The following is a 61,219-nucleotide window of genomic DNA, read 5'->3' as shown; positions in this document are numbered from 1 at the left end:
TCAGAGAGCACCTGGCTAATATTAGAGGCTTGGGTTAGGTCTGAGCCTGAGTCACCGCTTCCTGGAAGCGGGCGTGGCCTCACCCAGCCTTGCCTGGACTAGGACTAGAGCTCTAACCTGTGTTGGGGAGCTGAGTTCCTAGGCTCAGGCCTTTAAGGCAGCCCCAGGAGGAAAATTTCCCCCTTTCTCTTTCTCAGGAAGGGCAGAGCCCTAATCCCACGGGCTCAGCCAAGCCAAGGATGTCAGCCACCCCTACCCTCTTCCAGTATACCTGGGTCACCAATTGCCTATCAACCTTTTGCCCTTCCCTAGGCTTACTCCTTTTCCCCACGAGGTGGCACCTAGCTGGGGTGGAGGGCCTAATTTTTCCAGATGGGAGCCCCTCCCTCTCAAGATTTCCCCATCTTTTGGGGATGGTAGTAGTGCAAAGATGAGCAGGGCAGCCCATATTTGGCTATGTTACCCTTTCTACTCTTCAGACCCCAAGTCAAAAGTTGCCTATCCCAGATGAGATGAAAACAGGGAAAGTCAGAACCCAATGGGACCCAAACTAACTGATGGATGGAGTAGAAGAAAGAATCTGGAATTTGGTTTAGGAGACTTGTGGGGGGGGATCCTGGCTCTCCTACAAACTCCATTTAATTTTTTTTTAGATTTTTTTCAAGGCAGTGGGGCTAAGTGGCTTGCCCAAGGCCACACAGCTAGGTAATTATTAAGTGTCTAAGGTCAAATTTGAACCCAGGTACTCCTGACTCCAAGGCAGGTGCTCTATCCACTGCACCACCTAGCCACCCCTATTTAATTTTTTAAACATTAAGTGCCCAATCCCTACAAGATCCTATACTTAGCTCTGGAGATCTAAAGATGAAAAACTGCAGCTCTGTCCTCTATTTTGCTCATAATCTCTTTTGTATTGTCTCCAGGATCTTCATTACCTGGCCTTTGCTACTCATCACCAACTGGGCTAATTGTCCACATTGCTCCCTTCTTGACCTTTGTAGTCAGATCAGACTGACCTTTCTGCTTTTCCGTACTCAATATTCCACCTCCCATCTCTCTGCCTTTGTGAAGACTGATACCCATATCTGGGATGCACACCTCATTTTTCTTATTCTCCCATTTAAAATATGTCCAAAAAACTACTAAACAGTATATATCATCTCACCAAGCTACACCTCTCTGGCACCTTATACTTCCTCAAGACATCATAAAAACAAGGAAATGACCCCTATATGTAGGAAAAATATTTTTATAGGAACTCCTTTAGTTATAGCAAAGAACTGAAAATATAAGGCGTGTCTTACAATGGTGGGATGGCTGAATATCAACTATTGAATATCAACTATTGTACATGAATTAACAGGACACTATTGTGCTGTGAGAAATTATAAAAAAAGATTGTTTCAGATAAACCTGAAAATACCTATATTAACTGATACAAAGTTGAGTAGAATCAGAAGAACAATTGATACTATAACAAAGTAAAAAAAAACCCAAAACAACCTTTGGAAGATTATTTTTTAGGTTTTTGTAAGGCAAATGGGGTTAAGTGGCTTTCCCAAGGCCACACAGCTTAGGTAATTATTAAGTGTCTGAGGTTGGATTTGAACTCCAGGGCCGGTGCTCTATCCACTGCTCCACCTAATCACCTCCTTTGAAAGATTTTTTAAAAAATCTGATCATTATAATGACCAAGGCAGATTTCAGAAAACCCCTCCTGACAGATGATAGATTCAAGTTGCACAATAAAGACATAGTTTTGGACCATGTCAGTTTGGGAATTTCTTTGCTTGATGTCTATGTAAGGGTTTTGTTTTTCTTTTCCCCCCTTTCTTTTATAAACTTTGGTGATTGGGTGGGAGAGCAGGCTAGGAATAGATGACAAAAAAGAAAAGAGGGACATTAAAGTGGTTTTTAAAAATATACAGATGAGAAGGAAGGTCAGAAAGAATCACAGTTCATTAGGGCAACTCTGGAAGTTATATGTTGAATTTATATTATATATTTTAAAAAGAAAAGCATGCTAAATTTAGCAATCCATAATTTTAGATCTAATTCTAATTTTCTGTTCTACTTTCATCTAGATGTGCTAATTTTATTGGTTATTTGTTAAATTCTTAATAAAAATAAGGAAATTAAAAAAATCTCTCCTGTTCAAATACCACCTCCTGCTATTCTTTCCTATCAATTAATCAATCAAGATGAATATATTAAACACCTTCTATGACTCAGGCACTGTACTAGAATTGGTGAACCAGGCAAAGTTAAAGAAGGCTACACATGAATAGTGTCAAAAGCATCGAAATCTAGTGGCAGATAAAGATCCTAGATTTTGTGCTAGAAGGAACCTTTGAGATAAATGAATGGAAAGAAAAGCATATTGCTAGATCTTCTGGCATAACATCCTTAGTTTTACATATGAGGAAACTGGGGCCAGAGAAGGAAAGTGACTTGCCCAAAGCCAGACAAGTTACTAGCCTAGAATTCAAACGTAGGATCTCTGACTCTAAATCCTATGTCCTGCCACTATACCAGAGCTGTGTTGATGGCATTGGAGAAGTCCTGCATGAATGGATGGAGTAGAGAGAGCTTGGGGATTGGGGATTGGGGATCAGTTTGTGGACCAGTATGGACGAAAAGGAGAGTGCATGAAAGGGATAAAAGTGAAATAAGGCTGGAATCAAGTCACAGAGAACAATGCCAGGCTATATAATAGGATACATTTTATCCCGTAGTCCTTGACATTTGAGTAGGAAAAAGAAATATGATTAAATAGTTGGGCTGCACCATTTTGGCAGCTGGTTGATCCAGGACCATGATGTCCATTGCAAGGAACCTCAGTGGATACTTATTAACTTAGAAAACTATATGTTAACTGATATTTCATTGAATTTTTATTTTGTTACATATTTCCAGTTAAATTTTAATTTGTTGAGCAGCATTCTTGTATTTCACAGCTCTGATGTAGGACATTTGGCATGTGACTGTAAAATTAGAATTTGGTCTAAATGAATTCTAAGGACCCTGAGAACCAAGAGAACTGATCCTCTCTGGCTTTTTGGGTCCAATAGCCTAGGTTCCTCTTAGCTCTTTCCAAAGAAGCCTTGGTGTTTTCTCACAGAGGTCATTAGTGTAGCTAGTCCCTACCAGCAAACTAACCAGCAAGACTGGAAAGAGGAACAGGCAGGCCCTCTTTCCCCCACTCCTTCCTCTGAAGGGGGCCATTGCCGTCAGCATGTATGTATTGGGGAATCCCCAACAAAGGGTGTGTGTGTGTGTGTGTGTGTAAGGTGATGGAACCTAAACCTGGACTTCCTAAGAAGGCAGGCGACTTCAAATGCTGGAACTCTGAGGCTTCCCTCCCCAAGCAGGAGAACCTGGGTAGCACAAGTGGTATGTCTTGGGTTTCCTTTTCCCCAGACCTGGTTGGAAGGGATCTCTGAGGGTAACTAGATTAGCTGCTCTCCAAGGGGCTGATATCTTGCTATCTAACTTCTAGAGAGCTCATTAACTTCTAAGGCACCCTATTCTATGGCTGAGAAGTTCTGAATTCTGGGCAGTTCATTCTTCTGTCAGGCCCAAAGCCACCTTCCTGTAATTTTCCCTATTAGTGACTAGCTCTATCTTCTGGAGACATATCTTATTTCCTAATTCCACTGCAACCAAAAAACATGAAATAAAATGCAAACAGAAACAACCACACACACACACACACACACACACACATATATACACACAACTAATCTAAGTCAAAATTTTATTGGAAATACAGTAGGAAGTAACCACTTCCTATGTAAAATATACTTTTTCATAAACCCATATATCCCCCATATCCCCTGGACAGGCAGGGTGGTCCCTCAACAAAGGTTGAGGTACCTGTCTGAGACTAGCATTGATATCCTCTGGGCACTGTCTTACTGAAGGGTCAAGTCTCTGCTGACCCTGCCCCCAGGTTCTCAGGGATCTGGGAGGAAAAAAAAACACACACACCTAAGGGAGGGAAACTATAAAGCAGACATGGTAGCCACAGCAGGCACAAGGAGAGAGAGATTCTTAAAAACCATCTTCTCAACTACTAACATGAAACCTCGCCGGCCCTGGGGCATCATTGGCGTACATGGTTGGGGGGCCCTGGCCAGGGCCTCGGAGGGCACACGGTGCCGAACCAGCCGGTGAGAGGCTGTCATCCTAAGGACAGAGCCTGGAGGGAGGGAGCTGGAGATGCAAAGGAGGGAAACAAGACTCCTCCCCTCCCTGGCTTCTCCTTCCCTCCTTCCTGTCCTCGAGAAGGAGAGGGCTTGGGGCATCAGCCACAGGACAAACATTATTGTCTCATCATTAAACTCTGATACAATGTGTACCAACAGGGCAATCGCTTCTGGTCTTGAACGGAGACGGAGATCCAGAGCAGACAGTGAGAGGAGAGAGATAGAGACCCAGAGCAAATAGATGAGAAAGAGACAGAAATAGAAGAGAGTTAAGAGAATGAGACAGAGCAGAAAGTCAAGAGGAAAGGACAGTCAGATGGGAGAGAGACATATGACACGAGGCAGATAAAAAGTCTTCGTTAGTCCATGACCAGAATCAATTGTTACAGTATTTCTTTGGTTTCTGGGATCCCTTTCTTACTTTAAGTTTCTCCCTCAGGCAGATGCTTAGGAACCCACAGGGTTCCTGTGCCAAGACAAGGGGAGTTGTTAAAAACTAACTTGGTCCATGTAGTGTCCCAGGGATAGACTGGGGGCACTGCCATTGTTGGGCTGGGTTCAGTGGGAGACTGAGGCAGCCCCCAACCCATGTCCATACCCACCCCTACCCCCTGAGGGGCTGTGAGGGGCACTAGGGACTCTCCAGGTCTCACCCACTTGGGTTCTGAGATTTGTAGCTGAGGATCTCAGCTGCCAACTGCTGGGGGTCCAGGAGCTGCGGGAAGCGTCTCATCACAGCCTCCACCAGGTGTGGGGGAAAGATGCCACAGAGCTTCACACGCAGGCTAGCTCGCTCCTTGGCGAAGCTATCTGTCCCAACTCCCCATGTCGCTGCTTCAGTACCATAGGTTGTTGGGGCACTAAGGAGGTGGGGATCCCGAAGGACCGGGGCAGCCCTAGCCGCTGTGGGTGGGGGCAATGGATATGGCTCTGACCAATACTCTCGTGGTGCATACCCCAGAGGCGGAGGGTATTCTGCCGGGATACTGAACTGCCCGGTGCCCACAGGGCGCCCATAGCCTGAGAAGGAGAGGGAAGAAGGGCCTGGAGGGTGCTCAGGGCCATAGGTCAGGAGATGACCTCGTCCTAGGATGGTGCACCTCTGCTGATTGCTGCCATTGCTCCTAGACCTGGAAGGCTCTCCAGACTCCCCATGGCTGCTACTGCTGCTTCCCCGGCCACCCCAGAGATCTGACATTTGACTCTCCAGGGAGCCGATGCCCGAGTCTAGGCAGTCTTGGGAGATGTAAGAGAGGGAGTCTAGGGGAGGGGAAGCCCATTCGGCTTGGCCAAAGTCACTACTCATGCCTGACAGACTCCTGCCTTGAGTGAAGGCCTTAGTCTGCCCATCTCCATTGCCTCCGGAGATCTGCTGGGCCCCCGGGAACTTCTTCTCTAGCAGCCAATGCTCTCGATCATCCTTGACAGGCAGGGACCCGGGGGCAGGAATGGATGCAGGGGAGGGCTGGCGGCCTTTCTTGTCTTTGGCAGGAGTGCGCGGTGGGGAGAGCCGGGCATTGGCTCGAAGTTCATCTGCCACCGAGCGCTGGGGCTGGCTGGGTCTCTCGGGGTGGTAAAACCGACACTTGATCCCATATGTACACTTCTTCCCTGCGGGGAGACTTGTGGGAGTGAGTCAGGCCAGGGCTCAGGGTGGCTCTGAGGGGAGGCTCAGGGGAATAGGGAGAACACTAACCAGAGTTTTCACTGCTCCAGCACTTTCATCCAATCATACAAATACCAAGAATTAAAGGAGAAAATGGAGCAGAAGGAATTTATGGAGCCATCCCTAGGAACAAGTGAGGTCATCAAGCCCAGCACAGTATAGAGGTGGGAGCTAAAGGCCAGAATGTGGCTGGGAGTCAGCCCAAGGTCCTCAGCTTGGGAAGGTAGGGCTAGGACACATAGCTAAGACCTAGGCCTCACCCTTCTAGTCATGGACACTTGATAGTTGTGTCCATGGAAGACTTCTGGAAGGTGGACTTAAGTGAGGGGCAGGAGTGAAGGGATGAGGTGTTTGGAGTTAGTCTTACCATAGGGACAAGGCTGTTTCTTGTGCTCAAGTACGAGGGGTTTTTTCCGGAGGAAGTTATCCAGGCTGGGCCCATGTCGGCCAAGAGGGTCATCAGGTGGCATGAACCTGTCAAAAACAAGAGACTCAGTCCCTGGCTTCGTGGGCTTAGAAGTCAGGCCCCTAGCTTCTGCTTTAGTCCTATAAGGTCCCCAAGGAGAAGAGCTCTGAAAAGACCCAAGTCCTGGGGTTAGCATGCTCTGGAGAGTCAGATCTCCTGATGACACCCCCAATTTAAGTGAGAGGATATGGTCTGAACTTCAGATACTAGCCTGCTCATTCTCATCCTCTAATGAGGATGACTACGGCAGCATGTTAGAGACTACTGTGTGTAGGGGTGTGGACATAGAGGACACCTGGATGATGTGTACTGGACCATAAGGTTAAAGAGCCAAGGAGGGACCTTAGAGACCAACTTATCTTAAAGAAAGAGACCCAGGCAGGGGAAGGGACACATCCAAAGTTACCTGGCCACTAAGAAGTAAGGTTGGCATTGAACCTGCTGCTTCAAGCTTGCCGGGTCTTCATCTAATGGCACCAGTTGGTCTGATGACCTGATAGCCACTCCAGCACAGACCTCCATGTCTGCTCTCCTTTGGTGTCCATTCAGTACAGGCACCCAGTTAAGAGCAAGGAGGATCTTTTGTTTCACTGATGTACCTGGGACTAAAATGTTCTCCCTGACCCTTCTCCTCAGCTAATCTGGACAATCCCTGGCTTCCACTAAAGCAGAGTTCAGATCCCATTTCCTACGGGAAACCTTTCTTCAATCCTTTCTCCTGTTCTTGAGATCACTTTGTAGTCCTTTGTATACTTTGTTATTTGTGTGTGTGTCATTGTATCTATGTTATATTCCCCCAGGAAGCTGGCAAATTCTTTTAGGCCAACATCTGTTTTGTTTTCATCTTTGCATCCACAATGCCTGACCCAGGTATGTGTTTAATCAATGTTTGAACTAAATCAAATCCCTGGAGACCCTCACTGCCCCATGTTCAGGTCTGGGAGATGACAGGCAGGGAAGAAGATTGAGGGACATACTTATCATTGACGAAAGAGTACATGAGCAGCCGCTCCTCGATGAACCTCTTCCACTCCAACCGCTCGCACTGCAGGTCCCTGTAGGTGTCATTGGAGACTATGATGCCATCCGAATCGTAGGCTAGCTTCACTATGAATCGGTCATCATAGCACACAACCCGCTTACCCCCCACTCGCCGGGATGGGGTGAATACAAGGATCTTCTTCTTCTCCAGCTCACGAAGAATGTGTTGATCTACAGAGAGGATGAAGGAAGCCGATGGTAGACAACCTCAGAACTGCCTGCCTGGCCTTGGTGACCTCTGCCCAGGGATTCAAGAGTCTCCCCTTTTAGGGCTAGGGACCACTGAGTGCAGGGGCGGCATTTCCTCTTTCCAGCCTTGATAATTGAATAATAGGCAATAAGCCTTTATACATATCACCTCATTCAAGTCTCAACATATACAACCTCATGAAGTAGATGGGATCTTCCCCATTTTACAGATTAGAGAACTGAGACTCAGATGGAGAAAGTGACTTGTCCACTTTCTAACTAAGGTGGGTCTTGAAGTCAGGTCTTCTTGGTTTATTAGAAATGTTAACTCCTTGAGAGAAAATGCAGTCATATTTTCCCATTTGTATTCCCACTGCATGGTGAAGAACTTGGCACACTGCAAGTATTTGATGTTCATTCATTCATTCATTCACTTCTGATTCAAAGGTTAGCACCCATTTACACCATCTTGGAGTCTTCCCCACAGCAGTAAGGGCTTGAGGCAGTAAAGATGTAAGGGCAAAGGATGCTGGATTTTAGTATTAGAATAATTGGGATCCAGTCCTGTCTCTCCTGCTTACTAGCTGTGTGACCTAAGTCAAGTCACGTAACATCTCTTGGCCTCAGTTTCCGGGTCTAAAACCAGTTATGTCTGGACTCGATGACCTCCAAGACCCCTGACCACTAGGAGTGGACCTTGATTTTTTAATCTGTACAATGACAGGGATGGGGGTAGGTGGGGACTAAATGAGCTCTGTTCCTTCCAGATCTAAGTCTATGATTCTGTCTGCTAGGAACTTGAAAACCCTCAAATACTGGTTCAATGCAAAGAATATCTGGCTGCTAGTTTCATTCTGAACCAACAGCTTTAGAAAATACCAAGGTTGGTTTCAGCTCAAATGGATTCACAAGAAAAGATTTTTAATTGAGGGAAAGAACCCCAAAATATCCACCCTTTTGGGTTCTCAGTTTAATAAAATACATATAGCTTTTTCTGAAGGAAATGCTCAGTATGGTATCACTGAGTTCTTCCCAGCCAGCTGAGGTCCTCAAGCTGCTGAGCATTTTGAGTTGGAAGCTCTAGCTCCTCTTATATTAGCTATGTGACCTAAGGGGAAGTTAGTTTCTCATCTGTAAAATGGACTGCATTCATTACTGATCTCATGGGCTTGGTGTATAGGAAGTATTTTGTAAACCTTCAAAGGTCTTAGAAATGGGATCAACTTGATCACCACTGAGATGCACAACAATCATGACCTTGACCCAGGCGGTACCACAGTGCTGGTGATGACCAGCAGCAACAGCAGCGCATCCATGTTTCCCTTTCCCCCATGGTTCCCACACAGTTAACACACATCTTCACCTGAGGAACCTTAAGACTCTGAGAGGCCCAAGGGGCTCCTTTCCTACAGAAATGTTGGGTCCTCAACCTAGAGATCTTGCAAGAGGAAAGTGGGCTGGAAGATAGGGTTTCTTGCCCAAAGACAGGAAGATAGATATAATGACTTTCATTAGCCCAAATAGAAAGACTTATGTGCATCCAGCTGAAGAGCAGTGGGAGGAAAACATAAAGCTGCTGTCTGATCCTAATTTTTCTGAATCCTTACTGGGAAGCTGTGGAGAAGTGAGGAGGTAGACATTCTTTCCCAAGATTCTGACTTTGCCAAAGTTCCCTGACCTAAGGCCTATCCTTCCCCTACTTCTTTCCCCATTCCCAAAGGCTTAGGCTTTCCATATCTCCTCTTACCTGTGATGGGTACATCAGGACGTGGCTGCTCCTTCCTCCAGAGTGGTACAAACACTGTGATATCTGAGTGGCCGCGTTCCAGGAACCAATTCACAGCTAGCAAGATGCCCCGGCAAGAGAAAACTTCCTTATTTCCATGGCTAGAAGATGAGTGGAAATCACATATAAATCCATTTAGAAGGAGAAAAGAAGTGATGTATAGGATGAAGGATTCAATTTTTGGCAGGCTGGATAGGAAGGGGGAGAAGCTTCACCTGACACTGTTACTACATGTTTTCTTGGGGCCTCAATTTCTTCATCTGAAGAATAAGAAGAAGTGGGTACTAACAGCTAAATCCCTTAGGCCTTCTGGCTCACATTCCATCCCAGTTTCCCAGAGTGCCACCACCAGGGAATCCCCCCCCCACCCCGGTCCCTGTCCTATTCCCCCTCCAAAGTGAGGAAACACCCTGGAATTTGGCAGCTCCCAATCCCCATGGGCCAATACACCTTGCAATATCAGCTGAGGCTGGTTTGTGGAAAGAGAAGTCAGGGACCCTAGAGTTTGAAATCTAGTTAAACTACCTAATGTCTGATTTAAAGCAAATCACTTCTCTTTGGGCCTCAATTTCCTCTTGTGTAAAATACCTCTCTAATTATGTTATAAAATTATTATAAATACATTTCACCATTTCAGATGCTATGAGTATACCTGTAACTGTAGCAAAATCATATACATGAGAAAAGCAGGTGGACTTGGAGTCAGGAAGACTTCAGTTCAAATTTGGTCTCAAGACACTTAATCTCTGCCCCCATTTCCTCATATATAAAATGGGGGCAATAATGCACCTATACCTCCAGGGGTGTTATGAAGATCAAATGAGAGAATATTTGTAAAGCACTTTGCAAACTTTAGAGCTCTACAAAAATATAGTTGTTATTATAATATGACCTCATCTATCTCCAAACAATGTCTTCAAGGAGAAACATTGGCCAGGGAGGCAGGAAATGTGGTCTCTTGCCCTGTTTCCCTATATGAATTTGCTGTATGTGATATGAGGCAAGTCCCTTTCTCCCTCTTTGGACCCTTAATTTCCTCATTGATAAAAAAGGGACTGGACTAAATGGTTCCTGAGATCCTTTCCTACTATTTAAAAAAAACCTCAGTCATTCAATGAAATTCTAGAATTTTACAACTGAGAGTCAAGAGAGCTGAGTTTTGAGTACCAGCCCTAACTTGTTTGAACATAGACAAAGGAATTTTTTCCTCTATAGGGTCTGGGTTTCCCCATCTCTAAAACAACTTGTGTTATATGTGTGTCCTTAAAGTCCTATACAACTCTGAACCTATAATGACATCTCAAGATAGGAAATGAAGTTCAAAACTCTGGGAGTGAGAAAGCTGGAAGACTTCAGAGAGGATCAGGATCATGTCAGCTTTAAATCAACCCCATACTCAAACTTTCAATCTCCAGCTATTTTCATAGGCTAGAGGTGATAGACCTTGGTGGGTTTAAGGATGGCTATAGAGGGGCGGCTAGGTGGCGCAGTGGATGGAGCACCAGCCTTGGAGTCAGGAGTACCTGAGTTCAAATCTGACCTCAGACACTTAATAATTGCCTAGCTGTGTGGCCCTGGGCAAGCCACTGCTTTGGAAAAAAAAAAAAAAAGAATGGTTATAGAGAGACCAGCAGATCTGACCTAAAATATCCCTGCTAGGTTCAGAGTTTCTTTGGTCTTTTGGTATGAAAATTCAATTCAATAAACATTAAGTCCTGCTCAGTGCAGGCACTAGGAGTAAAAAAGAGGCAAAAGATAAAGTCCTTGCCCTCAAGGAGTTTATAATCTAATGAAGAAGACAACATGCAAATATATTTATGAAGCAATCTATATACAAGATAAATAAGAGGAAAGGCATTGAGATTAAGAGAAGTTGGGGAATAACACATCTGTCATTTCCTTCACCCCTCCTCTCAAAATCTTTCTCCACTGCCCCAACAGAGCCTGGGCTCTAGAAGACCACAGGCCAAAGGCAATCTCCAAAGAACCTACCATACCCAGGCTGAAACGGATTTTAAGTGTGTGAAAACCAACCTGGCTAAGTGAAGAGATGCACCAGCATGATCTCTGGCCAGAGAGGACAGGATTAAGAACTGGTGGAGGGAAGGCTCACTTTGCTGAAATGACAGGTCTTAGAATCATAGGATCATAGCTCCTTAGAGACCTCACTTAATCTACCCTCCCCACTCACACCTCACCCCTCAAGTTTATAGATGAGGAAAATGAAGACCTTTGAAGTAACTTGCTTGAAGCCATACAGGTAATAAGTACCAGATGGAAGATTGGAATCTAGGATCTTCAGGATTCAAAGTCTAGCACTGGATCCAAGACAAATGAATTTAAATCCTTCATTATACAAATGAAGGAACTGAGGCTCAGAGATGGATGAAGTGCTTGTATCATAAGGTCACAAAGGTAGAAAGTGGCAGAAAGAGGATTTGGACATTGAAGAAATCCACCTTTGGAAACCTTTTGCCACTCAATAAACTGACCCTAGTGACCTGAATTGGAAGAGCAAAATCTCCTTCCTCTTCTCTAACCACTTGTATCTATTCTTTTTATAATCAACTTGCTTTATAATCCTATGCATTTTATTTTATGTACCTAAATACATTATTCTAAGTAAGGTCTCTAGGATGGACCCAGTGGGTTCAAGTCATAGGCTTAAGAAGACCTGCTCTAATAAACTCCCCTAGACTGGAGGTTTGGTGGGATTAAGGAGTACCTAATATAAGATAACCAGACTTCTGGGTTCTACTCAATATGGTTGGGCTTCAGTCTCTCTGTCTAGAAACTGAGAGTAATGATCTCCATTCCCACCCACCCCCCCCAGTGGAAAAACAATGACATTAGAGCTAAATAGCCCCTTTCCTCCTTAGGCCAGCCTGACTAGGAGGGCAATCAGGAAAGACAAGGGTCTGATAAACTACCCCCTTTTCTTCCTGTCAATTCAGTACCCTACAGTTGCCATGTAACCAGGCTTGCTGCACATTAATTCCATGTAGAAGAGGGTTTCCAAGCAATCTAGAGCCTTGGTGACTGGGGATAGGAGGTTCAGGCTGCCAATTCCCTGGCCCCACTGCCCTCTCTCCCACTACCTACTCCTCCTTCCCCACACTCCCCCTCCACCCCAAATGTGAATTGAGACCTCATACATCTGGCAAAATCAGACAGACTAATCTTACATAAAGAAGGCAGTGCCGCTGAAAACCACATCCTGTCGGGGATGTTCCTATTTCTGGGGCGTTCTGTCCGCCTGCCCACTCTCCTCCCAACCAAGCCCAACATTAACTCAGAGAGCAGCTGGGGGGAGGGGCAGAGGGCCCCTAGTTAGGGCATAATGAAGTTCCCAGGGTAGGTATCCAGAAAGGATACCAGGAAGCTGAGCAGGAAGGAGGAGGAGTACAGGGCAGTGAACCATCATTACAAGTTAGGTAAGCCTAGGTCTCCTCTAGATCTGAATTTCCTCTTTGAAAAGGAAGCCTTGGACCTCCAAGGTCCCTTCTAAGAATTCTGCCCCCACTGGACTCTTCTCTGAGCTCTGGGTAACTTGTGGAGTCATCAGAGGACCAGGATAGCTCTATCTTTTCTCCATTAGAAACATTCCTCTCTAGGGAAGACTATGTTTTCTCTTCTCATTTCTTCCCTCTCCTTTCTGCCCTCTTGCCTGTTTATCATCCCCCTTTTGGGTGTTCTAAAATCCAGCTGGCCAGGAAGGGACCAGTTGGGAAGAGAATAACTAGATAGCTAGTCCAACCCTTCTCCTTTTAGAGAGGAGGAAGTTGTGGCCCAGAGACATCAAGAGATTTGTTCAAGGTCACACTTAGGACCTTGGTTTGTGGCAGGGCTTAGAGATCTGACTTTTAGTCCAGAACTCTTGCCTTTCTACTGTGTTGCCTGCTTCAGCCTCATTGCTAGATGCTGAAGAGAAATAGCCTTGAATCCTAGAAAGATTGGAATGGAGATGTTGTGGTGATGCAGCTCAACTGAGTTTTTGGGTAGGTCTGTAACTGGGACTGTGGCAATAGATTTAGAGGAAATAGAAGAAAAGCCCCCCCCCCCATCCCATTCTGGACTTCCCCCCCAAAAAAAACTCCCTTTACAGATTCAGGGTGGATGGTCTCATGTCTGAATCCTTGTCTCATTTAAGTCTCAGTTAAATCCTACTTTCTTCAAGAAGTCTTTCCTGATCCCCCTTAATTCTTTCCCTCAGCTTAGTGCTAATTTACCTTGTCTACATCCTTTCAATACAAATTGTTTGCATACTGTTTCTCCTATTAGTCTGTATTTTGCCTTTGAATCTTCAGGGCTTATCACAGTAGTTGGCACATAGTAGGCCCATTAAAGGCTGGTTGACGTGATTAGATTTTTAGAGTTGCCTGGGACAACAGAGAAGTTAAAGGACTGACCCAGAATCATTCATTGCTAATAGGAGTAAGAATAATTAAGAGTAAGGCCTTGCTGTAAAAATAAATAAATAAATTATTTCCTGGGGAAAAAAAGAGTAAGGTCTTGAATTCAGGAATTTTTGACTGTAAGGCTGGCCTTCATTTGATTAAGAGAATAATCATATATATTCAAAGGCACACAAGCCCCCACCCACCCTCTCCTGGACTTAGTGAGGTTAGTCAGAGGAAGTTTCCTGGAAGAAGACTGTGGCCCCAGGTGTTCAGGGCTTGGGGTAGGGGTGGGATGAGACACTTATGGGAGCAATCCCATTCACTGGCTCTCTCCAAAAACTGGGGACCTCCTCAGCTCTCAGGCAGAACACCTATGCTACTCTGGGTTCTTTACCCACAGGCATAAACACGTCAGAAGGACCTCACTTGGGTGTGGGGACACACATGTGCCAACACACACACATGCCTGCTCAGAGGGTGGGCACTGAGACTTGGCTTGTGCCTCCCCCAAAGAGAAGGCCTATGCTCAAACTACAAAATGAAGGGTTGCTCCAGCATTCCCCCTTCCCACCATTTCCCCCTGCCATGGCCCATTAGGAAGTCTTCCATTAGGGGTGGCTTTGAAAGAATCTGAGACTCCCTTCTCCTTGAGGGTCTCCAAAAACTCCCTTCTATTTCATTCCTCAAGGCCATTTTCTCTCTAGGGTCTTAGACTCCCTTCTCTATCCATCTGTCTCTTTCTTCCATCTCAGGCAGTCAGAACGCAAAAGAATCCTCTACTCAGTCTCCTTTCAGAGAAATCAGTATTAGTGTGAAATCTTGAAAAGTAAGAAAAAAATCACCAACACAATTTTTGTGGAGAGGATAATTCAGTGGGAAGGAAAAGACAGTCACTCCATTATCCTTGAAGGTCCCCAAGCTAAAGTTTCCATTTCCCATTACCCTATACTGGAAGCTATTTATTTTTGTCCTTGTCCTCAGGGTCCAGTACAGCCTCATGGAAGCCAACAGACATCTGACTGCATTCAAGTCCATCCTGACCCATGTTGGCTCTAAGATCAGCAAGGTGAAGGGCCCTGGGCAATTCTTCTGGCAGGACTGCAAGTTGCAGAGACTAGCATTGGTGAAGGAGTTAACCTCACCTAGGAGTTCTCTCAGCAAGAAATCACAGGTCAGGTCTCTAGCTCAGTCTCTAAGGTCTAACACAGGACCAGGCACAGTAGGTGCTTGGGAAAAAGATTTGAGCTGAACCCAAACAGGCCCCTTCTAGTTCTGACAATGTGTTCCAGGGAACATGTGGCTTTCTTCTCCCGAGGGGTGGTCTAATTCTCAACTTTGAATGTTTAATAGAAGCTTTCCTTCTAATCAAGGCAGCTTGTCCCTGAGCCTGAGGAGAGGACTAGAGGAAAGGAGGAGGCTATGGCCAGACAGGCTCTCCCAGAGTCCCCTGGGAAGGGAGAGAAGAAGAAGCCCTCCCCAGGTAATCTGATTTGGCAACAGGCTAAGAAAATTCCCTTAGAAGGAAATGAGAGGTTAATTTCCACCCGATTTGCATATGGTGGGGGCGCAGGAGGGCTGGGGGGTGGAGGGGGGTGGTAGTCAGGCAGGGCAGGGACGGAGTTTGCAACACAGCCAATACAGGAAGTCAGGGCTGGAATTCCCCTCCCAGGGAGCAACGAAAACCCCAGCCAGCAGGGGACTGTGGTCCCAAGCCAGGCCTGACCTCTCTCCTCTCCCACTCCACATGGCTCCCAGGGCTGGGCTGGGCTGGGCCTCTCTTGCCTGCTCCAGGCTGGGCCTGGCTGGATTACCTCCCCTTCCTCTTCCCTCCCCCACACACTGTAGACTCAGCTCAATCTACTACAGACATGCCAAGAAGCAGAGATAGCTTCTCTTCCCCACCCCACAACTGACGGTGTGTAAATACCCCCTGCCCTCAAACTGACTTCTATGCCTGCCCCTTCCTGCCCCCCATACACTTACAGGACCCTGAGGTACCCCAATACACACAAGCCTTCATACTATCCTGATCCATCACACCTCCCAAATTAATCTCACTCCAGACTCTTCATCCATTTCAAGAATATCCAAATAGAAGAATCATGGACCTGGGACTCAAAGGGACCACCTCCTGCTCTGGAAGGCCAAGGGCCTGATAAAGGAATTTAAACCCCTCATTTTAGAGAGAAGCAAATGGAATAATTGCTCAACATCACACAGCGGAGAGGGGGCTCCCAATCCAGGAAGATAATTCTTAATCCAGCACAACATCCCCATATAGTCTATACCTACTTTGAACTAGATACTATGTTAGGATGCAAAGACAAACTCAAAACAACCTTAACCTGGAGACACTTACATTCTACACACATCCAAACACCATCCAAATCAGTATATCAACCCACACAGAGATCCCTTCAGATCCTTAATTTATAACATATCAGAAAGATTATACACACTATTCTTCCCACTTTGGAGTCCAATCATCCAAGAGAAATTCCTTTGGGTAGCGGGGAGGCCCTCTCAAGCTACTTCTGCCTAGGACCATGACATGGAGGATGAGGGTCAAAAGCCCCTCAGAGTTATGACTGACCACTCATAATTCAACTGTGACCTACTAGGCTTTCTCTCAGAAATTCTTTCCTCGACCTCCAGTTAGCCCCCAACCCAGCTTGTCTTGGTTCCAAGTTCAGAAAGTGAACTGGACTGAATGAGGAAAGCTACAAGAGAATAGTGGATTGTAAAGTCCGAGACCACCAAGGCTATTTCCCCCAGGTCAACATGGATCCCACTGGGCAAGGGCCAAAAGACCAGGAACTCCTTCGTCACAGATATCTGCTGTATGTATGACCTTGTCCAAACTCATAATCCTTAGTCTAGAATCCTAGGATCCTTTCTCTCTCTGACCCTGTTTCTCTGGATATAAAGTAAAGACAGCACAATCACTATCCACCTCCCAAAATCAGAAGTGTCTCATTCTACTAACCCTCAAGAAAGTCCCTTCTGTCTCCAGTTGAAAGAATAAAATAAAACCCCCAAACCAACCACATAGCAACCCACCCATATTGACAATGACGTGGTTCACTGGCTTTCATTTTACTGAGGAGAGAATTGAGGAAGGAAACAGACCAAGGTCATGGGGAGTCAGTATTAAAACCCAGGTCTCCTGATTCATGGTCTCAAGTTTCTTTGCTATATTCCATTGTTTCATTTCCTTTCTCCTTAAGTTGACCCCTGACCTTTTCCCTCTCCAGACACCAGGGTCTTTTGTTCCAGCTGGCTAAGAGGGAAAGTTTAGCCTCCAGCTTGACCTATTTTTCCAAAGACCTCCCAGGAGCATCTCTAGGACCATCACCCTTGGCTGGGCCACATTAGAAAAGCAGGGAATTCAACTCATTAGACCTTGCTATTTCTTCAAGTCCTTGCTTCAAGAAGGAAGGCAGCCCTTCCTCCACCTCATCCCCCTTAAACTGAACAAGCCACCCCACTGCCTTCTCCCTCATCCAGGGGAGTTCCTGACAAAGCCAAGGCTTTTCTGTCAGGAGACCCTGTCCCCAGTCAGCTCCAGGAAGCACCTTCCTCATGGCTCAGACCTCTGGCAGGGACAGTCCCCTGAGTCAGAGGGGCAGGTGAGTCACTGACTCACCTGAGGCCTAAGCACTTGGCTCTCCCCTTGGGTCTGCCCACTCACTCAGGACAGGACAGGGCAGGAATTGACTGCATTTAGTCCAAACAAAAATCAAGAGTTAGGGGCAACCCTTCCCCCAGCTGAAGAGGCACTATCTTAGCACCAAGAGTTTAATGTTTGCCACAGGCCTTACATATAGCCTAACAACCCTTCAAGGCAAGAACATTCAGCCTCACAGAGGTTAATGACTTTCCCCTGGTCAAATTAGCTAGTAAATGTTAAGGAGTTGCAATTTTAACTCAGGTCTTCCCAACTCCAAGCCTGCCACTCAATCTGCTAGTCCATATTTCCTCAGAGAGATAATAGAATTGGCATTTCCCCCCTTAGAACCTGAGAGTTTCTAGGGGCTCCACATTCTTCTGGACCTAATGTTATCTTAAGAGATGAGGAAACTGAGGTCAGCAGAGATGCAAACCCATTGCTCCTTTATGACTTTCATCCAGGGAGGAGTCCTATTTAAATGTTCATGCCTCATCCTCTTCTATAAATGGAACATTCTAGCTGGTAGACCTGTGCCTTGGTGATGGCAGAATTATATACCCATCATTGCCAAAAGCCAAGCTGTCCACAGCAGTTAATGAATGTTTGTTTTACAGACTCCCACAAGCAAAGCCCTGCCATGTTATCCTTGCACGTGGAACCAGGTTAAAAATTAAATTTAGGGGCAGCTAGATGATGCAATAGATAGTGCATTGGCCCTGGAGTCAGAAGGGCCTGAGTTCAAATCTGGCCTCAGACACTTGAAACTTGCTAGCTGACCAAAAAAAAAAAATTAAGTAAAATTCAAATTTGACTACAGGATTGCCAGTGAGGGCCAGGGACAAATATGCTCATTTCATTTCAAGCTCCTTGTAAATCAGCATGAAAACAGAAAAAATCAAAATGATACTCAGAGCAAGTAAACAGACCTCATAGCTACATTGCTCCCATCGATGACCACTGGTCTCAGATTACTGGCTTCTTTGTCCTCAGAGGGTAGAGAGCAAGGAGAGGGGGCCTTGGGGGTCCCTCCGCGGGGCACCAGCGGGGACTCCAGGGACCCATCTAGTGGGACTTCCCGCTCAGTGGCTGGCCCATGTTTCACCAGCTCACCCAGGACAGTATTAGTATCAGCCTGGAGTCCCAGCTTGTGTAAGACCCCATGGATCTCTCCAGATGAGTAGCCTAGTTTCCGGAAAAAGTCCACTTTCATCTGTAGCTCTGTATCATGCAACCCTTCTGGTTGGCCAGGTTCTGGGGCCATCATGATAGTTTTGTTGTGTGGGGAGCCAGATCGGCTGGTTTGGGGGCTCCCCCGCTGCCTGGGAAGAGAGCCCAGGGTTGCATTCTCCTGAACAGCAGAAAGACTCATGGCAGGATTGGCCTGATGGGGAGGGCCCTCACTTCGAGGAGTAAGGACCTCGGGAGACCTCTGGTCCATGCTCATCCTTATCTTTCCGAAGACTCAAGTTCCCAGTTCCTTCCAGCTTCTGTGAACCAACCAAAAAGATGTTCACTTAATCAGGAGAGTCAGGGTAGAATTAGGAGAGAAAAGGTGGAAGACATTCATTTAGGCTTCCTCTATGGACAAACTGGTATGACAGAAAAAACTCTGATCTGAAGTTTAAGAGACCTCGGTTCAAATCCCAGTTCTGCCACTGACTTTTGGACCAATCACTTCCTAACTCTGAGTCTGTTTTTTTTCATTTCTAAAGGAAGGAACCAGACCCCCCCCCCCCTTAGTGATTCTGTGAAACCAAAACCTCCAGTACTCGGGGCCACCATATTGTTAGGGAAATCAAGGCTAGACATGCAGTGCCCAGAAGATTCACAGAGCCCCGCCTCCCTAACAGATTCACCTCCCCAATAGGCTCCGGAGGCTAAAGACCTCTCCCAAATTCTCCCCCCACTCCCATATGCCTCTTTTGATTGGGGGAAGGGAGAACTCACCCCCTCCCACTTGTCCCGGGCAGCTGGTATCTCTCCCTCCCCACCCTCTAACTAGGCGATGGCCCTGGCAGATTGGGGAGTGGGGTGGGCGCGAGCAAGAAGCCAGAGAAAACCAGGTGGCCGAGCTCAGGGAAGCCCAGGCCAGGGTCCCAATCCCCCCCCGTGGGAGTGATGGTGGGAGTGGGGAAAAAGGGAGGAGGGGTGGTTACAGAGCCTTGTTTCTCCGATCTCGGCTAGAGACAACGGTCCCAGGGCACTGCCAAGGTCACGGAGCTGGGGCCCCAGGGGGAGAGAAGTTTCCAAAGCTGCTGAAAGGGCACAAAAGTCCGTAGGAAACTTTCGAGGGAAGTGAGGGCAGGACTGGGGTGGGGGTGAAGGGAGGGGTTCGGTGGGGGGAAGTGAGCGCTTAGGAAATGTCCCCAGTGGTCCAGGCTAATCCCCGCGGGGGGGAGGGAGTTGGGGATGGCCACCCCCCCCCCCCCGCCCGGCCTCCGGCTTCAGGCCCAGTCCTTAGATGGCCCGCAGCTGTCCCGCCCCCCCCCTTCCCCCAGGGCTCTGTGCCCACTTTGGGGACAACTTCAGCTAAGTTGGGGGGAGGAGCGTCCGGACCGGCGCTGGGGAGCCAGACCTCCCGGCCGGCCCCGGTCGGCACCCCGCCCGCGCCCTGATCTCCCTACCCGGCCGTGCGCCGTCCCCAGCAGTGTCTCCATGGGGGTCCGACTCCGGGGGGCAGGGCTCGTCCCCGGGACTTTATACCGGGGGGCGGGCAGGTCCCGACAGGTGGTGGCGGTTCCGAAGACGCGGAGCGCCGGAGCGGCGGCGGCGGCGGCGGCCCTTTAGGAGGAGTGGAGGAGGAGGAGGAGGAGAGGGAGGAGGAGGAGGAGGAGGAGGAGGCTGGGCCGGGCCGGGCCGGCCAGGGGAGGAGAGGCGGGGGGCGGAGCGGCCGCCGCCCCCGCCCCTTCCTGCTCCTCCCCCCGTCCGGCCCGCCCCGGTCCCGCCTCCCCGTCCCCCCCAAGCCCCTCTCCGGGCCCGCCGGGGGGTGGGGGGCGGCCCGGGCTGCGAGGCCGGCCTGCGCTGTCCCGGCTGGCCGAAGCCACCCGGCCCCGGCCCCGGCCCCGGCCCCGGCCCCGGCCCTGGCCCAGCGCCTGAGGAGAGGGGAGGGGAGGGCCGGGGGGCAGCTGCCTCCTGCCACACCAGGCGTCCCTTCAACATCTACTTCTTTTTGAAACCTTTGGGAGCGGGGAGAAACAGAGTCATCTAATGGGAAAAGAGTTCAGGATCCCCAAGACCTGGGGTCAAAACCCAGGGTCAACCCCTTCCTCCGGTCGGACCTCAGTTTCCTGATCTGTAAAACGCAGTGATTTAATTAAAGAACCTCTAAACTCGGTCTTGCTCTGAGTTTGCTGTAAGGAGGTGCGCACACCTAGGCAGGCCTGGGGGCAGATACAGTGGGGCGCTTCCTACACTCCCATGCGCTCCCTCTCAGCAGCTGGGCTTAGTGGGAAACGCATTGAACACCCGCTGTAGGAGGCAAGACACCTCACTTCCTGGAGTCTTGGCTTCTTTTCATCTGTCAAAGGAGGCTAATAATTGCAGCACCTATCTCAGGACTGGTCGGAAGATTAAACAAGTGAGATAAGGCACACAATATCTGGGCTCTCTTTTCTAATTCTAAAAGCCATAGACATAGCCATGTCTATATATGTGTAAGTGTATGTGCTTATAAACATACATGCACAGACATTGACCATTCCCATGACAGGTGACCTCCTTCACTCACTCTCACAACTATTCTCCCAAACTACATTCAATTAAATTCAGTCCAATCCCAAGAGCATCTACTATAGACAAAGCACTGCGAATAGAGACAGAAACATCACTTGCTTTCAAGATGCCTACCATCTCCTGGGCAGGAGAAATCATCCATCCATCCCTCTCTATTCACTGAGTTTTAGAGATAGGTCTATTCAGGGGCATTGGGGATGGATCTGTCTCTCAGCACCTACGTATCACACATCAGAGCCTACTGTGTGGATAGGGAGCCCTGTTTTCTACCAGCTAGGGAAACCCCGTCCTTGCCTCCCCAGAGAGGTTTTTTTTGGGGGGGGGGAAGGGAGTCAAATAATTAACCATAGTTAAGCAATCAGGCATCAAAACATTTTAAAACTTTTACTATATGCCAGGCGGGGATAATTCTGTGATATTGAGTATTTACAATGTAAACACATAGGGATAGAGGTGGGGAGAAAAGTAACAATACCAGGATATGCTAAGTGGACATGTAAATACTATGGAAGGTCACTGGAGGGAAGAACTGACCTTGCAGGCAGAGTTTATGAAAAGCTTCTCCAAAGTGGTAAGATTAGGGGTGGGGAAGAGTTGGAAGAGTGGAGAGGCATTAGGGAAGGGGGAAATCCAACAGAGTTCATTTGTCCAGGAGTGGAATGCTTTTGGAAGTGAAGCAGTCCCTTTAGGTTCCTCATCCCCACCCACCCCCCAAATTCCACTTGGCCCTGGTAATAAATTCCTTTTCCTTAGAGTGGAAGGTGGAAGTGGAAGCTGAATGATGACCTGTTGGAGATTCTACCTCTTCAGGAATGGCTTGGCTCTCTTGAAGTCCTGTCAAACTTTTGTAAGACGAAATTGCCTCACTAAAGACTCTCTTCTATAGGCAAATCAGTCAGTAAACAAATATTAACAATCTGCTATGTTCTAAGCACTCTGCTAAGCATTAGGGATAAAAAAAAGAAAGGTCAAAAAAAAAAGGATTCCTCCCTGCCTTGGAGGAACTCATAATCTAATGGAGCTTCCTCCAGACTCTAGTAGCCTGACCCCTCCATTTTAAACTGGAGGGACAGTGACATTAGACAATACGTAGAATTTACCTGTTCTGGTCTAGGTGAGAGTTTGGCTCTGGCTATCTTTCTGTTAAGGGTAGGGAAAATCAAATTCCATTCTAGAGAACACAGCTTTGTTCTGGGGAACCCCAGTTCACATGCAAATAGATTTTGCAACCAGGAAGACTGGGGCCTAGTTCCAAGTATCTCCTGTAGTCAAATGATGCCTTCCAGGTGGCCACCCCCTCCCTCTCTGCTTTCTCTCACTAACTGTTGAATGTCCTTTCCTGGTGCTGGGTGGAGTCTCCAGAGCTTCAGGAGCAGGAAAATACCTGGGTGAAGAGATGAGGGAGAGGCCCCAGAAAACCCCCTTTGCCGCTGGCTGGTACTTTGGGATTTGGTGCAGAGTCCCTAGAACCCAGCCTTTCTGACCTTTTTAGTTTTCTCCCTTATCCCCAGGTCTGAGGTCTGTTGTGCCCTTTATCTCCCCTCTTTCTCATTTAGTCAACCCCCTTTTTAAATATGAGGATATTGACACCCAGGAAGATCTGTTCAAGGTCAAAGAATTAGGAAGTATTAGACTTGAGATGTGAACTAAAGCTGAGTTCAAATCCCAGTTGTCCCAGGAGGACTTCCCTGACCACTGTGCAATCCAATCCCATCTCTTTAGCAGTGTTCACTTTATAGAACAAAGGAACCAGCACTGGAAGGGATTTTCCAGATTAGAGACCATCTGATATCATCCTTTCACTTCATAGATGAAGAATCTAAAGCTCAGAGAAGGAAAGTGATTTATAGGATTTAGGTAAACCGAGCACACTTGACTCCGAGCTTTAGGATCTTCCCATATGATGCTGCATCTCAGGACTTGAAGCTCTGCTTTCTGGTCTGGCCCTACATTGTAGGGAGGCCACTGATAAACTGGAGAGGGTCCGGAGGACATCAACCACGATGGTAAAGGACCTTGAACATTTGAAGACTCTTGAACCCTCTTGTCCTGGAGTCATGAACCAGTCAGTTCTCCATTTTCCTTTCCAGGTGTGTCAGTCTAGTCCCTTTTGGTCTTCCTTACTGTTCTGTAGCTTTTCTTATCAATATGTTTTTATCTGACCACCTTCCCCTATGTTTGTAATATCTTTCTATTAAAATGTAAGCTTATTAAAGGTAGGAATTGTATTTGTTTTTGTATTTGTATCCCTAGATTTTAAAATAGTGCTTAGTACACAGAGAACTTAATAATAAAAATGTTCTTTTTCCTCTCCCTTTTTCCTTCCTCCCTCCCTCCCTTATTCTTCCCTCCCTTCTTCCTTCCTTTTTTCTCCTTCTCTCCTTTCTCTCCCTCCTTTCTTTCCTTTTTTCTTCCCATCTTACTTCTTTTTTATTCTTCCCTCCCACCCTTCCTCCTTTCCTCCTCCTCCTCCTCCTTTCTTTCTCTCTGTCTTCAAGTACTTGGAGATAGTACATATATATATATATATATATATATATATATATATATATATATATATATATAATAGGGGACTTGGGTTCACATCCCAATTCTGATACTCTGACCTTTGCAAATCACTTAAATTTCCTGGGTCTCAGTTTGCTTATTTGTAAATGTGAGGGTTTATTAGATCAAAAAGACTGAAGTCCTTTTCAGCTCTATGTCTATGGTTACAAATTTGGAGTTGTAAAGGGAGGATTAGAAGAAGAAGGATTAGTTTTGTTTTGTTTGCTCCCAGAAGTCATGATTAAGACCAATGGGTAGATGTTACAAATAAGCAAATTTACTTTCATGAAAACTTTCCTCACAAGGAGTACTGTCTGCTTAGAGAGGTAATTGATGTTCCCTCATTGGATAGCTTCAAGAAGTGACTGAATGTGGTGGGGATACTTTTTGGTATGTGGGTTAGACTAGGTGGTGGCTAGGGTCTCTTCTCACTCTTGAACTATGTGATTGTGAGGAGCAGAACCTTTGGTTGGGTACAAGGCCAATATGGCTTCCCTATCCTTTCCTATCCCCTTTAGCTCCTGTCTGTGTCTTCCTGTTGACCAATCCTTCCAGTCAGAGGAAGAGTTCCGAAAAAGACTCAACTGAAATTGGGCCATGAGGAGAAGAATCATGGTTGATCATTATGCTCATCAGAGTTCCTAATTCTTTCTTTTTTTTTTTTTTGGTTTTTGCTAGGCAATGGGGTTAAGTGACTTGCCCAAGGCCACATGACTAGGTGATTATTAAGTGTCTGAGGCTGGATTTGAACTCACGTACTCCTAACTCCAGGGCCAGTGCTCTATCCACTGCACCACCTAGCTGCCCTAGAGTTCCTAATTCTTTCAAAGTTGTCTTAGTAAGTTGTTCAGTTCACTCTGAATCATTTTTCATACATGTCTTCCCAGGTTTCTCTGAAATCATCTTCATTTCTTATAGCACAGTAGTATTCTATCACATTCATATACCATAAACATAAATCATCCATCCATTCTTCAATTGATGGACATCACCTCAGATTTCCATTCTTTGCCACTCCCTAAAAACCTGCACATATTTTCATAATCTTTAGAGTTTGTTTTGCTTAGCACAGATCCCTTAATCTATCCTCCATCTAATTCTTTCTCTTGTCATTCCTTTCCATCCTATTTCCCTATTGAGTGAAATGTACTTTTGCACTCATCAATGCATGCGTGCGCGCGTGCGCGCGCGTGTGTGTGTGTGTGTGTGTGTGTGTGTGTGTGTGTGTGTGTGTGTATTCTTCCATCCTATAACTTGTTCAGATGAGAATGGGTTTCAAAAACCAACTTTCTCCCCTTCTTGCTTGAATGGGTGTCTTTTTGTGTGCCCTGATATGTGAGATGATTTTCCCTCATCTTCCTTCAACTCCCCCCACTTCCCCCCACCCACATTTTCTCAGCTTGTATTCCTATGTTTGTATTTCAAAGTTTCTACATGGCTCTGGTCTTTTCATCAAGAATACTTAACTAGTCTTCTATTTCATTAGAGATCTATTATTTCCCCTATAACTTTTTACTCAGTTTTGCTGGGTAAGTTATTTTTGACTATAAGTCCATATTCTTTGCCTTCTGTAATAACATATCCACAGCCTTCCATTTCTTTATCACAGTGACTGTGATCTTGACTGTGGTTCCTCAGCACTTGGATTCTTTCTTTCTGACTGCTTGCAGTAATTTTTTCTTTGACCTGTAAACTCTGAATTTTGATTTTAAATAAAATTGGTGGAACTTTTCATTTTGGGGTTTCTTTCAGGAGGTGACTGGTGGGTTTGTTCTACTACTACTTTATCCTTTGGTTCTAAGAGATCTGGGCAGTTTTCATGTGAGATTTCTTGAAATATGATGACTAAGTTTTTTGGGGGGGTTTTTTTTTGGTCATGGTATTTAGATAGTGCAATGACTATTAAATTTTTTTTTTTTAGGATTTTGCAAGGCAAATGGGGTTAAGTGGCTTGCCCAAGGCCACACAGCTAGGTAATTATTATGCATCTGAGGTCAGATGATTTGAACTCAGGTACTCCAGACTCCCCAGCCAGTGCTTTATCCACTACACCCTAGCCGCCCCAGCAACCATTAAATTTCTTGATCAGTTTTCCAGGTCATTTATTTTTGCTATAAGACACCTTATATTTGCTCCTATTTTTTCAGTTCTTTTGGCTTTGACATACTATTTCTTCTTATCTCATGGAGTCTTTGACTTCTATTTGATCTATTCTAATTTTTAAAAGAGTTTGTTCCTTGTACATAATTTTGTACCTCTTGTACTAAGCCATTAATTCCCTTTCCATTTTCCCCCATAACTTTCAATTTATTTTTTCCTCTAATGATCTAATTTCATTTATAAAAAAAATTTCAAATCCTTAAAAAAACTCTTGCTTTATTTCTCCTAGGAATTCTAGTTAAATTTGTGCCTAATTTTTTTTTAAGGCTTTATGTATAGATATTTGGGAGGCATTTGTGTCATGGGTATCACCTTCCATAGCTTTTTGTTTGTTTGTTTGTTTATTTATTTATTTTCAGAGCAGCAATCACATATTAGTATTAAAAGTAAGAAAGCAGGTACTCTCATTTCCTTCATGGTTTTATTTGAAGCTCCATAGGTTCTTCCAATGTGGCATCTAATGATTAATGTGTGTTGCTCACATGTTCAGGTTTCCCATAGAAATACTGTAAAAAAGCAAATTGTTTCTTCATACCTAAAAGCTTTTTAAAAGTGGGATCCTTTTTTTTCCAGTTTTCATTCTTCCAGCCTACATCTTGACTTTGAACTTCATATTGAGACCAGGCTATTCATATTTCTGAAAGAAAGGTCTGGACTGATCCTGTTGCTGCTTTCTAGGGGTATTAAATGCGGTATTGTTACTGATCTCAGGTACCCACAAGTCTTCACTGCTCCTGAAGTGTTCTGCTATAGGGCAAAGTCTGATTACTGCCCTCCTCCCCTCCCATCTCTGAGCTCTGCAAGGTTATGATCTGGATTTGGGTTATGAGAAAAGTAGATGCTATTGGACTCAGTATCATCCAATGACATTTCATGTTCTTTACTGACTTCCATCTCTAACTTCTGTGTTTTAGGGGTTGATTAGGAAATCCCCTGATCTGTTTGAATAATCTCCCCAGTTAACTTAGTCATGCTTTTGGGTGTGCATCTTTGTCAAAAGTGGAAAAAGTAGACCTACCATGGAGTTAGATATGCAGGTCAACCCTATCTAGAGAGAAAACTCAAGAAAAGAGTCCTAAGACCATGTAGATAGCTGGTACGCAATCCACTTTCATTATATTCTAAGGGGTGAGCCATGAACCGTACTGGGCTTCAGTCAACCATTCATCAAAAAAAGCCCCAGTCATATTGGACCAATCAGAGGAATTCCTCCTTTCACAACATGATATTCCTTCTATCTTTAACATTCTCTGTTCCAGTCTTCAATGTGTTCTAGGGCTACCTGTGGTTCTAAAATTCCATATTCTAAGGTCTCATCCATTTCCTAACATTGTGTATTCTAATAGTTTTAAGGTCCTTTCTAGTTCCTAACATGCTATGTTTTAATATTCTGCCTTCTAAGTTCTCTTCCCTCTGGGTCTGATATTGTGAGTTCTTAGGGATTGAACCTTGAAGGACTGTTTTGAGGAGGCAGTATGGTGCAGTGGGAAAAAAAAAACAAAGCTAACTCAGGAGTTACTGGATCTAGGTTCAAATCCTGATTCTCCTGTTTTCTACTTTTGTAGCTTTAGACAAGAAGTCACTTAGTTTATCTGGGTTTTGGTTTTCATATCTAAGAAAGGAGGAAATTGGACTAGATGGTCTCTGAGATCCTGTTCATGTACTATGTTCTTGTCCTTGTCACCCTTATATTTTAGGATCCTATGATTCTGCCTTGAATAAAAGGGATCCAACTTGTATAAATTGTTATGCCAACATTTTGACCAGAGACTGAGAATTCCATCCCCACACTATATGGGAAGACCTATGGTTGAGCTTGTAGTGCCCTCTTCTGGTAACTGAATCCAGACAAGCAGCCTTTATACTTCTGAGCTTCAGAGGTTCTTAGTACTGTCTAACCTCAACCTCTTCTGCAAAGACAATTGGAGATCATTTGTTCTTTCCTACTCAAGGATAATGATGCATCCTCAGCCCCAATTGGCTATTTATCTTGACTAATCTGATGCCAAATGGTAAGGGAAGGACACAGCTGAAAGGACCTAAATGGAGACAATTGAGAAGAGAAAAGATACAAGGGATGATGTCTAGGTGGGATGATTTCTGTGAATTCTCTTATTAAGAGAGTAAGAGAATTTGAGAATTCACATATGGCCACAAGTAACATAGAATGCTTGATCTTCTCTTGCAGTGATTGCTGCACTAGATGCCCAGACATTTTGCAGAGGGTGAAGAAATGAAGAATTTGGAAGATGGCGATGATCAATTATTCAGTCATTTCTTCAAATCCCGTGTTTGGAGCTATAAAGGCAAAAGTGAAAGGCAAAAATGTCCTCAGAGAGTTTGTATTTTACTGGGGGAGATAATATGTACAAAAAAGTTACAAAGGAGAAAGAAGGTAAACTTGAAGGGCAAGGCACTAATACCTGGGAGACTGGCAAGGTCTCCTGCTGAAGGAGAATTTGAGCTGAGTTTTGTAGGCACATCCAAAGACATTGATGAGGAATGATTCTAGACGTTCAGGGAAAGCCAATACAGAGGGAAGGATATGGGAGATAATAATAGCTAACATTTACTGAACTTTTTACAGTTTGGAAAGCATTTTACAAATATCTCATCTGAGCTTCACAACACCCTGGGAAGTAGGTGCTATTTTTATTTATGTTTAATAGATGAGAAAACTGAATTACAGAAGTGAAGTGACTTTCTCAGGGTAACAAAACCTTGTAAGTGTTGAAGGCCAGATAAAACTGAATTCTTCCTGATACTTTCTGCCAGAAGAGAAGTGAATGGCTCTGGATGGGATGATCACTAAGTAACATCACTGAAAATAACATTGACCATATCTTAATAGACAGGAAACGGGGGACTCATTTCTGAACCAGGTCAGGTTGTCAACTAATTAGAGCAGAAGTCAACATCCACACCAGATTAGAAGAAATGATGAAGACAAACAGACCACATTTCCTTTATGCAGCTCCAGTTTGACTTGTTTAAACAAGCTGGGTACTAAAAAACATTGACTTCAATTGCCACCATTTCTTAGAGAACAGCTGTAAAACAGTCACTACAATGAGGTGGCCCAAAGAGTCCATAAACCACTTGAATCTGCAAAAAAACCTTCTTGCTAAATAGACCGAGATGACAGCTAAGGGAAATGCCAGTTTAGAGTACAAGTTCTTTTCCATAATGCTTTGAAGGGGGATGACAAGGCTATAACCACCACAGTGTTATAAATTAGTACAAAGCAGTGGAAGGTAAGGTGAGTACAGAGAGCTTGGAATGAATTGTAATATGGTCGAAGCGTGCTTTTCTTTCCATTCACACAGCTTGTTGTTGTTCACTTGATTCAACTGGGACCCATTCTTCATGACCCATTTGGGATTTTCTTGGAGAAGATACAGGAATGGTTTACCATTTCTTTCTCCAACTCATTTTATGGATGCGGAATCTGAGGCAAATAGAATTAAGTTACTTACCCAGGTTAATGTCTGAGGCCAAATTTGAACTCAGGCTGAGTCTTCCTGACTCCAGACCCTAGAGGTTCTGTACACTATGGTGCCACCTAGGAGTCATGCCATTTTCTCATGCTCTTGTCTTCAACCTCTTTTTGTCTACTGCCTTCAGACTTGTCCATGACTCTTTCATCCTATTAAAAAAAAAAACCTCTCCTTAATAAATTTATCCCCATTGGTTACATTTTCATATCTCTCTTTTTTGTCACTAAATTCCTTGGGAAAAATGCCAACAATCTATGCTTCCACTTACTTTCTCTCATTGCTTTTCTAATCTTTACACAATGAATCCTGACTTTATCATTCAACTGAAACTGCTCTTTCCAAAGTTACCAAAGAACTCTTTAATTGCCCAATCTAGTGGCTTTCTCAATCCTTATCATGTGTGTCTTCTCTGCAGCCTTTGACATTCAGTCACCCTCTTCTTGATACTCTTTTCTAAAATTCTGAGTTTTTGTGACATTACTTTCTCTTGCTTCTCCTACCTGTCTGACTGCTTCTTATTCTCTTGTGTTGGTTCTTCACCCAGCTCATATCCACTACCCCCCACCCCCCAGGGCTCTATTCTGAATCCTCTTCTCCCTCTTTACTAATTTGCTTGGTGATCTTATTAGAACCCCCTAGATTCAGTTATTTATTGTCTCAATGCTGACGATTATCAGAGCTATTTATCTATCTCTAGCCTTTCTCCTAATCCCATTAAATCGAATGTCCCAGGGATATTATAATCTCAACATATCCCAAACTGAACTCATTCATTATCTTTCCTCCTAAACTTTTCCTTTTCTGATCTTCCCTGTTATTAGAGAACAACACTATCCTCCCATCCTCAATTCCTTACTCTCTCAGCCAATCTATTGCCAAGTTTTGTAAATTTTACCTTAATAATACAAGTCTTGTTTGACCACCTTCTCTCTCTCTCTCTCTCTCTCTCTCTCTCTCTCTCTCTCTCTCTCTCTCAGGTTTTTTGCAAGACAAATGGGGTTAAGTGGCTTGCCCAAGGCCACACAGCCAGGTAATTACTAAGTGTCTGAGACCGGATTTGAACCCAGGTACTCCTGACTCCAAGGCCTGTGCTTTATCCACTACAGCACCTAGCCGCCTCCACCTCTTTTCTGATACTGCAACTACCTTGGTGCAGGTCCTCATCATCTCATACCCGTATTATTGTAATAACCTGATAGTTGGTCTTTAAGTCTTTCCCCTTTTCAGTCAATTCTAGTTCTTTCTTCCAACTCCTCTGTTTAAGTGATCTTCCATGAAGCAGGAAAATAGCTTATCAAGTAAACTCCAGAATAAAATATTTTTTTATCTTTAAATTTATTTTATTCTCATTTTGTACAAATATTTTTTTACATTAATAAAATATTCTTGTTTACAAGTAAACAAAATACCCCTCCTCCCCCATGAATATAGATAGACTTGTTTGGGCGAAAAAAGTAAAGGGGAAAGAAAAAATTAAAATAAAAAAATAATAATAGTAATAATTGTAGGTATGGCCAGGTAGCGCAATGGACGAAACACCAGCCCTGGAGCCATGAGCACCCGAGTCCATATCCAGCCTCATAAACCCAACAATCACCCAGCCATGTGACATGCAAGCCACCCGATCCCCACTGCCCTGCAAAACCCCCCAAAAAGAGAAAAAAAAGACCCCAAATAAAATAAAATAGTAATAATAGTAGGGGTGGCTGGGTGGCAGACAGAGCATTAGCCCTTGAGCCAGGAGCACCTGGGTCCAAATCCAGCCCCAGACACCCAAAGATCACCCTGCTATGTGGCCCCAGGCAGGCCACCCAGCCCCATTTGCCCTGCACCCTCCCCCAAATAATAATAACAAAAAATGTGCTTGAGTCTTTGTTCCAACACCAACAACTCTGTCGTGAGTGGATCACATTCTTTATGATAAGTCCATCACAAAAGTTATTTCCATATTTTTCCACCGTTGCCATTGCTGATCACAACTCCCTCCTTTCTTATTTCTCCACTACCATGTACTCTATTTTCTCTCTCCTTTCACTATGACTCTGCTGTAGGGTCGCTGAGTGGCGCAGCAGACAGATTCCTGGTCCTGGGGCCAAGAAGCCCTGAGCCCCCCTACCACCCCTTAGGCCCAGAATCCACCTGGCCCTGTGGTCCTGGGCAGGCCTTCCATTCCCAGCCCCTTGCAAGAAGTAAGAAAGAAAATGTGTTATATCTGGCCACTCTCCCCCCATGGTCCATCCTCTCCTCCTTCATTCATATCCCCACCCCTTCCCCCTGCTCCCCCCTCCTTCTTATTCCAGATGTCTATACCCCATTGAGTATATATGCTGTTTCCTCTCCTAGCCATCTCTGATGAGAGCAAAGTTTCCCTCATTCCCGCTTGCCTCCCCCTTCCATATCATTGCAATAGCTCATTGTAATAAAAAAAATCTTATGTGAAATATCTTAGACTATTCCCCCTCTCCTTTTTCTTTCTCCCATTCCATTTCCCTTTTTTTCTATTGACTCCATTTTTACACCATATTTTATCTTTGAATTCAGCTTTCTCCTTTGCTTCAACTATAAAAGCTCTCTCTACCTGCTCTATTAACTGAGAAGGTTCATATGAGTATTATCAGTGTCATTTTTCTATACAGGAATACATGCAGTTCATCCTCATTAAGTCCCTCATATTTCCCCCCTCTCCTCCAGTCTCCATGCTTCACCTGAGTCCTGTATCTGAAGATCAAACCTTCTGTTCAGCTCTGGCCATTCCAAAAGGAACCTTTGAAATTCCCCTGGTTCATTGAAAGTCCATCTTTTTCCCTGGAAGAGGACATTCAGCCTTGCTGGGTAGTTCATTCTTGGCTGCATTCTAAGCTCTCTTGCCTTCCGGTATATTGTATTCCAAGCCCTACGAGCTTCCAATGTAGCTGTTGCTAAGTCCTGTGTTATCCTGACTTCAGCTCCACGATATTTGAACTGTGTCCTTCTGGCTGCTTGTAGTATTTTCTCTTTGACTTGGGAGTTCTGGAACTTGGCTATAATATTCCTAGGGGTTGGTTTTTTGGGATCTCTTTCTCTGGGGGATCGGTGGATTCTCTCCATTTCTATTTTGCCCTCTGCTTCTAGAATATCAGGGCAATTTTCCTGTAGTAATTCTTTGAAAATGATGTCAAGGCTCTTTTCCTGATCATGACTTTCAGGTATTCCAATAATTTTTAAATTATTTTTCCTAAGTCTGTTTTCCATATCAGTTGTTTTTTCAATGAGATATTTCACATTTTCTTCTAATTTTTCATTTTTTTGTTTTGAAGTATTGATTCCTGATTTCTGGTAAATTCATCAACCTCCCTGAATTCTATTCTTTGTCTGAAGGATTTGTTCTCCTCAGAGAGTTTTCTTATCTCTTTTTCCATCTGGCCAATTTTGCTTTTTAAAGCATTCTTCTCCTCAATAACTTTTTGAACTGTTTTATCCATTTGACCTAAGCTGGTTTTTAGCATGCTATTTTCTTCAGCATTTTTTTTTTATTTCCTTGACTAGGCTGCTGACTTCATTTTCATGTTTTTCCTGCATCTCTCTCCTTTCTTTTCCCAGTTTTTCTTCCAACTCCCTCATTTGATTTTCAAAGTCTTTTTTGAACTCTGTCATAGCCTGAGCCCAATTTCTGTTTTTCTTGGAGTCTTTAGATGCAGGAGCTTGTGCTTCCTCATCTTCAGACTGAGTATTTTGGTCCTTCTTGGGCTCATTTGCAAAATATTTCTCAATAGTCTTCTTTTTGTTTCTCTGCTTGCTCATTTTCCCAGCCTGGGCCTGGTTTGGGGTGTTTCTTGAACTTTTGGGACACTCCTACAAAGGTCTCAGTGTGTGAGGCTCTGTCCTCCCTCCTGGTCTGTGAATGACCATAAGCACCTCCCTCTGCCATGGGGCTGAGGTGGGGGGGGGGGCCCTGCTGTTCTATGGGGGTCCTAGAATGGGATCAGCATCTGAATGTGGTCAGAGCCCCAGAGTCCTGTTCCAGGGGCAGAGGACAGAGCTCTGCAGTCTCTCTTCACTCCCCTCCCTCAGCTCAGTGTGCTCATGCCCTGGGGGCTCCTGCTTACCAGCTCCGCCTGCTTCTGTTTCCTGGACCAGGGCTGGGGAAAGACCATGCTGCTTGCTGTGTGCCCTGAGGGCTGGGCTTCACGTGCTTGCTCTGGCAGAGGTCCCCCGCTGTTCCCCCACTTTGTTCCCAGTGCTCCTTGGGGTGCAGCTCAGGAGACTCCCCTGCTGCTGTGACCTGAGACTCTCAGCGCCCTGGGGCTGCCTCTGGGAGGCTGAGGTTCTTTGGCTCTGGTGGGCCGCCCCTCCGACCCTGGGGAGCAGAGCCTTTCTGCTCTTTTCCAGGTTACCTTGAGTAGGAGAACTGCCTCACTGGGACCCTTTGTGGGTTCTGTCTCTCAAAAGTTTAGTTAGAGTCCTTAGCTGATGAATTTTATCAGAGAGCTCCTAAGACTGATCCCTTCTTGTCCCAGAATAAAATATTTTAAAAATCCTTTGGAATTCAAAGCTCTTTTTAACCCATACTTCTACCTTTCTAGTCTTTATTTTTTTACCCCTTATCCCCTCAATTCATATTCTAATCCTTCTATTCTTTGCCTTGCTGTTTCTTAAACAAGATACCTCTGCCAAAACACTCCATATCCTAACTCAGCATTTTCACTAACTGTTCCTCATGCCTCTCCCTCTTCATCTCTGCTTCCTTTCTTCTTCCAAATCCTTGCTAAAAGTTTACCTTTTTCAAGGCTTTGCTGATCCTCCTGAATGCTAGTGCCTTCCTTCCATTAGCCCAAACTGACCTCTCTGTATCTTGTCCATACATAGTGTTTGCACAAAGTCTCCCTCATTAGACTGTAAGCTCTTTGAGGGCAGGAATTGCCTTCTGTCTCTTTGTATCTCAAATTCTTAGCCTGGCACTTAGCAGGCATCAATAAATACTTGTAGACTGACTGCTGCATCTCTTGGGTCCCTGACTTTATGTTAGCTATCCCTAATGCCAGGAATACCCTCCTTTTTCTCCTTCATCTCCTAGAATCCCTGGTTTCTTTCTTTCTTTCTTTCTTTTTTTTGCAAGGCAATGGGGTTAAGTGGCTTGCCCAAGGTCACACAGCTAGGTAATTATTAAGTGTCTGAGGTTTGATTTGAACTCAGGTCCTCCTGACTCCAGGGCCAGTGCTCTATCCACTGTGCCACCTAGGTATCCTCCCTGGTTTCCTTCTAGACTCAACTCAAGTGCTGCCTTCTACATAAGACTTCTTGGTTTCCCTAATTGCTATGGCTTTCCCTTCCAATAACAAAAATGTACGCATGTACAAGTTGCCATCTCCATAAGATGTAAGCTCAATGAAACTAGGGACTGTTTCAATTTTTGTCTTTGTATATGTTGTAAGAACTCAGCAATGTTTATTGAATTATTGCTGCATATTATAGGATTATAGAGAAAGAGCTGGAAGGACTCTAAAGGTTATTAAGTCTTCTCCCCTCCCCCCCATTTTACAGAATTGGAAACTGAGGTAGAGTCCCATGGCTAGTATGTATCTAAAGGTAGAATTTGAGCATCTCCAAGTTTAATGTTCTGCAAACTATGGTCCATGGGCCAAATCTAGCCTGCCATGTAATTTTTTTTTGCAAGGCAGTGGGGTTAAGTGACTTGCTCAAGGTCACACAGCTAGGTAATTATTAAGTATCTGAGGCTGAATTTGAACTCAGCCCTAACTCCAGGTGCTTTATCCACTGTGCCACCTAGCTGCCTCACTTGTCATGTATTTTTGTACAATCTGTAAACTAAGTTTTTCCATTTAAATATATGACTTATGACCTTACCAGGAGCTTTATTTAAAAACAACAGCAACAACAACAGAACACCTTTGGTTACCTGGAAAGCCATGCAGAAACAGGCAGTGAATCAGATTTGACCCAGAGGTCATGGTTTGCTGATCCCTGCCCTACTACCTTTCATGAAACAAATGAAACTGGAATGAAGGCAACAAGCTGATGGAAGATGGAAGAGATTTGCCATTTTCTGGAAGTGATCTAGTTTTGTCATCAATAGTAGTGAAATTGCCACTTCCATAACCAGCATACTGTATAAGGAAGTGGAAATAACTCTCAAGAGATGGAATCAGGAAGGATATTGGGGTCTGATTAACACACTTAGAAGATAGCTAAGCTTCAAGCAACAGTTTTGAAAATAGTAAAGGGTAGAATTTCAAGATATCACAAAGAGGGGAAGATTACCAAAAAATGGAGAAAAAAAAATCACAGACAAGTCTTTTTTTTAAGTCAAAAAGATATGACTGAAACCATCAGCACTACTCTCCATGAAAATCTTTATGTGAATAATCTGTACGTATCCAGAGGGTAACTTTGATGAGAATGTGAACTGGAACAATCAGCCTTTTTCAGACAATTGTCTTTAGCAGAGCATGTATTCACCCTCTGACAACTGACTAAAAGGTGTAACAAATACAGAGATGATTACAAAAAAAGCATTTGACCAGAATAGAACAAAACTCTACCGATAGCCTCTCCTCAAACAAGGTATCTATCACTCATGCAAATGTTAAGATTATATGGGATTTCTTGATAAATGCAACCATTGAGATAATTTTGTTCAATGATCCTCTGATTAGCAATCTCATGTGAAGCATAAATCAGGGAGGTATCATCTGTTTATCAAAATTATTTATCACTGTCATGAAGAACATCACAGGCAGAGTCCAGATGGAAAAAAGGATTCTCTACATAAATCCCCCATTTCTATAAGATTCTCCTCCTTGATGATGGTGGATTGTTTCCCAAACCCACAACTTCCCTATATGTATAAATACTGAGATCTTCCACTGTATTTCCACTATATATATATATATATATATATATATATATATATATATATATATATATATATATATACATATACATATATATATATATATATATCTTCCATTGAGTGGCTATGGTTGTTCAGTCCTTTTTTCAGACATGTCTGACTCTTTGTGTCCCCTTTTAAAGATTTCTTGGTAAAAATACTAGAGTGGTGGGCTGTTTCCTTCTCCAGCTTATTTTATATATATAATGAAACTGAGACAAGCAGGGTAAAACCCAGGGTCAGACAGCTAGCAAGTGTCTGAGGCTGGATTTGAACACATAAAGATTAACTTTCCTGACTCCAGTTTAGATGCTCAATCCACTGCACCCCCTAGCTGCCCTCTTCTAAAATACTCAGAATAGAGCAGTAGGGTCAAATTCAAATAGAAATGGATCCCTGAACAGTGGCATATTGACTTCAAAACCCCACCCCCCATTACATTTTTTTTTAAATTTATTTTTTATTCTCATTTTGTACAAATGTTTTTTTTACATTAATAAAATATTCTTGTTTACAAGTAAACAAAATACCCCTCCTCCCATGAATATAGATAGACTTGCTTGGGTGTAAAAAGTAAAGGGGAGAGAAAAAAATTAAAATTAAAAAAAAATAATAGTAATAATTGTAGGTATGGCCAGGTGGCACAATGGACAAAGTACCAGCCCTGGAGCCACGAGCACCCGAGTCCATATCCAGCCTCGTAAACCCAATAATCACCCAGCCATGTGACATGCAAGCCACCCGATTCCCACTGCCCTGCAAAAACCAAAAAGAAGAAAAAAAAAAGACCCAAAATAAAATAAAATAGTAATAATAGTAGGGGTGGCTGGGTGGCAGACAGAACATTGGCCCTTGAGCCAGGAGCACCTGGGTCCAAATCCGGCCCCAGACGCCCAAAGATCACCCTGCTATGTGGCCCCAGGCAGGCCACCCAGCCCCACTTGCCCTGTACCCTCCCCCAAATAATAATAATAAAAAATGTGCTTCAGTCTTTGGTCCAACACCAACAACTCTGTCACGGGTGGATCACATTCTTTATGATAAGTCCATCACAAAAGTTACTTCCATATTTTTCCAACGTTGCCATTGCTGATCGCAACTCCCTCCTTTCTTATTTCTCCACTACCATGTACTATATTTTCTCTCTCCTTTCACTCTGACACTGCTGTAGGGTCACTGAGTGGCACAGCAGACAGCTCCCTGGTCCTGGAGCCAAGAAGCCCTGAGCCCCCATACCACCCCTTAGGCCCAGAATCCACCTGGCCCTGTGGTCCTGGGCAGGCCATCCAATCCCAACCCCTTGCAAGAAGTAAAAAAGAAAATGTGTTATATCTGACCACTCTCCCCCCCATGGTCCATCCTCTCCTCCATCATTCACATCCCACCCCTTCCCCCTGCTCCCCCCTCCTTCTTACTCCAGATGTCTATACCCCATTGAGTATATTTGCTGTTTCCTCTTGTAGCCATCTCTGATGAGAGCAAAGGTTCCCTCATTCCCCCTTGCCTCCCCGCTTCCATATCATTGCAATAACTCATTGTAATAAAAAACATCTTATTATGTGAAATATCTTGGACTATTACCCCTCCTTTTTCTTTCTCCCATTCCATTTCCCTTTTTTTCTATTGACTCCATTTTTACACCATATTTTATCTTCGAATTCAGCTTTCTCCTGTGCTTCAACTATAAAAGCTCCCTCTACCTGCTCTATTAACTGAGATGGTTCATATGAATATTATCAGTATCATTTTTCTATACATGCAGTTCATCCTCATTAAGTCCCTCATATTCCCCCCCTGTCTCCTACAATCTCCATGCTTCACCTGAGTCCTGTATCTGAAGATCAAACCTTCTGTTCAGCTCTGGCCATTCCAAAAGGAACCTTTGAAATTCCCCTGGTTCATTGAAAGTCCATCTTTTTCCCTGGAAGAGGACATTCAGCCTTGCTGGGTAGTTCATTCTTGGCTGCATTCTAAGCTCTTTTGCCTTCCGGTATATTGTATTCCAAGCCCTACGAGCTTCCAATGTAGCTGCTGCTAAGTCCTGTGTGATCCTGACTGCAGCTCCATGATATTTGAACTGTGTCCTTCTGGCTGCTTGTAATATTTTCTCTTTGACTTGGGAGTTCTAGAACTTGGCTATATAGGGGTTGGTATTTGGGGATCTCTTTCTCGGGGGGGGGGGGAATTGGTGGATTCTTTCCATTTCTATTTTGCCCTCTGCTTCTAGAATATCAGGGCAATTTTCCTGTAGTAATTCTTTGAAAATGATGTCAAGGCTCTTTTCCTGATCATGACTTTCAGGTATTCCAATAATTTTTAAATTATCTTTCCTAAGTCTGTTTTCCATATCAGTTGTTTTTTCAATGAGATATTTCACATTTTCTTCTAATTTTTCATTTTTTTTTGTTTTGAAGTATTGATTCCTGATTCTGGTAAATTCATCAATCTCCCTGAATTCTATTCTTTGTCTGAAGGATTTGTTCTCCTCAGAGAGTTTTCTTATCTCTTTTTCCATCTGGCCAATTTTGCTTTTTAAAGCATTTTTCTCCTCAATAACTTTTTTGAACTGTTTTATCCATTTGACCTAAGCTGGTTTTTAGCATGCTATTTTCTTCAGCATTTTTTTGGATTTCCTTGACTAAGCTGCTGACTTCATTTTCATGTTTTTCCTGCATCTCTCTCCTTTCTTTTCCCAGTTTTTCTTCCAACTCCCTCATTTGATTTTCAAAGTCTTTTTTGAGCTCTGTCATAGCCTGAGCCCAATTTCTGTTTTTTTCTTGGAGCCTTTAGATGCAGGAGCTTATGCTTCCTCATCTTCAGACTGAGTATTTTGATCCTTCTTGGGCTCATTTGCAAAATATTTCTCAATGGTCTTCCTCTTGTTTCTTTGCTTGCTCATTTTCCCAGCCTAAGCCTAAGCTTCCTGAGCTTTTGGGACACTCCCACAAAGGTCTCAGTGTGTGAGGCTCTGTCCTCCCTCCTGGTCTGTGAATGTCCATAAGCGCCCCCCCTCTGCCACAGGGCCAAGGTTGGGGGGCCCTGTTGTTCTATGGGGGGGCCTAGACTGGGATCAGGATCTGAATGTGGTCAGAGCCCCAGAGTCCTGTTCTAGAGGCAGAGGACAGAGCTGGGCAGTCTCTTTCTCCTCACTCCCCTCCCTCTGCTCAATGGGCTCATGCCCTGGTGGCTCCTGCTTACTGGCTCCACCTGCTTCTGTTTCCTGGTCTTGATGAAAGACCAAACTGCTCCCTGTGTGCCCTGAAGGCTGGGCTCCATGTGCTCACTCTGGCAGAGGTCCCCCGCTGTTACCCCACTTTGTTCCCGGTGCTCCCCGGGGTGCAGCTCAGGAGACTCCCCTGCTGGTCTGAGCTGAGGCTCCCAGTGCCCTGGGGCTGCCTCCTGGAGGCTGAAGTTCTTTTGCTCTGGCAGGCCACCCCTCTGTTGGGCCACCCTTCCAACCCTGGGGAGCAGAGCCTTTCTGCTCTTTTCCAGGTGACCTTGAGTAGGAGAACTGCCTCACTGGGTCCCTTTGTGGGTTCTGTCTCTCGAAAGTTTAGTTAGAGACCTTAGTTTATGAGGTTTTATCAGAGAGCTCCTAAGACTGGATCCCTTCACGGGGCCATCTTGGCTCCGCCCCCAAATTACATTTTAATCTTTTGGTTTGTGCTTGGGAGTTTTGCCTGTATAAATTTGACACCTCTATATCAGATGATCCTTTTCATAGTTTGTATTGTACTTCATTAAGTCTCAAACTACTTTTTTTTTAGGTTTTTGCAAGGCAAATGGGGTTAAATGGCTTGCCCAAGGACACACAAGCTAGGTAAGTATCTGAGGCCAGATTTGAACCCAGGTACTCCTGACTCCAGGGCCAGTACTCTATCCACTGCACCACCTAGCCACCTTCAAACTATTTTTTTAATGTTATCCAAAGGTACTCAAGAGATTGGCCCAGTAATCCACAAAGGAAAAACAATTGAACAAAGTATGCACCATGGTATGGTGATAATACCATATTTTGGCGTATAGTAGGAATGGTAAACCCATTGAGTTAGTTCTATTAGTATATATATATATATATATATATATATATATATATATATATAAAGATAGAGTTCTAGCTATATCTATCTACCATTTATCTATCTATCAATCTATCTATCTAATCTCTAGGATTGACATTACATAGTTTTAATGAGGTCAGTCCAAGTTTGAAGAGGAAGAAGAGAGGAGGTAGGTTTGAATTTGAGAAATTGCATAGAGCTTTCTCACCCAGAATCCATTTTCTTATTACCAATATTTTTCTATGCTAATGAATCCTGAAATACTAGAAATTTCAAGAAAGATACTCAGTTGTTTGTAAGTTGGGATGGAGACTATATAGAGAACTTTCTGGTAAGAAAATTCTCTTTACCAGTCACCATTCCCTAGAACACAATCTTAGAGCAGTGAATCTCAAAGTTTTTGTTCTCTTCACTCCTTTCAACAACATTTAAAAAAGTGAGTCCCTAGGATAATTTAATATACTACTCAAACTATTCTTAACAAATGTTTATAGCTTAAGTTGCTAATTAAAGAAGTTTTAGATGTAATTTGAACACCCAATGGGTCTGAAAACTCCTGATGATGCTAAGTGACTTCTAAGTGACGACTAAGAAGTGACTTCTTCCAAGTCACATTTTGAGTATGTTTCAGGGACAGGATTTGAACTCAGATCTTCCTGAGGAGAGGTCAGTTTCCTGACACTATACTACAATGCCCAAGATTACCAATGATTAGTTAAACTTAAGAATTAAAGCATATCAGGGTGGCTAGGTGGCTCAGTGGATAGAGCACCGGCCCTGGAGTCAGGAGTACCTGGGTTCAAATCCAGCCTCAGATACTTAATAATTACCTAGCTGTGTCACCTTGGGCAAGCCACTTAACCCCGTTTGCCTTGCAAAAACCTAAAAAAAAAAAATTTAAACATATCAAGGATATCTAATAAGAGAAAGAGAAGTCCCTGGTCATATTGGAATGCAAAGCTTTCAGGAAAATAGCCTTAATGGAACCCAGAAAATAGTGAAAGACACAGAGGAAAGTCTCTAGAACATGGAAGTCTTGATCAGATTAAGAAAGTATGATATGCACCCATATCAGTGGATTTAGAGGATGAAATGCAAATCATTTTCAAAATAATAGCTTTTATTTTGGAGTTAATAAATAGTTTAGGTACTTGGAAGATAACAACAATAATGATAATAATAATGGGAAAGATGGGAAAGAGATAGTGGCAACTCACATTCATAAAATGCTTCCCAGTTACCTGACCTCAGAGACAGGAACACTTGGATTCCAGTCTTAATAACACATACTGTCTGTGTGATCTTGGGAAAGTCATAATTTTTTCAGTTCAATTCAATGTTAATTGAAGGAGTTTCTTCACTAGAAATTCCTCATGCCCATGAAACCAGAGGTTTAGACCCTATCTGTTTCTTCACAACAATCCTTTGAGGTAGCAAGAATATTATTCTCCCAACTTTAAATGAAGAAATTGAAGATGTAAGAGCTTCAGGTTATTAAGTATTGGAACAAGGAATCAAAAGAACCCTCATTCGACATGGGAAATCAATCAATCAATCTATCCACCCGTAAAAATTTAATTAATTCCTACTATATATCACCCACTCTGCTAAGCAGTGAGGATACAAAGACAATGAAGAAGCCTCTGTCCTCAAGGACTAATAATAACAATAATAATAGTTTATAATAATATTCACAATAGCTAGCATTTGTATAGTTCTTTAAGACTTGCTATAAATATTAACTCATTCTTGAAACAACCCTGGGAGGTATATACTGTTATTACTCTCATTCTACAGATGAGAAAACTGAGGCAGCTGGTGATTAAATGGGTTTCAAGAGTTTCAAGAGTTTCAGAGTAGGGATTTAGGGTTAGACATGAATGCAAACATTCTTGACTCCAGGCCCAACACTCTATGCACTATACCACCTAGTATGTTAGGGGAAATAATTATACACCTAAGTAAGGAATTTTTTTTTTTTTTTTTTTTTTTTTTTTTTGGTACTTGACCAGGGGATCAGGACAGGTCCCATATTGTGTTTGAGTTGAAATTTGAAGGAATCTGGGACATCTAAGAGCTGGATGTGAGAAGGGAGTATATCCCAAGATTAGAGTTCAACTTCCACAAAGGCAAAAAGAAGTGGGGCATAATGTTGTGGACTCCAAGCAGCAAATAGTTCTATCTGGCTGGAATGCTCAGTCTGTGAAGAAGAAGAACATTTCCTTTTAAGCTGAAAGGAAAACTTCTTCAATCTTTTTCTTCTTTTTTTTTTCAGGGAGTCCCTCCTGGATTTGGGGTTCATTTGATGTTGATTTCTTTTTTAATTAATTCAGTTCCTCATTTTATTGGGTAACTTCAGGCCCCTAAATTGAATTACCCCATTCACTGGTTGTGATCCCTGGAGGGAATGTGGCTATCTTATGTTTTACAGAGATTGTTTGGAGAGATTTTGTTCCATATAAATGGTCATTTGCAGGAACCATGGGCAGATCTGTATCCAGGTGGTGACTGCCAATTGAACCCAAGTCCTTCATTGCTTTGGGGGAACCTTATATGTTCTGAGAGCTCATTTGTACTTGAGAAGGAAAGCTAAGCATCCCCCACTTCCTTTTCTATTTTTCATTTTTGTTCATTGTTTTATATTCATTTTTTCTCCTTTTTTTGATTATGTTGTGACAAGCTGTTACAAATACTTGCAAGTGATAATATGTGGACTTTGTAATATGTTGTTTGTTTAATTTGCACAATTTTATATTTTAGGGTGATTGTAACATCTAGACAAATTAACTGTGGTAGACAAGAGCCCTCCCTTGTTAATCTAGGAACTATGTAAGTACTAGTATAAAGTGTGGGGTCTTCTTCCCATGTGATTTAGGAGACTATTAAAAACTGCCATATAGACCTTTTGCCTCTAGTGTAAGATATTGAAGGAAGCCCCGGAAAGGACAATGTTTGAGCCTTCCCCTAATACCAGTTAACTTTCCAGAATTGGAGATGTGGACAAATGTGTTCACTACAACCTGGACTATTTGCTGAGGATATCAACTCATCAATCAGGGGAAGAGAGTAATGGGGCTGAAGCATGTACAGAGCTTGTTTTCCTTACTTTTGTCTTACATCTAGCATAGCACTGAGAGTATGTGGAGTTTTGGAATGACACAATAAATCTTGGGGGGGGGTCTTTGGGGGTATTGACAGCTTCTGATTCATTCTCTGTTCAAGTCTTTATATTATGTAGCAAGAAGTCTTTCCTGAGGGGAAGGATTAGGGGCCATACTTTCTTCTGCCTTGGAAGCACGGTGACCACTCTAACATGTTGGTAGATTAGGGATCACAATTGAGCCAACTTGGCATTCCTTTCCTGAGCAGAGGAGACTAAACACTGCTCTTGAGGTAGATATGTCTAGATAGGGAGAGAACCTTGGGAGCTCTTGGGTTCATTGGTTGGAGTTGACTGGTGGAAGGAGAATTTCTGCATTGGAATGGGTGGAAGAGCTCAGCCTGTGGCTGACTTGCCAGAAGACATAGACCCAGTGGAAATTGTTTGGAGAGTGCAGGCCTGAGGTGAATTGTAAAACTACCTACCTGCAAACTGCACTTGATGATACATAAGAAGTGCTTAATAAAGACTTATTCATTCATTTATTCATGTTTTAAGGACAACCAGACTCTTGGGTGAGTGTAATGTTAGTTTTGTTATTAAATTATGCTTGTTAAGTTTTCTGTCAATGTATTCTTGTGGGTCTTGTGAGTGTTATATATTTCTTTTGTGGCAAGGAAATAAATAGCCTGCCTCTTCAAAATCATGCCTCTATTGCTATTTCATCCTGAAATTTTCCTTACTATCTGGGACTTCTGCTCTGGAACATCCTACTACTCCTAATCATGAAGTAATCCTCTGACAGGCACTTCCCCTCCCCCTTCTCCTTTGGGAAATTCCTGGTCATGAGGGATGGGCCTTGGTCAGCCCACTTTTGATACTTTTCAGCTCTGCTTTTGATTTTCTAGATTTCAAAACCTTCTCTTCTCCACACAGCCTCTCCTTTCATCCCCCTTTTATGTTGTCTTCACTCATACACCTTGTCTTCCTTCCTTCCTTCCTTCTCTTCCTTCCCCTTTCTTTCCTCCTCTTTCCTTCCTTCCCTCTTTCATTCTTTCCCTTCCTCCCTCCCTTCTGCTTTCCTTTCTTCTTTCCCATTCTATACTTTGTAAACCCTTTGGCTCCTTGCTTTGGGAAGATCTTAGCCTAAACTATTGATCATTATCTCCAGGGTTCTAGGTTCAGAGTGTAAAGAGGTTTTTATTTGGTGTGAGAAAAGAAGCCTCTCTTTTTTCAATACAACTCAACTCCCCCAAGACTGAAACCCATCATTGAGTTTGGGGACCCAGAACAGAGGGGCTCTTGACTAGAGAGGGAGAATTGCCCCCAGTCCTTGGGTCTAGCAGCAGTTTATAACTATCAGATAAGGGAAACTAAGGGTTGAGAGAGCACTACAATTGAACCCTCCTAGCTAGCTGTCTCCCCATGAGTCCCTTGACCTCAGAGTCTGTCTCACATTCTATCTGTATCCCCAGTCTTTAGCTCAGGGGTTCAGATGGGAGATGATGAGGGGCTGTATTAGGGCAGTGGTGAGATGAGTGGAGATGTTATGAGGGTACAGTCAAGAAGACAATAACAGCATGTATCTAACACTTTTAGGATTTGCAGAGTGCTTTACAAATATTGTCTCATTTGATTCTAAAAACAACCCTGGGTGTTTTATCCCCATTATTGCAAAGAAACTGAGGCTGAGAGAAATGATTTGCTTAGAGTCACATAGCTAGTAATCATCTGAGACTGGATTTGAACTAGGGTCCTCCTAACTCCAGGTTCAGTGATCTAACTACTTTGCCATCTAATTGTCTGGACTAGTGACTGGAGATGAGAAATGAGAGAGGGCACATTCTAGAGCATATTAAAGAATGTTAAGGGGTCCCCTGAACTTGACTTTTTGAATTAGCTTAAGGGAGGTGTTTCTTCACTGTGTACTCTCTCCTTAAGTCGATTGGGAGAATCCAGGATAGTAGCTGAGTTTTGTTCCCTCTTTTCTATGGGCATGGGAACATAAAAAGGCTTGTGAGCTTGAAGGATCTTGTGAAGAATTATAGTGGGGTAAAGCAACTGGAAATACACTGACCCTGTGAAACCTTCTAGAATCTGATATAATTCCAGAAATCAGAGAATTTATGTACTCTTTGAAATGAGGGAGAGACACCCTGCACAACTTGTTTTTATTTTATTTTTTTCTAACCTGGGCATACCCTAAATACTGTCCATTCCAACTATCTGTATGGTAGGTGATGGGAAAGAATCATTGACGTAGATATTTGAGATTATGATACTATAATGATACTAGCTAGGAGCTAGAGCACCAACTCTGAAGTTCAAATATGACTTACGACGTTTACTAGCTGTGTGACTCTGGGCAAATCATTTAACCTCAATTGCTTCCCCACCAAAAAGAGTAGTTTGAGGTAATGGAAAGAATACCAGTTTTGGAACTTTTAGACTTTGGATCAAGTCTTCTGTCTGGCATTTAATAATGGGATAACCTTGGGCAAATCGCTGCCATTATGGACCTCAGTTTCTTTGCCTGTAAAATGAGATGATGGGAGGATATAGTTTAAAAGAGCTTAATTCAGGGGGGCAGTTTGGTGGTACAGTGGATAGAGCACTGGCTCTGGAGTCAGGAGGACCCAAGTTCAAATCCATCCTCAGACACTTAATAACTGCCTAACTGTGTGATCTTGGGCAAGTTATTCTTAATCCCATTGCCTTAAATAAATATAATAAAAAAGCTTAATTCTCTTGAACAAGAAACAAGTAAGTACACTAAATAATGAACAAGTATTAAAAAGTTATTGATATCTTTTGTTTTTGTATCACCTATATTTCCTAATGTATCTCTTCTTTTCTACTTCCAGAGAACTATGTCTTTAATGAATAAATATAAGGAGAACAAGTTCAACAAAACTAATATAACAAAAACTGTACACATATGATGTGCAATATACATTGTATCCCACCTCTGCAAAGAAATTTAGGAAGGTGTATTTCCTCTGGAGTTAAGCTTGGGCATTTTAATTTTCTAGCATTCAGGTTTGATTGGTTTGCTCTTTTTCCATCAATAAGCATTTATTAAGCTCTACTATGTGTCAGACATAGCACTAGGTCTAGATCCTGTCCTCAAGTAGCTTACAGTCAGACAGGATGTAGGGACATCTGGAAGAGGAAACACCTTAGACCAGTGCAGGCCAGAATTTTCTCCGCAATTTAAAGTTTTATAGAGTTGTCCAGAGACCTGAAAGATTAAGTAACTTGCCCAGGATCTTACAGTGAGTATGTGACAAAGAGAAGGACTTGAATCTAGGTCTTCTTGGCTTCAAGGCTCCTTTCATATTCTAGACTGATTGAAAATCTGGTCTTTTTTCTATTACACCAATAGCACCATAGCACTGGCTGCCCTCTTCCTGTTACCTGTGAGAATCTGGAGGAAAGATCCTTCTGTCTTACCCTTGCTACTGACTTTTTGCTTTCAGTCTTAGTATAGCTTGGGAAGTAGGGAATAGGGTTAGAAAGTGATTTCCCAATAGTCCTATGATGTATGGAGTACTAATATCAACATACCTATTTTCTATGTGGGGAAGAGCATGAACTCTTAGAGTTAGAATGCTGTTTAGAGTCAGGAGACCTAGCTTCAAATCCTTTTTCTGAAATTTAACATTCATTTACAGTCTAAGTGGGTCAGCTAACCCCTTAGGACTTATTAAGTCACAGAGAGATTATTTGTGTAACCTGGTGTTCTCTACCCTGACAAAATCCTGGAAAGAGGAAATGGCTTGACTGGAGTTACCTACAGCTATTAAGAATCAGAGCCAGCTGGCATAGGTGCCCTGACTCCACAAATAGTGCTCTTTCCTTGTGCCTGAACTCTTTTTTACAATGACTTGGGAGGTCAAACCCCAATGGATGAATGGTCAAAGGATAAAAACAGGCATTTTCAGATGAAGAAGGCTATCAATTAGAGAAAAACAAATTAAAACAACTCACACTTATCAGAGTTGCCAATATGACAGAAAAGGGAAATGATAGATGTTGGAGGGGATGTGGGAAAACTGGGACACCGATGCCCTGTTGGTGGAGTTGTGAACTGATTCATCCATTGTGGAGAGCAATTTGGAATCATACCCAAAGTTCTATAAAACTGCATATTCTTTGACCCAGCTATACCACTACTAGGTTCTGCTTGAGTGCACATCTCTTATACCCGGAAATCCTCTTTGGTTAGAGACATTAAGAAGTGACAGTTATGTGAGAGTAGAAAAGAGCACCAGTAGAGTATTTAAAAAGAAAAAAAACCAGAGAGGGTCTGAGCTGGGCTCTGGGTCCTAGACTTGTTCAGTTACCAACTCAGCAGAAAAAAAACAGCATGGTACAGAAGATGAAGCAACAGATACAAGTCAGAAACCCTGAATTTGAAATCTATGTAAGTTTGGGCAAGTCCCTTTACCTCTCTACATTCATAGTTTCCTCCCCTATTAGATAAGAAGTTTCAGTTAGGTGGTGCATTAGATAGTATGCCAGACTAGGAGGCAGGAAGACTCATCTTTATAAGTTCAAATCTGATCTCAGACACTAATAGCTATGTGACCCTTGGCAAGACACTTCACCCTGTTTGACTGGGTTTCCACATCTGTAAAATGAGCAGGAGAAGGAAAAGACAAACCACTCCAGTAACTGTTAAAAACCCAAATCAGGTCATTGAGAGTCTAAGAAAACTGAAACAACTCAACAACAGAAAGCTCAAGAGGGAGGAGTTGGGGAAGGGAACTCAGGCATAAAGACTACCTCTTAGTATTTGAAAGGCCATTGTGTAGAAGAATGGTTGAGCCTCCTTCTGTTTAGTTTTGGAGGACCTAACTAGTAGCAAAGTTTCAGAGAATCAGACTGAAGCTTCACATAATAAAAAAACAAACTTCTTAACAATGAGAGCTAAGCCAAAGAGGAATGAATTGGACTTCTTTAGAAGGTATTGAGGTCTGCATTAACAAAGGCTTTTAAATAGAGGATCATGGAGTTAGGGGTAAGAATAGGTAGGCAGTGGGTTTGGTATTTTTGGAAGAATCTCTACGTACAAATATGCTCATGGTAAGAGGGAAAAATATAATTTCTACTTAAGTATCAGATCAAGTCTACCTCAACTAGAACAGTTTTTTAAGTTCATCCAGTTGACTAGGGGCAAATCCTGGAATCGAGCCCTCTTACAAAGAGTTAGAAAGACTTTAGAAGTCTGACTAGTCTAGTGACATCTTGTCTGACCCTTCCCTTCATTTGTTCTCTGACTTCAAATCCTGGGTTCTTTTCATTGAGAAAGCATTCTCAGAAAGGTACTCAGTGGACTAAGCAACTCCTGAGGACCCTTCCAAGTCTGAAGTTCTATGATTTTCATATTCTGCCTTGCAAAGTCTCTTTCACACAGGTAGATAGATAGTTGGATGGATAGATGATAGATGAATGATTACATAGAGGAATGTCTGGATAGATAGATGACTAACTGGATGACTAAAAGGATGAATGGATAGACAGATAGTTGGAGAGATTGATATGTAAGTACAGAGTGAGCATTAAGCCACCACTTCCCATGTTCCAGAAATGCTAAAGTGTAGTTTGTCCTTTGTTCTTGAAGAGGATAATGACATCAGGGAGGTGATGCCATGATATGCAAGTGAATTGGATTTAAGTGGGGAGGGAGGACTGGGCAAAGTCACCAGCCTCACTTTCTACTCCAATCAGGTGGGTCCATTGGTCAGATAAGAATCTGGACCACTGAAGAGGGTGATGCCTAGAGAACAATTATGCTAAGTACTACAGATACAAAGGAAAGCTAGCCAGACCAGTTCCTGTCTTCAGGGAGCTTGCATTCTAATGGAGAAGATAACTCATAAAAGGGGAGCTAGAAAGGGAGGGTTACAGGAAAAAGAAAGGGCTGTAACTTGGAGAAGACACTTTGAGAGGTTGAATGGAGGGCCTCACCCCACCTCCAGATAGGGGTCAAAATCTTACTTCTCAGAGTTGGAAGGAGGTAGGGGTGGAGTCCATGTTTCTGGTCAGTTGGAAGTGGAATTGGAGGCCTGGTGTGAATTCCTAAGCTTAAAGGTGTCAAAAAACCAAGTTCCTTTACCTGGTGTATTCTAGTCTCCCTATCCTCTAGGTCCATGCAGTCTGGTATGGCTAAAACCTGAGAAACCCTTCCTCCTTTCTCACTGAGTCTCCATTGGGGTCCATATTTCTGGAGTCCTTGGAGAAGTTTGTTTTCTCTTATCTTTTCAATAGGAGATCTGGGATGGAACCTTGGGCTTTGATGGCTCATTTTTATTTATTCTTTAACTGCCTTTCTCTTTTTAAATCTAATTTTTCAGCTTCTGTTTTTATCTTCACTCAAGCCTCTTTAATGCAATGAATGTGTGTCTGTTTCCCTGAGCTGGTCCTGCCAGGGGAATTTCAATCTAAACCAAACAAGTTGGCTTTTAAAATGAAAATTTTATGGGCAGCATTTCCTCATTTAATGGAAGGCACAAAAGACCCAAGTAGAAGTAATTAACGAGGGTCTAGGACTCCTTGTTTAAGGAATTCAGACAAAAAAGAATTAAGACTGTCAGAGTGAGAATCATGTACTGAACCTGGTGGACTGGGAGTAACTCAGGTTGGGAGGCCTGGATCTTCAGCTGTATTTAAAGTGCACCCTCCAATATTGCTTCTCCTGCCCCCATGTTGAGAATCATGGAATTTCAATAGTATGATGGATAAAGTGCTAGACTTGAGGTTGGATGATCTGTGTTCAAATCTTACCTCAGAAACTTCTTAGCTATATGACAGTGGATAAATCCAGACTTCCTTTTTCCCATCTGGAAAATAAGGGAATTGGATTCAGTGTCAGGACTAAGGTTGATTAAAACTGGTCCAGATTTGTGATTGTTAGGGAGGGGCCTTGATTCTTAACAATATTGTAGAATGCAAGTTAAGCAAAGATGAAAAAAGTCCCTGTGATGAAAGAGATTAGAGTTCTTATCTCTCAATAAGAATGACTGCTGAACCTAAGGGTGCTAGAACCATTGACCAAAAGGTCTTTCTTTGTTCTGAACTCTCATACACAGTGACAGAATTCTTTCCCCAAAGTAGGGTGGGGCTGAACCTCTAAGAGGAAAAGTTAGACTCCTCAACCCATTCTTTTTTGTTGTTTTTTCTTTTTGCAAGGCAATGGGGTTAGGTGACTTGCTCTGAGGTCACATTTGAACTCAGGACCTTCTGACTCCAGGGCGCCCCCTAGCTGCCCTCCCCTACCCATTCTTTAGCTCTTTGTTCAAGAAAAGATTACTCAGGTTTTGATTCAGAGTCTCCAAAAGAGGGGAGTCTGAAAGATACTCAATACACAATATATCAGATATGGAACAGCTATTCATTTCGTCCACACAAATGAAATGCTTAATACAAAGGCTCATAAACTCATGTTACAACCCCCCCCCCAATCAAAAACATCAAACTTTAAAAAACATCAGTAACATAACTATAGTTATACTCTTCCAGAAGGTTGAGATCTAAAACTGTCCAAGAAATGGATTGATTTAGTTTTTTTATCTTCACCTCAATTACATTGTCCAAACAAATCCCTCCAGGTCTGTGTGTAACAGGAGACTGACCAATGAGATCTCAGACCTGGTAGTGAATATATTTGGTGAGCCTTTAATGGTGAGCTTGATCACCTGGACTTTTGGGGTTTGGCTCTATTAGGAATGGACAGGCATACCACACTATACCACACACCATACCATATAGAACACTATAGAACACAGAACACATCCATACACTGAGTGACTTTTTTATTGGTTTGAGCTGAATGTTGATATATATTAAGGGGCCAAAATGGCACCCTGTCTTCCCTACCTGGTCACATTTAAGGGAGGAGGCAAGTACTGCTTGCTCTAAGCCTCTGGGTGGGGGGAGAGAGAGAAAAAGAGAGAGAGAGAGACAGAGAGAGAGAGAGAGAGAGAGAGAGAGAGAGAGAGAGAGAAAGAGACAGAGAGACAGAGACAGAAACAGAGAGAGAGAGAGAGAGAGAGACCCAATACTTGATTTTCCCCACTCAGGAGAATACATAGTCCTGTTATTGCTTATATCCCATTATGCAAACTCTTTCCTACCATAAGGGAAGGAGTTTTGGAGATGGAAAGGACTAGGAAAGAAAAATTGAGAAATGAGCTGTCAGGAATTGGAGTCTATGTCTGTGTTTTTGATGTGCCAGTGTAGTTCTGAGGATTCTAGCTCTGGATGGACCCTGAAGTCAAGATGCTGGGTCCTTTTTAGTGAGAATTATGGGGGAGACAGAGATGAATAAAATCTAGTCCCTTTCCTTACAGAGCTTTCACGTCTGGGGCAGGTAAACTGTAAATCATTTAAACAGACTATCATAATTCTAACCTGAATATGAAAAAGCCTGAGAGGGGTAGGATCAAAATATTCTGGTGTCTCAGAGAAGTGAAAGATCTCTTTTAGGTTGGTAGCATCAGGGAAGGAGGATACCTTGAAAGATAGGTGGAATTTTGACAAAGATAAAAGTAAGGGAAAAGGATATTCAAGGATGGGGAATGGGTAAACACAAAAGTGGGAAGGAAGGGATGTAACTTCAGACCACTGACTAATTATGTCAATCTTGTCCTTTACTGTGGAGGTCAGGAAGGCTCTGTCATACTATATAATTGATCAAGATTGGACAAAGGATAATATTGGCCAAAGAACATTCTTCTGAATGTTGGTGTTTGGGACCATTCCAAAAATATTTCCTTGTGAGCCAATTGACTGCTTTTGGGGAAGGGCAAAGGCAGACAGTACCTTGTGGTAGAGTGGAGAGAACAGTGTTTTTAGAGAGATAGGACCTGGTTTAGAATCCTATCTCTCACTATCTGGATAATCTTGGGTAAATGACTATACCTTTTCAGGTCTCATTTTCTTTATTTTTAAATTGAAGTTCACTGGAAGGGTGCCAAATTTGTAGTCAGAAGATTTTTGTTAAAACTCCACCTCTGGGGGCGGCTAGGTGGTGCAGTGGATAAAGCACTGGCCCTGGAGTCAGGAGTACCTGGTTTCAAACCTGGTCTCAGACACTTAATAATTACCCAGCTGTGTGGCCTTGGGCAAGCCACTTAACCCCATTTGTCTTGTAAAAAAAAAAAACCCTAAAAAAAACTCCACCTCTGCTATTTAGCACTTGTGTGGTCTTGGGCAAGTCAATGAACTTTTGTAGACTTTCCTTACCTATAAGCTGAAGAGGTTGTACAAAATGTCTTCTAAGGTTCTTTTCAGCTGGAAATCTTTGATTAAATGATACTGGACAGTCTGATACCTCTTAGAGCTTGAAATGACTGAATCTATGACCTCCCACCTTCCCTAGGATTGTGTCAGGTCCCTGCCTCCTCCAATATCCTAACATTCAGTTTCCTGGGCTGCTGTTTTCTTTGGAGGGGAGGTAGATTAGGAGGGAGGGAAATGGAGAGGGGAGACAGCCCTGGCTTTCAGTGTCTGGCAGCTGCAATTGCTACAGCTTCTGCGGATGCTGTGGGAGAAGGTGCTGAAAAGGCCATAGTGTTAATGACAGTAATTGCACTAATTTTTTTTTTGTAAGTTTGCAGAGTCATAAATGAAGCAGCCGGGCTCTTGATAATCACTTTCATTAGGTGCAGGCTGAGGCAGTTCAGATCAACAATTGTTACCTGGGCAGAAAACAAGACAAAAAGAAAAATGATCATTTATTTCTTTCCTTCCTTGTTCTCTTTCCCTTTCTCTTTTTCCCTTCTGTGTCTCCTTTTCCCCCTTCTTCTCTTTATCTCTTCTTTTCTTCTCCTCTCTTTTTCTCCCTTTCCCTCCCATCTTCCTTTCTTTCTCATTCTCTAGATCTTTTTCTCATACTCTCTCCTATCCCCCTCCCTTTCAATTATCTCTCCTCTTCTTTCTTTCCTGCTCCCATTTCTTTTTCCTCTTATTCTTTCTTTTCCCCTTTTTCTTATGCTCATACCTTCCACCTCCTTTCTTTATGTTTCTCTTTCCTACCTCCTCCTTTCTCCTCTTCCTCCTCTTCTCTTCTCATCTCCTCCCCTTATCTCTCCCTTTTCCCTTTCCCTGCTTTCCCTTCTTTTCTTTGACCCCTCCCGTCTCATCCTCACATCCTCTCTCTCTCTCCCATGCTCTTATCTTCTCTTTACCTCTCCATATTTTCCTTTTCATTCTCCCTCTCCTCTGCCCTGTTACCCTTCTCTTCTCCTTTCTACATTTCCCATTTTCTCAAATCCTCTCTCTCCTCCACCTGGTATATTTATAGATCTATAGAAAAGAAATAAATATTATTATTATCATTTGGAAAGCACTAGCATCTGGGATCAGCAAAGACTTCGTGTAGAAGCTATTGCTTGGGCTAAATTTGAAGAATTTCAAATTTGAACTACTTCTAAGATGCAGAGGAGAAAGTGGGAGGATTTCTGGGGCATGAGGAATCATAGAGATGGAAGATGAAGTGTTTGGCACGAGGTATAGATTGACCAAATCACAGAAAAGAGTTTGTGATGAGTAGTGATGTAAAACAAAGCTGGAAAGATAGGGTAGATCCAGCTTGTGAGGTTCTTTCATCTTAGGGATAAAAAGAAGCCATTGAAGGAAGTTTTGTGAGTAAAGGGCAACCCTGGTCACTGTTTAGAGGAAGACTAGGAGAGAAAAAGATGAGTCAGAGAGACAGATGAGTTTGTTTCAATAGTCCAGGAGAGAAGCAATGAGAAGCTAAGCCCTTGTTACTATCTGTCTGGGTGATTGGAGAGAAGTAGACTTGAGTGAGAGATGGGAAGGTGAAAACAAGACATGGCAACTGATTGAATATGTGTCTGTCAGAAAGGATGGTGTCACACCTTGACAGGTGTGACAAGATCTGGCTCAGGCATAGAGGACCTCTGATCATTTCTCCCTATGTGAAGGGACTGGGGAGTTGACTTCCAGAAAAATCAAGATGAGAAGGATTTGATCTTAGAGAGATTTTGGAGCATGTGTGGCCATTCTATATAACTGGTTCCAATCTGTTAACCACATGGTTAGGAGAAGACTGGTTGAATAACTATTAAGAAGACATAAGTGATCAGAGCCTTGGGCATTTTCTCTTCAAGTTTTTGTTCTTAATTTGACTCCTTTCCTTACAGTATCCAATGAGATGCAATTCAGTAAAGGAGAAGGCTTTGAACCTTCAACTTCAGAGGTCAAAATATTGGCTTGTGAAAAGGGCCTCTCTTCTTTGCTTCTGTATTGTGTTTTTTACCAATTTTTTTTGGGGGGTATCAGAGACACTGACTCTGTGAATTTGAAAATGTCTTTGGGAGAGTGTGTAGATTTTACAGCAATCAAAGAGGCTTCTCCTAACCACGTGGTCAGTAGACTGGAACCAGTTATATAACTTTACTCATGTTCCATTGTCTCTCTAAGACAGATGAGTGGGTCCTCATTGGAATCTGTCCTGGAATTGCTGGTTAGCAGAACCAGATTAAACTGTAATTGGGAAATTCATAACAAAATAAATAAAAATACAATAGAACATAGATAATGTTAATATGTGATTTTTCTAAGCCAATATGTGGCCTGCAGGGATCCTTATGTGGTTTAGGGTTCCCATTTCCATTTGAGGTGAACTCCATTGCTCTAAGCCACTTCTATGACTTATTCAGTTCTCTGGAAAGTAGGTTCTTCCATACTTCCACATTGGAAGATGCCATCAGAGATGCCATGTGCTTTACCTATGGGTCAGATTCTGTTATCCAGAAATAGAGAATTTGAGAAGACAGGTAGGTTTTGAAGAAAGATAATCAACTATTTTGGACATGTTGAATTGGAAATACTGAGGCTCAAAATGCCCAGGAGGGAGATGGTCATGTTGGACTGGAGCTTAGGAGAGAGACTTGGGGGGAAATATAGTTCTTGGAGAAATATACACAAAGAGGATAATAGAATCCTTGGAACCTGCTCTCTCTCTCTCTCTCTCTCTCTCTCTCTCTCTCTCTCTCTTTGTATATGCATGTATGTTTGTATGTAAAAGCCAACCAAGAGGAGGGGATGAACCAAGGTCAGCTGACTGAGTAGGAAGTTGATTAGCCTATTATTAGGTTGAGAAAGGAATTTGGTCATGAGGTACCCAAGGCTAGAGGATACTTTAGAAGCTGGTGGTACACTAGGGGCCCTGGAGTCAAGATATTGATGATCATAGACCTGATCATACATGAAGCACAGAGTTCTGGTCTTGGAGTCAAGAGACTGGTTTTCAAATCCTGTCTCAGACACATTACTGTAACTAAGTGACAATAGGTCTTTTCTGACTTCAGTTTTCTTGACTGTAAAATGAAGACAATAATAGAACTGTGGTACAGGATTGAAATAAAATATTTATATGTTTTTCAAACCATAAATCATCAATTATTACCTATCTATGCTTTTATCTAAGTCAGTTTTCACATGTTAAATAGCACATGTCCCAAGACACAGTTCTGTTACTGTCCCCTTCCCTCCCCACTTCTCTGACCTTATTATCTTGGCATCTCCCTTTCCCCCCAACAACCTTCTCATAATTGCTCTCCTTCCCTTCACCTCTCAGAGTCATCTCATTTTGAAGACTGGAGAGGAGACAAGTGACGTGTCTGTTCTGTCTGTGCCTTCAGACTAACAGGACAGTTGTCAAATTAAGCAGCATCTGTTCCAAGTTCAATAATGTCAAGAAAACCAAAGAGGGGAAACAGAGAGAATGAGACCCAGCTGCCCCTGGCAGGGATGGGAGGGCATTCTCAGGGAGAGCCAGAATCTCCAACTTCTCAGAGGAGGCAGAAGGTCCTCTGGCCAGGCCAAAGGAACAAACAAACAAACCAACAACGATAACCACCACAAAAAGAATAGCAGTAAAACCATAGGTTGTACAAGGCTTTTCTTCTGTTACAGTTTGGATCTGTTTGACCCTTGGCCTGGCCTGGAGGGAAGAAGATACATAGAAAGGCAAAAGAAGAGATGCAGAATCATGGAGACAGAGACATAGAAATATAGAAAATAGAGACAGACAGAGAGGGAGCAGGAAAAAGCATTCGTTGTGTCTTCTACAAGCCAAGCATTTGTACAGATAATACTTATCTGATTCTCATAATTCTGGGAGGCAGATGCTCCCAGGATGATCCTCATTTTACAGTTGAGGAAACTGAGGCAGACAGAGGTCAATGACTTGCCCAGGGTCACACAGTGAGTATCCAAGACAGACCCTAAGTATCCAAGACAAAATTTGAACTGGAGTTTTCCTGGCTCCAGACCCAGCATTCTATCCACTGAACCACCTAGAGACTCAGAGAAGTGAAAGAGACTAGAGAGATAAAAAGGGAGAGACAGATACAGGTGCATAGAGATAAATCAATAGAGACAGAGACACACTGGGAGACAGTCACACAGAAAGTGACATATTCTTAAAGGTGATTCAGAGAGAAAAAGACAGAAAAAGAGATAAGAATACAGGTAGAGAGAAAGAAGCAGAAATAAGAGAGAGAAAGGTAAGTAGATAGTAGAGTCAGATACAAAGACACAGAAGAACAGAGACAGAAACAAAGAGATGGAGACATATGGGTAGACCTAGACATAAAGAGACAGGACCACAGAGACAGAGTCAGAGACAAAAAGCCAGAGTTAGAGATAGAGATGGAGTTGGAGATGGAGAGGGAGATAGAAAAGTGTTTGCTTTGGCACCCAACAGATGGGGCAGCTAGGTGGCACAGGTGATAGAGCACTGGCTCTGGAGTCAGGAGGACTTGAGTTCAAATCTGACCTCAGACATTTAATGATTTCTTAGCTGTGTGATCTTGCGCAAATCTTAACCTCATTGCCTTGCAAAAACAAAAACAAACAACAGCTGGGCAGAGACGTGAACTGACCTGTTAATGCAACTGTATATGGGTAGAAGGTGGCTGGAAACTGAGACCTCATGAGGTTTTCCCATCTACAGTTGGACTCTAGTCAGCTTGTCATGAGGCTCTGACTAGTGCCAGGACTGCAGATTTAGAGGATTGCAGAGAAGAATGCAACCTTCCAGTCACCCTTGACTCTTCCCCCCCCCCCCATTGTTTTTACTGGTCTTCCCACAATTCCCTTTCCCTTGCTCTAAATTCTAGCCAAATTCATTAATGGCTAACTCCTTAATCTTTGTTTTCTACCCTGGAATAGCTCCCCTATTCTTCTTCCTTTGACAGCAAGATCTTTAGAATTCCTTTCCTCCCTTCAAGGTCCATTTTCCTTCATGAAACTTCCTTGATGATCTTTCTATCAATTGTAGAATTGCAGAATCATAGACAATTAGAGCTAGAAGAGATTTCTGAATTGAACTAATCTAATCCCTTCATTTTGCAGATAAGGAAACTGAGAACTGCCTCCCACAGGAAGTCTTCTCTTAAACCCTTTTAATTCCAGTGCTTTCCCTCTATCACTTCCTATTTATCTTCTATATACCTTACTTTGTATATATTTGGTGCATGTTTTCTCCTTCATTAGATTGTAAGCTCCTTGAAGGCAGGGGCTGTCTTTTGCCTTTTTTGGTATCCCTATCATTTAATATAGGACTTGGCAAACAGTAGGCGCTTAAGAAATGTTTATTGGTTGAACCATTGACTTAAAAGGTTAAGTGACTTACCCAGAGCCACACAGATTGTTTATGTCAGTATTTGAAAACAGGCTTTTAGCATCTACCATATTCTAACTTGTATTGTAGTATTTGTATTTGTGGGTCTTCTCATTTCACCATTAGAGAGTGAGGTTCCCGAGGGTGAGGGACTGTGCTATTTATTTTATCGATGGATTCTCCTTGAGTCTGGGTATTAGGAACAGGGGTTTACCACATGTTAACTAATATGGAGGACCACTAGGTAAAGCTTAGTCCCCATCCCCCTAATGAGTATGACTGTTGACCATTGTTGCTTGGAGAGGATGATGAGACGTTGGATAAAGGGAAAACTTCTCAATCCCTTCTGTTGTAATATCTCAAAGGAAAAGAGGAACTCGGGGCCTGGGGCAGTCTTGGGAGGGCTGCTTGAAAGAGGTGAGTTCTGATTTGGACCTTAAAGACCCTGAAGTTTGGGTCAGGCTGAGAAGAAAGAATTTTTTAAAGAATACTGGTGGTCATTGAGGAGGAGGAAAATGGGGGTTATTGTGGTCATTGGACTAGAAAAAATATATGGAGAGTACCTTGATAGAGGTAGGGCACACATATAGAGACACAGATGCAAAGCTATATAGACAGATATGCACATGGTAGACAAATAAACAAATACATAGACACACAACATAAATTTCCCCTTGCTCCCACTTTCTGATTATAGCTTTCCTAATGTGTTTATCTCAACTTATGATGTATATAATACATCATTGCAATGGGCCAGCTGAGTGGCACAGTGGATAGAGCACAGGAACCGAGTTCAAATCCATCCTCAGACACTTTGTACTTACTAGCTATGTGACCTCGGGCAAATCACTTAACCCCATTGCCTCACAGGAAAAAAAAAAGAAAAAAGAAATGGATCAACAACAAAGGGTCTTTTCTGAGTCTAAATCTATGATTCTTTCATGTCTAAAGTCTCTTCCATGATCTTACGATCCTGACAACACTGAATGTTAGAATTATTAATTTATTTTTTCTCATTAGAAGTCTTCAGGAAAAAACACAGGTAATTACTGATCAGGGATGCTGAAGAGAGCATCCTGGTAAGGTATGGGGTGTATTTGATGGCCAATGAGGTCTCTCCCAGTTCAGATTCAGGGATGCTGGGACAACAGAGGCTGTGCCTGCTCTGGTCAGCAGAGGGCAGCAAAAGTACACCATTGCCTCTTGCGAGCTGGGGTCTCAGAGCTGATGTCCTAGACACGTCTGTAAACAACATCCAGAGATAACCTGAATTTTAGGAGCAGGTGGGGCATTGCTGGAGGAGGAGTCTAGAGTGGGGATGGGAAAGGGAGAGCAAGGATCTGCATCTCCTATAAGAACAGGGGAGGTCAACAAAGCTGCAGAGGAGACAGAAGCTCATTTATTGGGGGGTCGCTGGGGGTCAGAGTCTACAGGAATTTTGCCGAGTAAGCCCAGAGTTTCATTGCACAAAACCTGCCCTGTTTCATAAGGGGCATGTGTGTCCACGTGTAAGCCTGTGTCATGCGCCCATGCACATGACTGTGGTATGTACACATACAGCCATAGGCATATTTGTCCACAGACACGCATTATTTACATACCTCCACACTTAGCATTCATGCTCATGTATGGTCATGCATGCGCTCACACGTGTCCACGTGCCTCTAATTCTGCCTGTGTGGAGCCATGCTTGTGTCTCTATGGAGCTTGAGAACTGGCTTGAAGCTCTGTTATTTGAGGATATTTTCTTCATCTCCTTCTTTCCAACCTGATCAATATGCCGTGTCTGTACAGCCTCCCCAAAGACCACACGCTCTTTCTATGTGGACAGAGTCAAGTGTAGGTTTTAAAAAACCCACAATGTGAAAAAACCTTCTTTCTGCAGAATAACATAATGTGGTACTTCTTACATATTGTGAGGGTTTGTTTGCTATATGCCAATAATCCTCTTTGCTAGTGTAGAAAGCACTAGAGACCTGGAGTGTTCCAGAATCTCATTGCCAGGCAGCAGTCTTCCCTGAGGATGGTAGAAACACTTCCTTTGCTCCAGATCCCTTCTCATTTTGACCACTTGGAGCTAACAAGTCATGCCCTATGTTCTAGCATTTAGTGTTGTCAGGATCTTCAAGATCACGGAAGGGACTTTAGAGATGAAAGAATCATAGATTTAGACTCAGAAAAGACCTTTTGTTATTGTTGATTTGTTTCTTTTTTTCTTTTTTTTTCCTGTGAGGCAATGGGATTAAGTGACTTGCCCAAGGTCACACAGCTAGTAAGTATAAAGTGTCTGAGGCTGAATTTGAACTCAGTTCTTGTTCTCTATCCACGGTGCCACTTATGTAAATTCATTTCAAACATTTCTGACTCTTCAGGATCCTGCTTTGGGGTTTTCTTGGCAAAGATATTGGAGTGGTTTACCATGTCCTTCTCTAGCTCATTTTACAGATGAGGAAACTGTGGTAACAAGGGTTAAGTGACTTCTGGGTCACACAGCTAGTAAGCGTTTGAAGTCAGATTTGAATCCAGGAAGAAGAATATTTCTAATTTCAAACCCTATATTCTTATCTGCTCATTGTACTACATAGCTGCCCATGGAGAAGACCTTGAGAGATGATACAAAGGAGGAAACTGAGGCGGAGAAAGAGAAGGGAAGGAAACTAACATGGACTTAGGTTCCAGACCTTGAGTTAAGGGTTTTCCATATCTCACATTTGATCCTCATAACAATCCTGAAATTATGATAATAGAATTAGGGTCACACAGCTAGATTTGAAACTTGGTCTTTTTTTTGATAATTCATCAATATTTTTACTTTTTGTTGTGGTTCATTCGGTGGTAAGCAATTCAACTTCTTTGGAGATCTCTTGGCCAACATGCCTGAGTAGTTGGACATTTTTTTCTTCAGTTCATTTTTTACATGAGGAAACTGAGGCGAACAGTTAAATGACTTGGTCCAGGTCATACAGCTACCAAACTTCCGAGGTGAATTTGAAATCAAGTCTTCTTAACTCCATAGCTGACACTCTATATTGTGCCACTAAGAGCTGCCCATTTTTACTTTGACCTGATGAGTTGCAACAATTTTCTAAAATAATTTACAAATTATTGCTAAACTTATCTTATAAAACTAAAATTCATATAAAATACA

The 61,219-nt window shown here is 43.1% G+C and overlaps 1 protein-coding gene and 1 long non-coding RNA gene across 3 annotated transcripts; one reads left to right on the top strand and one right to left on the bottom strand.

The window, feature by feature from the left end:
* Positions 1-781: 781 nt before the first annotated feature.
* Positions 782-20,193, bottom strand: ZC3H12A (zinc finger CCCH-type containing 12A). 2 transcript variants are annotated; one of them, XM_074217561.1, is made up of 6 exons: positions 20,051-20,193; positions 18,353-18,913; positions 9,318-9,457; positions 7,318-7,552; positions 6,242-6,348; positions 782-5,819 (listed from the first exon to the last, which is right to left on the bottom strand). In XM_074217561.1, exons 2-6 carry the CDS (start codon positions 18,868-18,870, stop codon positions 4,858-4,860), a joined length of 1,962 nt encoding a protein of 653 aa, XP_074073662.1. In that variant the 5' UTR covers positions 18,871-18,913; positions 20,051-20,193; the 3' UTR covers positions 782-4,857. The 2 variants fall into 2 exon arrangements, with proteins under 2 accessions (XP_074073662.1, XP_074073663.1); XM_074217562.1 differs by lacking the exon at positions 20,051-20,193 and having other exon boundaries at positions 18,353-19,804.
* On the top strand, positions 12,673-15,230 carry LOC141508716 (uncharacterized). The gene is made up of 3 exons (XR_012474486.1): positions 12,673-12,790; positions 14,738-14,927; positions 15,127-15,230. It is a non-coding gene; the product is annotated as an uncharacterized LOC141508716 (long non-coding RNA).
* Positions 20,194-61,219: the final 41,026 nt, after the last annotated feature.

The sequence above is a fragment of the Macrotis lagotis genome, chromosome 1 (assembly GCF_037893015.1).
Source record: "Macrotis lagotis isolate mMagLag1 chromosome 1, bilby.v1.9.chrom.fasta, whole genome shotgun sequence".
NCBI lineage: Eukaryota > Metazoa > Chordata > Mammalia > Peramelemorphia > Peramelidae > Macrotis > Macrotis lagotis.
The sequence above is the reverse complement of the archived record's forward strand: the minus strand, read 5'-3'. Positions and strand labels throughout refer to the sequence as shown.

Coding starts and splice junctions, on each gene's coding strand:
- ZC3H12A (XM_074217561.1), bottom strand. CDS start 18,870: ATGAGCATGGACCAGAGGTCTCCCGAGGTCCTTACTCCTCGAAGTGAG. Junction 9,458..18,352: donor GGGAGCAATGTAGCTATGAG/GTCTGTTTACTT, acceptor CTCATCTTCTAG/CCATGGAAATAAGGAAGTTT. Junction 6,349..7,317: donor TACTCTTTCGTCAATGATAA/GTATGTCCCTCA, acceptor TGTTTTTGACAG/GTTCATGCCACCTGATGACC.